Source organism: Rutidosis leptorrhynchoides, chromosome 3 (genome assembly GCF_046630445.1).
Source record: "Rutidosis leptorrhynchoides isolate AG116_Rl617_1_P2 chromosome 3, CSIRO_AGI_Rlap_v1, whole genome shotgun sequence".
NCBI lineage: Eukaryota > Viridiplantae > Streptophyta > Magnoliopsida > Asterales > Asteraceae > Rutidosis > Rutidosis leptorrhynchoides.
Genome location: NC_092335.1, coordinates 46102896 through 46174984, shown reverse-complemented (window position 1 = coordinate 46174984; position 72089 = coordinate 46102896). Strand labels below are relative to the sequence as shown.

The following is a 72089-nucleotide window of genomic DNA, read 5'->3' as shown; positions in this document are numbered from 1 at the left end:
TTAAGGAGATTATCCTTTCTAGGGATCTGATTCATTAGTCTTATCAAGCTAATTTTCACGGTGCCCTCCCCATTTTACGAGACAAACCCTCTCATGGTTAGGATAAGTCTGACCACTTGGCGACCCTGTTTGATGCTGAGGTCCGTGGATTTCCTGCTGATTTTAGTGATGACTTTTCTAGATTTTTCGTCAACCTACAACTGGTCTGGACGACAACTTCTTGACCTAAATCAAGAAGCGCGTGTCTTTTTCGGAAGACTTTACTTCCTTTTAATGATAGAATTGATTCATCGTGTAGATCCATCTTTTCTTTTCTTTCATCGGGTAAAATAGTTAATTTAGTCCAAAACAAAAGCACCTGCAATAAACTTTACAGAAACATGTGATAGATAGTTTTTAATTGAATAACTTGGCACATTCTCTCCACACTTAGTTTCTTTCTTTGCCTTTTTATTCTCCTTTATTCCATTTTAAATGAATTCAATCGTTTTAGGGTGTTTCTCAATTTATGTCCTTTCCGAGGTAACGATAATTTCGGTATTAACACCTAGTTTTCACCGTTCATAAATATATATAAACATGATTTTAAATTCATTTAGTTTAAAATTTTTCAAATTTTCATAAAATTTAGAAAATAAGTCAAGTATAAACCCGAGAGAATTTATAACCCTTCCCCACACTTGAGATCATGCAATGCCCTCATTTGCATGAAATCAGACTCTAATTATAAATTTATGAGGGTGATTAGTGTAGAAAAGTGATTGAAAATACCCAGTTTGTAATTATAAAGCTCGTCGAATGATAGATGGCGCGGCTCATCGTTCATTCCTTCTTGTTTTATCACACATATTTTTCTTCAAAAACGGTTGCTTTTCTGAACTGTTTGCTAATCTTTAAAAATGCGTCTTTTACCCTAATTTATTATGCATGTTTATTAACGAGTTATGCACTAACCCGAACCCCTAATTTAACGTTAAGTGGGGTTAAACTTCCCCACACTTAGCTGACAACATGTGAAGTCGGTAGAATAAGTTCCACGAATTAAAATAGTGAGCCAGTTATTTACATCTCGGGTGGTATAAAATATATTAATGGGTTTAAAGTTTAGACCCACCCGATCGTCACTACTTAATTCTTTTTTAAGTGTAGCTTTTAGTAAATGGATATGTCTCTTTTCTGGTTCTTGGTCAAATGGATCGATATACACCGACATACATATTATAGGGTGGACAATTTCTAACGTTTCCTTCCTTTTATTCTCGACGTCAAAGTTTTCACCTCTATTACCCAATTGGGTGAAATTCGAGGTGTCATTATCTATTACAGCTCGTAGTTCATTTCCGGTGGATGACTCGTCTATTGAGAATATTGGGTTGGAAGGTTGTGGAATGGTGAAGTTCGGTTTGGCCTTGGGGGTAAAATTTTCAACGTTATCGTATTTCCAAGAGTACCAATTTGTTACCCTTACTTCTTCTTTATCCATTGATGGATCGATGATTTCATCGGTAGAGGCTAATGTGTCGATATGTTGTGAAATTGGTAAGACTGAATAAAAAGTATCATCGGGATAGTTGGTGATTTCGGAGCTCTCGAATTCATCAAAATTAGATGATATGAGATTTTCTTGCACACGACTCCTCAGATCAACAGGTGTGTAGTCTGATAGAGTTTCAGCTTGCCGGTTTACAAACTCTCTCATTTGTTCATTTTGAACATTGAGTTCTTCGAGTTTGATTTTCATATTGTCTAATAAATTTTCAGACACGTAATTTTCCTCGTCTACTGGTTGTTGAGTTTGGATATATTCTTGGGAATAATCCTAATTTGAATTGTATTCTTCATAATCATGCCATTCAGGTTCCGTGGGTGCGTAATTTTTCATAGGAACGTAATAATAACATTCCCATGTTGAGTGATAATCTCCACAGATTTCACAACCAGTTATTGTTTCGTCATTCGTGATCCAAGATTGACCGAACGAATTGTCATCAACATTCGTTTGAGAGTATTGATTTAATTGATTTTGAATATCAAAAAGAGTTTCCATAGCCTTGTTTTCAAAATTTTTCATTTTATTGCGATGGCCAAATTTTAGCTACAATGTGGTGCATTTACTAATTATCCTATTAGTTATAAAAATAGAAAAACTTATATAAGTTGTCCAATTAATAGACTTTTCTGCTTTTGCCCACGTTTCGAATAGCCAAAAGATGCAGCAGGGAGCCAGAACCCTTTAAATCGGAAGCTCACAACTCAGCCACTAACAAATCCAACTATTACTACGAAGCAGAAAATTGTCAACGTCCATTAATTTAACCACTTAAATAATTTTTCTTTCTGTTTGAGATATTAGATAAGAAATAGAGAAAATTTCTAAGTCCTAAAAACCAAAGCGTCGAGAAATAAGAAAGAAAAAGAATGCGCGTCGAAAAACGTCGAAAAATAAAAATAAGAAAATAGCGCGTCGTAACTTAAAAAGGAATTAAAAACTAAGAATTAAAAGTTGCGTCTAAAAATATTAAAGCTTAAAAGAAAAACTATATCCCAAATGGTAATAACTTAAAAAGGTACTAAAATATAAAAACGGCGTCGCAAAATTCTAAAGCACCTAAATCTTAGTCTAAAGAAAAAGCACTTAAGGGATTTTACGGCAAAGCCTAAAAATCTAGAAGTAAAAATAACTATGGCAAAAACTAAGTTTAAAACTAAATATGAGCTAAAAATACAAATATTACGCTAAAACGATTAAAAAGGGACAAAATATAAAAATATACAAAAAGTTGTAAAAAGTACAATTTTTATAAAAATATTATTTTTATATTATTTATTTATTAAAACTATTAATTTTACATATAATAAAACTAATTAAAATTTAAAATACAATTTAATTAAAAAAAACTTAAACAAATTATAATAATTAAACTAATTAGGGTTTATTAATAATAATAATAATAAAATCCGTAATTAATGTGAAATTAGGGTTCTGTCACGTGTGTTAGAGTGTCTCCGCGAGTCGCGGTATTTCAAGCAGCAAACCCCGCGAGTCGCGGGGTTCCAAAATTCAACTCTGGTACAGTTTTTAATTTGACGTGTTTTTTTTTTCTGTTTTATATTTTTCTGTTTTAAAATCTAAATATTTATATAATAAAAACTTATATTTAAAAATTAAAATTAAAATAGAACTACTTTATAATTTTATAAATAAAAATCGTAAAACTAGATTTATATATATATATATTTTATTTTTTATTTTTTTTCGGTTTTTTTTTTTTTAAAATTTGATATTTTTTTTCTAAAAATATATTTATACAAATATATATTACAAATATAGCGTTTCGCCAAGTCCCCGGCAGCGGCGCCAAAAACTTGATGTCGTGCGAGGTGTACGTGAAATACTATATATTTTTGATACGAAAAGTGATACAAACTACACAAGTTTTAATTATTTATTTAGAAAATGGATATACTTAAACCTTGCTACAACACTATAGGCAGTGTACCTAATCGTAGAGTAGTATAGTTTTTAGTAAGTCCGGTTCGTTCCACAGGGAGCGGGCTTATTGCACACTATATTTTTAAACAACTATATTTGTACAAAATATATAAATATATATATATAATAATATATAAAAGGGGGTTTACCGTTTAATGACCGGTTTGTCGATTTATATTTTAAGCGAAGCGTATAGTAAATGACGATATTTAACTAACAATATAAAATAAATAACAATAATTAAAATGACAATAAATAAAAGTACGAGGAAATATGAAATAAAATATATTATGCTTATTTAAACTTCCGTAACCATGATATTTGACGTTTTGATTTTAATTTATTGTCTTGGGTTAATTGTCGTTTGTCCTGGATGTATTTGAAACCTATATGGTTTTTGTCCATAATAGTTCATCGGTCATAATTATAAACTGCTCGGAAAATTTAACCTTATACCCGAAGTCAAATATTCCAACTAACTGGGGATTCGAACTGTAACAAGGTCTTAATACTTTGCTTAATGAATACACCAGGTTATCGACTGTGTGTAAACCAAGGTTTTAATACTTTGTTAACAATTACACCAATTACCCTTGAATGTAATCCACCCCTGTTTTAATGAGTCCATTGACTATTAATCCATCCCCGTGTCCGGTCAAATGAACAATAATTCATACTTATAAATTTCCTGCCCATCGTGTCCGATTAAGCGTATGTGGTTATATATAGATACGTCAAATCATAACCTTTATGTTAAATTAACGAGGTATCGTTAATTTAATATAAAGCCCATTAATAGCCCATGGTCTAATTTCCACAAGTGTCGTTCTTTTGTCCAAACCCCAATTATGGTACAAAACCCAATTACCCTGTCTTTAATATTTAGCTCAACATCATGATTACTTCGGCTCAAATAAGCATAATAATAACTTAAGTACGAGACATTAATTTAAAAAGGAGAACATAGCTTACATTGATTATTTATCGCGTAGTAGTACACGGACAGAATTTCGACTTCAAAAACCCGTAAAATAACCTTTACATAACCCGAACTAATCTAATATAAAACTACCCTATACTATATATATTATATATATATATTTATTTATTTATTTATTATAGAGTATTATTATTATTATTTTATTTTTACTCGCAGAATTCGTGACCTTTTATAGGAGTTTTGATTTCTGACAGCTCCGCGAGTCGTGGAGTTTTTAGCCTTCAAACTCCGCGAGTCGCGGAGTTTGAAAATCCAGCTCAGGATCATTTGTCTCATAGCTTGTCGACATAATTTTTAAATATATATAATATATAAATAATTTATATAATTATTTAAATATTATATTATATTCTTGTGCATAGTTGACTTGTAATTTTTGGTCCGTTGCGTCGGGCGTTGATAGTTGACTCATGTCCCGGTTCCGGATTTTCGAACGTCCTTGCGTACAATTTAATATCTTGTACTTTGCGTTTTGTAACTTGTACTCTTGTCATTTTTAGACGTTTTTCATCAATAAATTGAACCTTTTGAATTGTATCTTGAACATTTGAGCTTTTTGGACGTTTGTGTCTTCAAATCTTCGTTTTCGCCTTTTGTCTTTGCACTTATTTATTTAAACAATTACAATGAAAATATAATACAATTACATATGAAAACCTATTATTTAGGAGGGATATTGCTATAAAATATATGTTCCTTTTTAGCCTTATCACCACCCAAGTTGACCGGTGATTCACGAACGTTAAAACTTGTAAAAACTATACGATGACATATATATAGTTATATATATAGTTAAAATGATTTTATTATAAGTATGTATCTCATTAGGTATTTTAACAATGAGTTATATACATAAAAATGAGACTATTAATTTAAGAAACTCGAAAACGATATATATAACGATTATCGTTATAACAACGTCTTACTAGGTACATGTGAATCATATTAAGATATTGATACACTTGGTTAATTATGTTAAATGATAAGTAAATATATTATTAAGTGTATTAACAATGAAATACATATGTAAAAATAAGACTACTAACTTAATGATTTCGAAACGAGACATATATGTAACGATTATCGTTGTAACGACATTTAACTGTATATATATCATACTAAGATATATTATATATCATAATATCATGATAATATAACAATTTAACATCTCATTTGTTATAATAAACAATGGGTTAACAACATTCAACAAGATCGTTAACCTAAAGGTTTCAAAACAACATTTACATGTAACGACTAACGATGACTTAACGACTCAGTTAAAATGTATATACATGTAGTGTTTTAATATGTATTCATACAATTTTTAAAGACTTCAAGACACTTATCAAAATACTTCTACTTAACAAAAATGCTTACAATTACATCCTCGTTCAGTTTCATCAACAATTCTACTCGTATGCACCCGTATTCGTACTCGTACAATACACAGCTTTTAGATGTATGTACTATTAGTATATACACTCCAATGATCAGCTCTTAGCAGCCCATGTGAGTCATCTAACACATGTGGGAACCATCATTTGGCAACTAGCATGAAATATCTCATAAAATTACAAAAATATGAGTAATCATTCATGACTTATTTACATGAAAACAAAATTACATATCCTTTATATCTAATCCATACACCAACGACCAAAAACACCTACAAACACTTTCATTCTTCAATTTTCTTCATCTAATTGATCTCTCTCAATTTCTATCTTCAAGTTCTAAGTGTTCTTCATAAATTCAAAAAGTTCTAGTTTCATAAAATCAAGAATACTTCCAAGATTGCAAGTTTACTTCCAAGTTTTCTAAATCCATTCTAAGTAATCATCCAAGATCAAAAAACCTTTGTTACTTACAGTAGGTTATATTTCTAATACAAGGTAATAATCATATTCAAACTTTAATTCAATTTCTATAACTATAACAATCTTATTTCGAGTGGAAATCTTACTTGAAATTGTTTTCGTGTCATGATTCTGCTTCAAGAACTTTCAAGCCATCCAAGGATCCTTTGAAGCTAGATCTATTTTTCTCATTTCCAGTAGGTTTATCCAAGGAACTTGAGGTAGTAATGATGTTCATAACATCATTCGATTCATACATATAAAGCTATCTTATTCGAAGGTTTAAACTTGTAATCACTAGAACATAGTTTAGTTAATTCTAAACTTGTTCGCAAATAAAAGTTAATCCTTCTAAATTGACTTTTAAAATCAACTAAACACATGTTCTATATCTATATGATATGCTAACTTAATGATTTAAAACCTGAAAACACGAAAAACACCGTAAAACCGGATTTACGCCGTCGTAGTAACACCGCGGGCTATTTTGAGTTAGTTAATTAAAAACTATGATAAACTTTGATTTAAAAGTTATTATTCTGGGAAAATGATTTTTATTATGAACATGAAACTATATCCAAAAATTATGGTTAAACTCAAAGTGGAAGTATGTTTTCTAAAATGGTCATCTAGACGTCGTTCTTTCGACTGAAATGACTACCTTTACAAAAACAAATTGTAACTTATTTTTCCGACTATAAACCTATACTTTTTCTATTTAGATTCATAAAATAGATTTCAATATGAAACCATAGCAATTTGATTCACTCAAAACGGATTTAAAATGAAGAAGTTATGGGTAAAACAAGATTGGATAATTTTTCTCATTTTAGCTACGTGAAAATTGGTAACAAATCTATTCCAACCATAACTTAATCAACTTGTATTGTATATTATGTAATCTTGAGATACCATAGACACGTATACAATGTTTCGACCTATCATGTCGACACATCTATATATATTTCGGAACAACCATAGACACTCTATATGTGAATGTTGGAGTTAGCTATACAGGGTTGAGGTTGATTCCAAAATATATATAGTTTGAGTTGTGATCAATACTGAGATACGTATACACTGGGTCGTGGATTGATTCAAGATAATATTTATCGATTTATTTCTGTACATCTAACTGCGGACAACTAGTTGTACGTTACTAACGAGGACAGCTGACTTAATAAACTTAAAACATCAAAATATATTAAAAGTGTTGTAAATATATTTTGAACATACTTTGATATATATGTATATATTGTTATAGGTTCATGAATCAACCAGTGGCCAAGTCTTACTTCCCGATGAAGTAAAAATCTGTGAAAGTGAGTTATAGTCCCACTTTTAAAATCTAATATTTTTGGGATGAGAATACATGCAGGTTTTATAAATGATTTACAAAATATACACAAGTACGTGAAACTACATTCTATGGTTGAATTATCGAAATCGAATATGCCCCTTTTTATTAAAGTTTGGTAATCTAAGAATTAGGGAACAGACACCCTAATTGACGCGAATCCTAAAGATAGATCTATTGGGCCTAACAAACCCCATCCAAAGTACCGGATGCTTTAGTACTTCGAAATTTATATCATATCCGAAGGGTGTCCCGGAATGATGGGGATATTCTTATATATGCATCTTGTTAATGTCGGTTACCAGGTGTTCACCATATGAATGATTTTTATCTCTATGTATGGGATGTGTATTGAAATATGAAATCTTGTGGTCTATTGTTACGATTTGATATATATAGGTTAAACCTATAACTCACCAACATTTTTGTTGACGTTTAAAGCATGTTTATTCTCAGGTGAATACTAATAGCTTCCGCTGTTGCATACTAAAATAAGGACAAGATTTGGAGTCCATGTTTGTATGATATTGTGTAAAAACTGCATTCAAGAAACTGATTTCGATGTAACATATTTGTATTGTAAACCATTATGTAATGGTCGTGTGTAAACAGGATATTTTAGATTATCATTATTTGATAATCTACGTAAAGCTTTTTAAACCTTTATTTATGAAATAAAGGTTATGGTTTGTTTTAAAAATGAATGCAGTCTTTGAAAAACGTCTCATATAGAGGTCAAAACCTCGCAACGAAATCAGTTAATATGGAACGTTTTTAATCAATAAGAACGGGACATTTCAGTTGGTATCCGAGCGTTGGTCTTAGAGAACCAGAAATTTGCATTAGTGTGTCTTATCGAGTTTGTTAGGATGCATTAGTGAGTCTGGACTTCGACCGTGTTTTCTTTAAAAATGATTGCTTAACATTTTTTTTGGAAACTATATATTATTAACATGTATATATTATGTGATATATTAATCTCTTAACATGTTTGATATTGTGTGATAGATGTCTACCTCTAGCACAAATCCCATTGACTCACTTAATAATAACGAAGAGTCGAATATATATTGGACTGATTCACAAGTTCCCGAAGAAGAACCGGAAGAAGAATCAGAACCGGAAGAAGAATCAGAACCGGAAGAGGAGGAACCGGATGAGGAAATAGAACCGGTGGGGGAAATAGTAAAACGGTTAAGTAAAAGAAAATCCTCAACCAACCGACCAAGGTTAATTATGGTCAATGGTGTTTCCGCCAACGAAGCAAAATATTGGGAGGATTACCAATTCTCCGATGAATCGGATTCCGACGAGAATTCCGATGATGTTATAGAAATTACCTCAACTAAATTTAAAAACGCAAAAGAAAATAATAAGGGAAAGGGCATAAAAATAGAGAAATCTAATTCCAACCCCGATGAACTTTATATGTATCGTCAACCCCCGAAGCCCTTAAGTTGTAACAATGACCCGGGAACCTCTAAACCACCAGGTTTTTCTAAACCGTTGTGGAAAACGACAGCTCGTATTAGGGGAACATCATATATCCCTAGAAACTTGGCAAAACGAACCAAAACCGAAGAAGAAGAAACGAGCGAGCCGGAATAAGATAGTTGTATTCGTGTGGTGTAATATATGTAATATAGTGTGCTTATGCTTTATGATATATGTAAAAATTGCTTGTATTAATAAGTATTTTTTTTTATGAATCTAACTCTTGTCTATTTTACAGTATAAAAACACAAAATGGATAGACAACCCAATATTTTAAGAGACCTACATGATTGATGAAATCTTGTCTAGAGTCGGTCAGAATTCTTCGGCACAACTATTTACGGCAAAATCAGTTTGTAAGACATTCGAAGAACGTTTCAAGAATGTCTTGGTTTATAAGAGACTTTTGTTTGAAAGATGGGGGATATCACATTGGGAAACCCATAAGTTACGATGTGTTTACTTTGACGCATATATTGCGGGGAACCCAAATGCTATTTTACGCAACGGGTTAAGAAATTATTTTGACTCAATGTATCCGAATATAGGACTTCATGATTTAGAAAAAGCGGCTAACATGCAACATAAAGAAGCATGCTATGCTTACGGGTTAGTAATGTTCGCTTCTCACCAAAGTGAGAAAAAGAACATCGGGCTACAACTATTAAACAAAACATTCCCACAAGTGACGGAGTCGGTAATTGGGGTAAGAAATGAGGTTTTTAGGTTATTACGAGACTGTTGGTCATTACGTAACCCTCGTCCCTTTAACGACGTTACAACACGATGTCTTATCAACGGCCATAACGGTTATGTTCCACAAGACCAAGGATGGGAAGTAGTCCTAGTAAAACCAGAATGCATGACTTGTTTCTGGACGTATGAATTACGTGTCTTTATTGCCTTTGCTGAACGACTTGTGTACTAGCTAGAATTATCTTCACAACTATCTTGTATCAAAGTTATTGTGTGCTATATTTCATGCTTTATGTAAAATAAGCGGTATTGTAAGTTTGTAAAATATTGTATAAAAGTTTGAACGCGAAATATTATTATAATCAGTTTTTCATATAGAATTGTAGTAGTTGAATTGTATATTAGCTACTAAGTATGAACTTAATGGGTAGATACTACCCGAATTTAAACTTATAAAACGCTAATATGAAGAAAAAGCTTTTATAAAAGAGTTCATATTATGCTACGAAATACTATTAACTACTCTTAATATTCTGTATGATTAACTTGTTCCATTTGACTATTTTGAAGGAAATGGCACCGACTACTCGACACATCGTGAATATGAATGAAGAGGAATTCCGTACTTTTCTAGCTTCAAACATAGCCGCAGTACAGGATGCGCTACATACCAACAATAACCTTGGATCTAGCAGTACAGGAAATCGTGTAGGATGCACCTACAAAGAATTCACTGCCTGCAAACCTTTAGAATTTGATGGAACCGAAGGACCGATCGGATTGAAACGGTGGACCGAGAAGTTCGAATCGGTGTTTGCCATAAGTAAGTGTACTGAAGAGGACAAAGTGAAGTACGCTACGCATACCTTCACAGGTTCTGCGTTAACATGGTGGAATACCTATCTAGAGCAAGTGGGACAAGATGATGCTTACGCACTACCGTGGTCAGCATTCAAGCACTTGATGAACGAGAAGTACCGTCCCAGAACCGAGGTCAATAAGATCAGGACAGAACTTAGAGGGTTACGAACCCAAGGATTTGATATTACCACGTACGAAAGACGATTCACAGAATTGTGCCTATTGTGTCTGGGAGCGTTCGAAGATGAGGAAGAGAAGATCGACGCGTTTGTGAAAGGATTACCGGAGAGAATCCAAGAAGATATAAGTTCACACGAGCCCGCCTCCATACAACAGGCATGTAGAATGGCTCACAAACTAGTGAACCAGATTGAGGAAAGAATTAAAGAACAGACGGCTGAAGAGGCCAATGTGAAGCAAGTCAAAAGAAAGTGGGAGGAAAACAATGATAAGAATCACCAATACAACAACAACATTAATTACAATAATAATCGCAACAATTATCCCAACAATCGCAACATCAATCGCAACTACAACAAACGGCCCAACAACAACAACAACAACAATAACAACAACAATAACAACAACAACAACAACAACAACAACAACAACAACAACAACAACAACAACAACAACAACAACAACAACAACAACAACAACAACAACAACAACAACAACAACAACAACAACAGCAACAGCAACTACAACAATCATCCCAACAACAATAACAATCGCAACAACAACAACAACAATCAGAAGCAGCTATGCCAAAGGTGTGAAAAGTATCACTCGGGGTTCTGCACCAAATTTTGCAACAAGTGTAAAAGAAATGGTCATAGCGCGGCGAAGTGTGAGGTCTACAGACCAGGGGTTAACAGAACGAAAGGAACAAATGGTGTCAGAACGAGTAATGGCGGAGCAAGTAGTGTCGAAGCAAGTTATGCCAATGTAGTTTGTTATAAATGTGGAAAACCGGGCCACATTATTAGAAATTTCCCGAACCAAGAGAACACGAATGGACAAGGCCGCGGAAGAGTTTTCAATATTAATGCGGCAGAGGCACAGGAAGACCCGGAGCTTATTACGGGTACGTTTCTTATTGACAATAAATCTGCTTTTATTTGATTCGGGTGCGGATAGAAGCTATATGAGTAGAGATTTTTGTGCTAAATTAAGTTGTCCATTGACGCCGTTGGATAGTAAATTTTTACTCGAATTAGCAAACGGTAAATTAATTTCAGCAGATAATATATGCCGGAATCGAGAAATTAAACTGGGTAGCGAAATATTTAAGATTGATTTGATACCAGTAGAGTTAGGGAGTTTTGATGTAATAGTTGGCATGGACTGGCTGAAGAAGGTGAAAGCAGAGATCGTATGTTATAAAAATGCAATTCGTATTGTACGAGAAGAAGGAGAACCCTTAATGGTTTACGGAGAAAAGGGCAACATGAAGCTACATCTTATTAGTAATTTGAAAGCACAAAAACTAATAAGAAAAGGTTGCTATGCTGTTCTAGCACACGTCGAGAAAGTACAAACTGAAGAAAAGAGCATCAATGATGTTCCCGTCGCAAAAGAATTTCCCGATGTATTTCCGAAAGAATTACCGGGACTACCTCCACATCGATCTGTTGAATTTCAAATAGATCTTGTACCAGGAGCTGCACCAATAGCTCGTGCTCCTTATAGACTCGCACCCAGCGAGATGAAAGAACTGCAAAGCCAACTGCAAGAACTAATAGAATGTGGTTTCATTCGACCAAGCACATCACCATGGGGAGCTCCTGTTTTGTTTGTCAAGAAGAAGGATGGTACATTTAGGTTGTGTATTGACTACAGAGAGTTAAACAAACTTACCATCAAAAACCGTTATCCACTGCCGAGAATTGACGACTTATTTGATCAACTACAAGGCTCGTCGGTTTATTCAAAGATCGATTTACGTTCTGGATATCACCAAATGCGAGTAAAGGAGGATGATATTCCAAAAACTGATTTTAGGACGCGTTATGGTCATTACGAGTTTATAGTTATGCCGTTTGGATTGACTAACGCACCAGCTGTGTTCATGGACCTTATGAACCGAGTGTGTGGGCCATATCTTGACAAGTTTGTCATTGTTTTCATCGATGACATACTTATTTACTCAAAGAATGATCAAGAGCACGAAGAACATTTGAAAAAAGTGCTAGAAGTATTGAGGAAAGAAAAACTGTACGCTAAGTTTTCAAAGTGTGCATTTTGGTTGGAAGAAGTTCAATTCCTCGGTCACATAGTGAACAAGGAAGGTATCCAGGTGGACCCGGCAAAGATCGAAACCGTTGAAAAGTGGGAAACTCCAAAAACTCCGAAGCATATACGTCAATTTTTAGGATTGGCTGGTTACTACAGAAGATTCATCCAAGATTTCTCCAAAATAGCAAAACCCTTGACTGCATTAACGCATAAAGGGAAGAAATTTGAATGGAAGGATGAATAAGAGAAGGCGTTTCAATTATTGAAGAAAAAGCTAACTACGGCACCTATATTGTCATTGCCTGAAGGGAATGATGATTTTGTGATTTATTGTGATGCATCAAAGCAAGGTCTCGGTTGTGTATTAATGCAACGGACGAAGGTGATTGCTTATGCGTCTAGACAATTGAAGATTCACGAGCAAAATTATACGACGCATGATTTGGAATTAGGCGCGGTTGTTTTTGCATTAAAGACTTGGAGGCACTACTTATATGGGGTCAAAAGTATTATATATACCGACCACAAAAGTCTTCAACACATATTTAATCAGAAACAACTGAATATGAGGCAGCGTAGGTGGATTGAATTGTTGAATGATTACGACTTTGAGATTCGTTACCACCCGGGGAAGGCAAATGTGGTAGCTGACGCCTTGAGCAGAAAGGACAGAGAACCCATTCGAGTAAAATCTATGAATATAATGATTCACACTAACCTTACTACTCAAATAAAGGAGGCGCAACAAGGAGTTTTAAAAGAGGGAAATTTAAAGGATGAAATACTCAAAGGATCGGAGAAGCATCTTAATATTCGGAAAGACAGAACCCGGTATAGGGCTGAAAGAATTTGGGAACCAAAATTTGGAGATATGAGAGAAATGGTACTTAGAGAAGCTCATAAAACCAGATACTCAATACATCCTGGAACGGGGAAGATGTACAAGGATCTTAAGAAACATTTTTGGTGGCCAGGTATGAAAGCCGATATTGCTAAATATGTAGGAGAATGTTTGACGTGTTCTAAGGTCAAAGCTGAACATCAGAAACCATCAGGTCTACTACAACAACCTGAAATCCCGGAATGGAAATGGGAAAACATTACCATGGATTTCATTACTAAATTGCCAAGGACTGCAAGTGGTTATGATACTATTTGGGTAATAGTTGATCGTCTCACCAAGTCAGCACACTTCCTGCCAATAAGAGAAGATGACAAGATGGAGAAGTTAGCACGACTGTATTTGAAGGAAGTCGTCTCCAGACATGGAATACCAATCTCTATTATCTCTGATAGGGATGGCAGATTTATTTCAAGATTCTGGCAGACATTACAGCAAGCACTGGGAACTTGTCTAGACATGAGTACTGCCTATCATTCACAAACTAATGGGCAGAGCGAAAGGACAATACAAACGCTTGAAGACATGCTACGAGCTTGTGTTATTGATTTCGGAAATAGTTGGGATCGACATCTACCGTTAGCAGAATTTTTCTACAACAACAGCTACCATTCAAGCATTGAGATGGCGCCGTTTGAAGCACTTTATGGTAGAAAGTGCAGGTCTCCGATTTGTTGGAGTGAAGTGGGGGATAGACAGATTACGGGTCCGGAGATAATACAAGAAACTACCGAGAAAATCATCCAAATTCAACAAAGATTGAAAACCGCCCAGAGTCGACAAAAGAGCTAAGCGGACAGTAAAAGAAAAGATATAGAGTTTAAAATTGGAGAAATGGTCATGCTTAAGGTTTCACCTTGGAAAGGCGTTGTTCGATTTGGTAAACGGGGGAAACTAAATCCAAGGTACATTGGACAATTCAAGATTATAGATCGTGTCGGACCAGTAGCTTACCAACTGGAGCTACCTCAACAACTCGCGGCTGTACATAACACTTTCCACGTCTCAAATTTGAAGAAATGTTTTGCTAAAGAAAATCTCACTATTCCGTTGGACGAAATTCAAATCAATGAAAAACTTCAATTCATTGAAGAACCAGTCGAAATAATGGATCGTGAGGTTAAGAGACTTAAACAAAACAAGATACCGATTGTTAAGGTTCGATGGAATGCTCGTAGAGGACCCGAGTTCACCTGGGAGCGTGAAGATCAGATGAAGAAGAAATACCCGTATTTATTTCCAGAAGATACGTCAACACCACCAACTGCTTAAAATTTCGGGACGAAATTTATTTAACGGGTAGGTACTGTAGTGACCCGAACTTTTCCATGTTTATATATATATTAAATGAAATTGTTATTTACATGATTAAGTGTTTCCAAAATGTTAAGCAATCAAACTTGTTAAAACTTGATTAATTGAAATAGGTTTCATATAGACAATTGACCACCCAAGTTGACCGGTGATTCACGAACGTTAAAACTTGTAAAAACTATACGATGACATATATATGGTTATATATATAGTTGACATGATTTTATTATAAGTATGTATCTTATTAGGTATTTTAACAATGAGTTATATACATAAAAATGAGACTATTAATTTAAGAAACTCGGAAACGATATATATAACGATTATCGTTATAACAACGTCTTACTAGGTACATATGAATCATATTAAGATATTGATACACTTGGTTAATTATGTTAAATGATAAGTAAATATATTATTAAGTGTATTAACAATGAAATACATATGTAAAAATAAGACTACTAACTTAATGATTTCGAAACGAGACATGTATGTAACGATTATCGTTGTAACGACATTTAACTGTATATATATCATACTAAGATATATTATATATCATAATATCATGATAATATAACAATTTAACATCTCATTTGTTATAATAAAAAATGGGTTAACAACATTCAACAAGATCGTTAACCTAAAGGTTTCAAAACAACATTTACATGTAACGACTAACGATGACTTAACGACTCAGTTAAAATGTATATACATGTAGTGTTTTAATATGTATTCATACACTTTTGAAAGAATTCAAGACACTTATCAAAATACTTCTACTTAACAAAAATGCTTACAATTACATCCTCGTTCAGTTTCATCAACAATTCTACTCGTATGCACCCGTATTCGTACTCGTACAATACACAGCTTTTAGATGTATGTACTATTGGTATATACACTCCAATGATCAGCTCTTAGCAGCCCATGTGATTCACCTAACACATGTGGGAACCATCATTTTGCAACTAGCATGAAATATCTCATAAAATTACAAAAATATGAGTAATCATTCCTGACTTATTTACATGAAAACAAAATTACATATCCATTATATCTAATCCATACACCAACGACCAAAAACACCTACAAATACTTTCATTCTTCAATTTTCTTCATCTAATTGATCTCTCTCAAGTTCTATCTTCAAGTTCTAAGTGTTCTTCATAAATTCCAAAAGTTCTAGTTTCATAAAATCAAGAATACTTCCAAGATTGCAAGTTTACTTCCAAGTTTTCTAAATCCATTCTAAGTAATCATACAAGATCAAGAAACCTTTGTTACTTATAGTAGGTTATCTTTCTAATACAAGTTAATAATCATATTTAAACTTTAATTCAATTTCTATAACTATAACAATCTTATTTCGAGTGGAAATCTTACTTGAAATTGTTTTCGTGTCATGATTCTGCTTCAAGAACTTTCAAGCCATCCAAGGATCCTTTGAAGCTAGAACTATTTTTCTCATTTCCAGTAGTTTTATCCAAGGAACTTTAGGTAGTAATGATGTTCATAACATCATTCGATTCATACATATAAAGCTATCTTATTCGAAGGTTTAAACTTGTAATCACTAGAACATAGTTTAGTTAATTCTAAACTTGTTCGCAAATAAAAGTTAATCCTTCTAACTTGACTTTTAAAATCAACTAAACACATGTTCTATATCTATATGATATGCTAACTTAATGATTTAAAACCAGGAAACACGAAAAACACCGTAAAACCGGATTTACGCCGTCGTAGTAACACCGCGGGCTGTTTTGGGTTAGTTAATTAAAAACTATGATAAACTTTGATTTAAAAATTGTTATTCTGGGAAAATAATTTTTATTATGAACATGAAACTATATCCAAAAATTATGGTTAAACTCAAAGTGGAAGTATGTTTTCTAAAATGGTCATCTAGACGTCGTTCTTTCGACTGAAATGACTACCTTTACAAAAATGACTTGTAACTTATTTTTTCGACTATAAACTTATACTTTTTATGTTTAGATTCATAAAATAGAGTTCAATATGAAACCATAGCAATTTGATTCACTCAAAACGGATTTAAAATGAAGAAGTTATGGGTAAAACAAGATTGGATAATTTTTCTCATTTTAGCTACGTGAAAATTGGTAACAAATCTATTCCAACCATAACTTAATCAACTTGTATTGTATATTATGTAATCTTGAGATACCATAGACACGTATACAATGTTTTGACCTATCATGTCGACACATCTATATATATTTCGGAACAACCATAGACACTCTATATGTGAATGTTGGAGTTAGCTATATAGGGTTGAGGTTGATTCCAAAATATATATAGTTTGAGTTGTGATCAATACTGAGATACGTATACACTGGGTCGTGGATTGATTTAGGATAATATTTATCGATTTATTTCTGTACATCTAACTGTGGACAACTAGTTGTACGTTACTAACGAGGACAGCTGACTTAATAAACTTAAAACATCAAAATATACTAAAAGTGTTGTAAATATATTTTGAACATACTTTGATATATATGTATATATTGTTATAGGTTCGTGAATCAACCAGTGGCCAAGTCTTACTTCCCGACGAAGTAAAAATCTGTGAAAGTGAGTTATAGTCCCACTTTTAAAATCTAATATTTTTGAGATGAGAATACATGCAGGTTTTATAAATGATTTACAAAATAGACACAAGTACGTGAAACTACATTCTATGGTTGAATTATCGAAATCGAATATGCCCCTTTTTATTAAAGTCTGGTAATCTAAGAATTAGGGAACAGACACCCTAATTGACGCGAATCCTAAAGATAGATCTATTGGGCCTAACAAACCTCATCCAAAGTACCGAATGCTTCAGTACTTCGAAATTTATATCATATCCGAAGGGTGTCCCGAAATGATGGGGATATTCTTATATATGCATCTTGTTAATGTCGGTTACCAGGTGTTCACCATATGAATGATTTTTATCTCTATGTATGGGATGTGTATTGAAATATGAAATCTTGTGGTCTATTGTTACGATTTGATATATATAGGTTAAACCTATAACTCACCAACATTTTTGTTGACGTTTAAAGCATGTTTATTCTCAGGTGAATACTAAGAGCTTCCGCTGTTGCATACTAAAATAAGAACAAGATTTGGAGTCCATGTTTGTATGATATTGTGTAAAAACTGCATTCAAGAAACTGATTTCGATGTAACATATTTGTATTGTAAACCATTATGTAATGGTCGTGTGTAAACAGGATATTTTAGATTATCATTATTTGATAATCTACGTAAAGCTTTTTAAACCTTTATTTATGAAATAAAGGTTATGGTTTGTTTTAAAAATGAATGCAGTCTTTGAAAAACGTCTCATATAGAGGTCAAAACCTCGCAACGAAATCAATTAATATGGAACGTTTTTAATCAATAAGAACGGGACATTTCATCCTTGCTATTCCTATTTCTACAGTTGCTTCCGAATCTGCTTTTAGCATCGGGGGACGTGTACTTAATTCATACCGAACTTCCTTAACTCCTCGAATGGTTGAAGCTCTAGTTTGTACACAAGATTGGATTCGGTCTTCCCATTCTCCTATTTTCCTTGATGACACTTTTCTTGAGATTGAGAGAATGGAAAATGAATGTTAGTACTAATATATATCTAATTTATATTATATTTAACTTGTTAAACTTACTGTTTTTGCATAATTATTTTTCGTGTGCTTGATTCTTAATAGTTAAGGAGCTAACCTTGGGGCAGCCTACCATCATCATTGACGAAATTGTGGATAGCGAGGATAATGTGGTGAATGTTAATGACTAACCAGGTAATTATAACTTACTGTTGTGACTGATGTTGTTGCTACATTACAACTTATTGTGTTTTAAATATGAGTATTATGCAATTATCTTACTGCTGTGACTGTTTTAATGATAAAGTACTGACTGTTTTAAATATAAGTTTTATTGTGGACTGTTTTAGATATAGTGACTGTTTAGGTAATTATAACTTACTGTTGTGACTGTTTTAATTTGTGCTATCTTACTGCTGATATGTTAATGATAAAGTGCTAACTGTTTAAATATGAGTTTTATTGTGGACTGTTTTAGATATGAGTATAAATATATAAAAGAAATAAAGTTGAAATTTTAACCAACTCAACTCTTATGCAATTATCTACTGACCAATTAGCTGGTCATAGCCAAAGCTCAACCTTTTGAGTAGTATATTAATATGTAGTGTGAATGGAAAAACTATTAAACTAATATGTAAAGTCAATATTATTCAAACTTTTATGCAATTACCTACTGACTAATTGAGTCACTTTTATTTCTATGTACAGGTAGTCGATTTGTTCGTTTGATGATTGGAAATTCAAAGAATTGAAGATCTATATTACCACTTTGTATTTTGTAAATTAGATGTTGAACTTTAGTAGTAGTAATTTGGATAATCTCTTTGTTATGTTTATGTAATGGGACTTATGTATTATGTAATGGCACTTATGTATTTTGTAATCCAGTTATGGGACTTATGTATTAGCCATTAGGTATGGGACTTTTGTATTATGTAATCCAGCCATCCATGTGTTGTGTTTGTGTTGGGATAAATCATGTAATTTGTATTTTATCCAACTTTCAAACTTAATTTCGGATATTCGGATAATCCGATATCCGAATCCGAATTTTCGGTTTCCGAAAATCGGATATCCGAAATTTTGGATTCGGATATCGGATGACCAAATCCACTATCCGAAATTTCGAATATCCGGTTTTGAACAGCCCTACTTGTATCGATTACGTTTAAAATAAAGTGCATGTATTCTCAGCCCAAAAATATATATTGCAAAGCAATTAAAAAGGGAGCAAATTAAACTCACCTTAGCAGCACATAAGGTCATTCACTGAAATATGACCGAAACTCGGAATGCAAAATTAATCGTAGATCTCAACCTAGAGAACATATGTTGGTCAATACATGTCTAATAAGCTAGGTTGGGTCATAGTGTATCACAATCCTAATGCTCGAAAACGTTAACAAAAGTCATATCAAAAGTCAACCTGACCCAGTATGATCTTTAAATCTATACATGTTTATTAACATAATATAAGTCTTGATAATTGAACTAATTTATAGTTTATTAAGCTTAAAGTATTATTTATTTCAGGAGCTATATTATATTTGAATTATCATGGCAATCGAACATATTTTATTATTTCACATAGTTTTTCAATACTTGTAAAACCAGATTATAGTGTTTATAAAGCTTTAAAACATGATAAGACAGTCAACTTTGACAATTGTTCAACAAGACGAGACGTGCCTTATATAGAAATTCATTTACTCGATTAGTAATATTTAAAAATCCAATTTATCAATCTCATAAGCAAGTTGTTTAAATATCAATTGCAGATTCAAAAGCAATTCCGATTAATGTTAATCATAATTCAGTTGACCATAACTTTTAATCCGTTCCTCGAAAACACACGATTTCTAAATGAAAAGTTATTAATTTTTCGACAGCTTTCCAACAACATGCATATCATATACTTTTTATCAATAACATATGTATCAAATTCGTGATTCATCATAAACTATCTAAAGACAAAATTAAAGCATACAAGCATGCATAAACATATATACTCGAGCACTAGTCATGGATACACTATTAATTTATAAAAGATAAAATATAAATGCTTACCTATCAATATTGCGATTCAATATTGTAGGAAAGTACGTGGACACAACAGAGATGATAAACACTAGGTTTGACTTGCGAATAATACTCATGAACATTACCCATAACCTCCATAGCTATAAGCCATAGTTTACTTAGCTCTATCCCGCTCGAAAACCCATTTCGAAAGTGACCCGTTCATGACCTCGTCGTAGTATTTTATGTAATAATACTAATACTACTAATAATAATAAGATTAATAATAATATTAATCTTAATAATAATAATAATAATATATTTATATTTATACGGAGGAAATAATACAGAAGAAGAAGGTGTGCACACTGAATGAATTTGATCGTGTTTTATAGATGTGGCCAGCCCAGAGGTGCCATGCGATCGCATGGCTTTCCTAGCCATATCCCATGCGATCGCATGAGATGGTTTGACAGCACACATTCGTTTAACTTATTCTCGTCGACATGTTATTATATTTATATATAATATATATAAATTTATTATATATTATATTATATTCTCGTGCGTAGTGGACTTGTAACTTTTGCTCCGATAAGTCGTACATCGTCACTTGACTTATGTCCCGGTTCCGGTTTTTCGAACGTTACTTCGTACGCTTAGAAAACTAGCACGTTACGTTATGCGACGTGTACCTTTATTAATAATTCGACCCAATCATCGATAGACTATATTACTTAAAGTGTAATTTTTAAATTTGAGTGTTGTGGTCATTTGCTTCTATAAATCAACGTCTCGTTATTTATTAATATATATTTAATAATATTATTTTAAATCAAATCGTTTTAAGATTAAGTTAATATTTTATTTTATCACCTTGTAAAATATATATATATACATTTTCATTTTGAAATAGTATTTTACTGTAGTAAAGTTTTTTTTACTGTAGCAAATAGTGTTTTTCGAAAACACTGTAGCTTTTCGGGTACTGTAGCAATTCAAAAATACTGTAGCAAATTAGTGTTTTACTTGTTCATCTTAAACGTTTTAGTTAACTTATCTAAATATCAATCGAATCAATAATCGAATGTTACTATCGTTTACTAAATAACTTGAAATCATATATATATATATATATATATATATATATATATATATATATATATATATATATATATATATATATATATACATATATATATATATATATATATGCACATCAAGTTATATATATATTGTTCGTGAATCGTCGAGAACAGTCAAAGAATAATTGATTACATGAATATAGTTCCAAAACTTTCGTGACTCAACATTACAGACTTTGCTTATCGTGTCGAAAACATTAAATCATTTAAAGATAAAGTTTAAATTTGGTCAAAAATTTCCGGGATGTCACAGTACCTACCCGTTTAAGAAATTTCGTCCCAAAATTTGGCTGGGATGGTCATGGATGACAATAAGTATGTTTTCATGACTCATACGAGTTGAAAATTAGAGTTTTATCATCATTAAGTAATATGGATAAAACAATTGGTTTATGTGAAGTGTACGAGTGAAGTTATCACAAAAGAGTGAAATGAGAAAAAGTAAGTTTCGTCATATCTTTTGACGTAGATGGGTTGATTTCCGGAGTTCAAGAGATTTGGAGAAAATCTTCGTAATAAGATTTGATTCTTCGGTAATTAAGGAAATTATGATCCTCTTCGATTTAATGCGATGATCTGTCTCGATTTTCCTGTCTGATATTATACTATAAATCTACCCCCTTCGTTTCCTTATTTTTCCACAGCTTATACCTTTTATTCTTTCTCCCTCAATTCTTATTTTAAAGCATTCATCAATATGCTCCATCCAGTTCTGATTCTTGATATACTTCTAACCTTCATATCCGTCATTCTTTTTTTCCATCTGCCGCCAGAAGAATCTATTCACTTCTACTATACTCTTAGTTTTATAGTGTTTTTAGTCCTCCCTTGTCTTTATATTGCTATATTCATCGATATATAAGGTTTATAATTTCTGGGTGGTCGTTGGGTTTTATATCTTCCCTTATATTTCGATGTCTCTGCTTCTGTCTTTCCATAATTATTGACATCCACAGTTAATACTCTCTCTAATTTACTGTGATTTATACTCCCATTGATATTTTGAAGCTTCATGCTTTTGTTTTATCTTCCCGACTTTAAATCAAGCGAATAATGGTCCAGAATTCGTAGGTATGAATTTCGGAATGAACATAATTAATTTTTTAAGAAAGAAACGGTAATAGCACAATCTGACTTGTCAAATTACCAGAGTTTAAGGGAAAAGATAGCACTATCAAGAAATTATGTTCTTGATATGTTTATATATTAGACAGAATGTAAGAGTCGTGTAACATGGCACATGATGACGTTATGATCTGTGAATCATCACGTTCCATTAGAAACTCAGCATGACTTACTGTAATATAATCACGTTGATCAAGTGTCATTATATTATACTAATTCATGCTTCAGTTCCCAACACTGCTTCAAAAATATTCATAATTTAAACTCGAAGGTTTACAGAATATAGAAACTAAACAGTTTCCTTTATGATGTAATACAGATAACGCGAGGAGATAAATGATTTCAGATAAGAATAGTTATGAAAATATCTTCAAAAATATCGAGGATATTTATAATGAAAGATATGATGATATCTTAGAATTTCTAATATCAAAAGATGGTGAAGAAGATTTTGTCCGTAAAAGTTTAGAGTTTGGAGCAAGGTATTTGTTAATGACTTCAGCAGACACTGAATCATTTGGATTCTTTGAAGGCAGGTTTAGTCTTTGTGATTTGTCCATAGCCTCCTTCATGGTTTGCTCAATCCGTTTTCCAGTTCCAACTTTTCTAAGCTTTGCCAACACACTATTCTTTATCATCAAACTTTTGACTGTTAAAGTCGTTTACAGTTTTTGCTGCTTCATCAGCTTTTTCAACATTCAGAGTATTGATTCGTAGACTGGTTGTTTTTCAGAATGAAAGCTCATAATTCTAAGAGATGAATGTTATATGTATACATATGATGTTCTAGTACAGTTTTGAATTCAAAGTATGGCATTTGAATTATGTAAGAATCTAATAGTGATATCTTCTGTTAAATCTTAACTTGGATTCTGATTTGTCAAAATCCGAATATGTAATCAAATTTGGATGTGAATGGTTGTGTTGATTTCTAGGAAAGAATGTATATCGTTGTGAAAGTAGTGAGTATAGTTGATGATTTGCTGAATCAGAATCGAAGAATGTAACATATTAATTGTAAATTTATATATCTTTCGGGTATTACCTACCCGTTAAAAGTTTCACAGGTAATATTTTGTGCCAGAGAATTTTATTACAGTCTTTATGAAAATATATGTATGTATATTTTCTTCAGATGTAATACAGATTTAATGAGTTAATATCATATTAAGCTTATTTGATTTTTGACCGGAATTAGAAATGAATAATCTCTAAACCATCAGAGATTACATAATTTTCGCGGAGTATTTCACTAATATAATCAATACTTCGTTATTCAGTTTTATTGATATTTTCTCAGTGAATCATGTTGGTGCTTATGGAACTCTTGCTAACTTCGCAAGGTACGAATGATGTTTTCTGGAAAGTTTCAAGTACATCGAAAATAAAAGTGTAAAATCAAACATGTATTTGAAAAATACACTTGATTTGGAATCTATTAAGTCGAAGCAGAGATTATAGTTAATGATTGTTAAGTCATTAACGAAGGATGCACATCATAGCATATTAATAACATGAACTAACCGAGTAGTTAAGATTCACACGTAATAGCTTAGTACGAAAAGATTTATTTTGATCTCAAAATTCATATATATATATAAAATATACATATAATTTCTTCAGAGGGAATGAGTTAATACTTCATAACTTGTTGATACGATATACGCGTTGTTGATTAGTGATGATGTTTGCGGTGATTATGGATCTGGCGCAGCTTGTGATGTTGTAGATGCTGCTGATGCTGATGATGCTGACGGTGCTGATGGTGCTGGTGATGTTGACAGTACTGTTGATGCTGCTGGTAAAACAGATCTAGCTTGTAAATCGTGCACCATTCCGATCAGAGTTTTATTTCATCATTTCTATTCGCTCATTCATCTGGTTTAGAACTAGAATAAGTAATCTCTAAAACTTTTAGAAACTACATATTCTTTGCAGAATATTTCTTCGATGAAGTTATGAATCAATACTTCATCGTTTGTTGTTGTTGGTATTCCTTGGTATCTATGGTGTGTATGACGTTGATGTTCGAGGTACAGATTGCGATGTTGAGGTGTGGGATGCGGATGTTGTTGTTGGTGGTGGTAATGATACTGTTGGTGTTGATGATGGTGGTACTGTTGATGCCGGTGATGCTGTTGGTGCTTGTAATCTTTGCACCATATTCTCCAAAGTCACTACCCGAGCGCGAAGCTCGTTGACTCCTTCTATTACACCGGGGTGATTGTCGGTTCAGACGAGCGGATGAATAAGATCTAGAATTTGAGATAGTATATAATCGTAACGAGATACCCTGAAATTGAGAGAGAAAATGGTATTACGAACAGGTTCGCCGGTAAGTGCTTCAGGTTCTTCGCCAAGAGGGGAATGTGGTGGATGGAAGGGATCACCTTCTTCTTGTCTCCAATGACTAAGTAGGCTACGAACCCATCCCCAATTCATCCAGAATAGGTTATGGCTAATTGTTTGATCCATTTCGGTTACGCTGCTTTCGGAGCTCAGGTCGAATTCCATATCAGAATACCTGTCGGAATCTGAGGAATTCGAACTAGATGCGGGATCCATCTTGTATAATCAGGGTATTGATTTTTGATATGAAATATATTATAGGACTTAGATTGGTATTCTTCAACACATAATTTACATATGTATATATAATACTAAAATCCCATAAATTACGGAAAATTTTCGGAAGATGTCAGGAAAAGTTTATAGTAATAGATATGCTAAGATATGAATTTTGTCGATACACTATCTTTGTAGTAAATGCAGTAAGACGTGTCTAGACTTAAGAATGATAAGTAAATAATTTCTGACAAGAAATGATAAGAAAAACTCGGTAAAAACACATACGGTCATAGTTCAGACTCACTAATGCATCCTAACAATTACCAGTTAAATACACTAATGCAAATTCTGGTTCCCTATGACCTCAAGCTCTGATACCAACTGTGATGACTCGTCCAAATTCATCTGGACGAATACATCATTCATTGATTTCATAGTGAAGTTTTGACCTCTATATGATACGTTTTGTAAACATTGCATTCTTTTGAAAAGGTACACCATAAATGAATATATAAATCCAATGTTTTCGACGTCTGATGATTTCTACGTATAGACAATCATCGTATATAATAGTTTCTAATAATACATCCGTTGACAATACAGTCGAATAAGATACATGGTGATGATTTTGTGAATGCAAAGTTTTCTCGAATAAAGCATGTATGACTCCATGCACATAGCTTGTATAACGTATAAGCAAACAGCGGAAGACTTCTAGGAACCTGAGAATAAACATGCTTAAAAGTGTCAACACAAAGGTTGGTGAGTTCATAGTTTTAATGTTGCGCATAATCTGTATATAAAGGTGGATCACAAGATTTTAATTGTTTCATCCGAAACGTTTATCAAAAGATTCTACGTAACAGAGCACCCTGGTAACTAAACTTGAACGTTATAATAAGTACCCCTGTTTTAACATACATGCAACCAACATGTACAATACACGCAATCCAACGTGTACTAACCTCAAATAGCATACGTCTGTTTTATAGTTCAGGCTAGGGTTTCTATACCTGGAACAGACGGGGATGTCAAGCCCTATGGATCCATATATAACTACTCGCGCCCACCAGTTCTTATAACCGACAGTTACTAGTTACCAAAGCTAAGGGATTTTCGGTTCAAACTCGGTGTAGAATTTAGTATGTACTTGTATCCATTGTGATTAAAATAAAGTACATGTATTCTCAGCTCAAAAATATATATTGCAAAGCAATTAAAAAGGGAGAAAATGAAACTCACCTTAGCAGCACATAAGGTCATTCACTGAAATGTGACCGAAACTCGGAATGCAAAATTAATCGTAGATCTCAACCTAGAGAACATATGTTGGTCAATACATGTCTAATAAGCTAGGTTGGGTCATAGTGTATCACAATCCTAATGCTCCAAAACGTTAACAAAAGTCATATCAAAAGTCAACCTGACCCAATATGATCTTTAAATCTATACATATTTATTAACATAATATAAGTCTTGATAATTGAACGAATTTATAGTTTATTAAGCTTAAAGTATTATTTATTTCATGAGCTATATTATATTTGAATTATCATGGCAATCGAACATATTTTATTATTTCACATAGTTTTTCAATACTTGTAAAACCAGATTACAGTGTTTATAAAGCTTTAAAACATGATAAGACAGTCAACTTTGACAATTGTTCAACAAGACGAGACGTGCCTTATATAGAAATTCATTTACTCGATTAGTAATATTTAAAAATTCAATTTATCAATCTCATAAACAAATTGTTTAAATATCAATTGCAGATTCAAAAGCAATTTCGATTAATGTTAATCATAATTCAGTTGACCATAACTTTTAATCTGTTCCTCGAAAACACACGATTTCTAAATGAAAAGTTATTAATTTTTCGACAACTTTCCAACAACATGCATATCATATACCTTTTATCAATAACATATGTATCAAATTCGTGATTCATCATAAACTATCTAACGACAAAATTAAAGCATACAAGCATGCATAAACATATATACTCGAGCACTAGTCATGGATGCACTATTAATTTATAAAAGATACAATATAAATGCTTACGTATCAATATTGTGATTCAATATTGTAGGAAAGTACGTGGACGCAACAGAGATGATAAACACTAGGTTTGACTTGCGAATAATACTCATGAACATTACCCATAACCTCCATAGCTATAACCCATAGTTTACTTAGCTCTATCCCGCTCGAAAACCAATTTCGAAAGTGATCCGCTCATGACCTCGTCGTAGTATTTTATGTAATAATACTAATACTACTAATAATAATAAGATTAATAATAATATTAATCTTAATAATAATAATAATAATAATAATATATATTTATATTTATATTTATACGGAGGAAATAATACAGAAGAAGAAGGTGTGCACACTGAATGAATTCGATCGCGTTTTATAGATGTGGCCAGCCCAGAGGTGCCATGTGATCGCATGGCTTTCCTAGCCATATCCCATGCGATCGCATGAGATGGTTTGACAGCACACATTCGTTTAACTTATTCTCGTCGACATGTTATTATATTTATATATAATATATATAATTTATATAAATTAATTATATATTATATTATATTCTCGTGCGTAGTGGACTTGTAACTTTTGCTCCGATAAGTCGTACGTCGTCACTTGACTTATGTCCCGGTTCCAGTTTTTCGAACGTTACTTCGTACGCTTAGAAAACTAGCACGTTACGTTATGCGACGTGTACCTTTATTAATAATTCGACCCAATCATCGATAGACTATATTACTTAAAGTGTAATTTTTACATTTGAGTGTTGTGGTCATTTGCTTCTATAAATCAACGTCTCGTTATTTATTAATAAATATTTAATAATATTATTTTAAATCAAATCGTTTTAAGATTAAGTTAATATTTGATTTTATCACCTTGTAAAATATATATATACATTTTCATTTTGAAATAGTATTTTGCTGTAGCAAAGTTTTTTTACTGTAGCAAATAGTGTTTTTCAAAAACACTGTAGCTTTTCGGGTACTGTAGCAATTCAAAAATACTGTAGCAAATTAGTGTTTTACTTGTTCATCTTAAACGTTTTAGTTAACTTATCTAAATATCAGTCGAATCAATTATCGAATGTTACTATCGTTTACTAAATAACTTGAAATCATATATATATATATATATATATACATATATATATATATATATGCACATTAAGTTATATATATTGTTCGTGAATCGTCGAGAACAGTCAAAGAATAATTGATTACATGAATATAGTTCCAAAACTTTCGTGACTCAACATTACAGACTTTGCTTATCGTGTCGCAAACATTAAATCATTTAAAGATAAAGTTTAAATTTGGTCAAAAATTTCCGGGTTGTCACAATATATATATATATCTATATAAATCCGCACACACTCTCATTTATACATACCAAAACACAATACTTTCTATCAATTTTACATTTTCAATCCTACTATTTTTATAATTAAATGACATCGTATTTACTTCATTATGAATCCGATTCGGAAGAGGAGCGTATTATTGCACTAATTCAAGAATTAGAAGATGAAGGTTCCGAAGTCGAATCCGAGCGTGTTTCAAGATCCCGAATTTATATTCCAAGAGATCGTAGCAAGCTTCACAAAACTTATGGAATGATTATTTTAGTGAGACGCCCGTGTTTCCGTTACATAAATTTAAAAGACGTTTTCGTATGCGGATTCAATTATTTCTCCGGATATCGCTATTTCTAATTTCGATAGTCATAATATTCCCGAGCATTTTATATATTTTACTGAACGAACTGTTGTGTCATATTATATAATATGATTTTAAAAGATAACGAATTTGCTTTAAGTGATTGAGAGGAAGCATTCATTACTGAAGACATGGAGAATCGTTCAGAACGTATAAGGAATATAGGACGGGATCAAGACATTGTCATCAGAGAGATAAGCGATAGGGCGGTGCACGACCAACTAACCGACGATCTACTCGAGCATATTCGGAACCTTCTATCCACATTCCACATTCCGCACTATGCATTAGTTTATTTTATAATTAAAACCGTATTCATTAAATTTTATGCAATGGTTAACTTTTATGCATTGTTGAATTATATTATGAAATATTGATTTATGACTTTTTATATTTTATATGTATTTTATTTTATGTAATATATTTTGTATTCATATTTAATCAAAAAGAAAATATAAAACTGGTAAGACATACAGAAATTTAACACTCAAATCTGACACAAGAGTTATCTAGAGTCAAATTCTGACACTATCATGTTACGAACATATTTCACTTTTTGGTCAAAAAGTGTAACATCTGCCTATGACATTACAGGCAGGGTTAAAAATAATTCAAGAAAAAAGTGAAGAATTTAAATAAAAAAAATAGGGGGTGAAGGTAGGTCAAAATGAACATTAATTATTGAGGTGAGAGGTGAGAAAAAAAGAGCGAAAATTAATGGTAAGAAAAAAGTGAAGAATTGACTAAAAAATAGGAAGTCGAGGTGGATGTCGCGGGCCTTCTTCTAACGGTACATAAACACTAACCATTGGAGATTTGGAGCTAGCAAATTATGTAGTGACATTCATAGCAAAGCATTTAAATTCAGTGACGGATTTAGAAAAAATTTTTACAGGGGCAATTTTTTTTTTAATGTAAAGATTTTTTTTAGCAAAATATGTAGGTTTTTGAATAAAACATAGAGTTTTTTGAGTAAAATTTAGAGTTTTTTTTGTGCAAAATACAAAGGTTCTGGGCATGAAGGTTTTGGTTTGAGGCAAAAAAAATTTCACCGGAAACAAAATCGAAAAAATAAACAAATTTACACTAAAAATTACAAATTCATTGGGGCGGGTGCCCACACTGCCCCTTCTTTGATCAGCCCCTGAGAAATTTTGTACACATACTACGATCAAATAAAAGTAAATTTGTGTTTTTTAGCTATATATGCCGATCATCAATCAATTACGGAGTATTAATTTATATGAATATGAATATTACTTCAAAATTGTGTAGTTTTTATTTGTTATACTTAAATCGTGCTTCTGGTGTACCTAGTGATTTTATGTTTAGAGTTAAAGTTAATTTTAGTCAAATTAAAATAAACTCATTAAATCGTTTAAAAAACAAGATTATAAAGAGAGTGGAGTTGCAAACATAATACGATTAATTCAGTAACAAACAAGAAATATATTTGCATTTTATCTTTCCTCCACGGAACATTACAAAGCATCACGTTTTCAAAATGTTTCGTTTGACTTCAATAAGTTCAACACGTTTGTGTGAACACAGTATGCACCTACTACATATTATAATATAGGGAGTAACAATTTATATATGAAAAATTATAATATAGGGAGTAACAATTTATATATGAAAAAAATTCGACTGCGCGTTGCTGCGGTTATATTCGACACACGGTCGAATTTAGATATACGTTGTTTGGTACTTAATATATCTAATAAGTTGGGTTGTTTGTTGGACGTGTATGTATATGCATGTAATATATCCCGAAATATTTAGTGTTTTTCTAACGATGTCCGTTTCGTGTATAGTTAGTCGCGTTATGTTCGTAAAATTATTTCGAGTTAAACGGTAGTATCGGAAAAATTTAACTCGCACCGAACGAGAATATAGGGCCCGTTATCTAGTGTTTTTTAACGATGCCCGTTTCGCGCGTAGTTAGTCCCGTTGTGTTCATTAGATTTTTTCGAGTGGAACGGTGTTCTCGGAAAAATTTAACTCGCACCGAGCGAGAAGATAGGGCCCGTTAAAAATTCGGGTGGAATTAGTTTCTTTTATTTTAATGAAATTGTATATTTACGTTTTTTACCCCTGAAAAAGTGTAAAGTTGAGGGGACGTTGTGTAAATTGAGCCGAAGTTGAGGGACCGTTTGTAGTGTGAACGCAAAATCAAAACGACAATCCGATAGAACTAAATCGACGAAATCTGGTGCGTGTTTTAGTTTATAGGTATAATATAATTTCGAGTTAAAATGTGGTATCAGAAAAATTTAACTCGCACCGAGCGAGAATATAGGGCCCGTTATCTACTGTTTTTTTAACGATGTCCGTTTCGCGCGTAGTTAGTCCCGTTGTGTTCATTAGATTTTTTTCGAGTTGAACGGTGGTCTCGGAAAAGTTTAACTCGCACAGAGCGAGAAGATATGGCCCGTTAAAAATTCGGGTGGAATTAGTTTATTTTATTTTAATAAAATTGTATATTTGCGTTTTTACCCCTGAAAAAGTGTAAAGTTGAGGGGCCGTTGTGTAAATTGAGCCGAAGTTGAGGGACCATTTGTAGTTTGAACGCAAACTCAAAACGACAATCCGGTAGAACTGAAACGACGAAATCTGGCGCGTGTTTTAGTTTATAGGTTTAGTATAATATAATATAATATAATTACATCATAATATCATACTCCGTAATAAATAATACTAATAATAATATTCTATATGGCATATCATGGGAGGCCCTGCGGGAGAGCAAAGTGATCGACTGTTCATGGCCCATGATTTTCAGGGGCCCAATTTTTCTACATATGCAGACATAATCATATATTTGAGAAGCAGTGAACTAGAAAAAACACAACTGAAGCATCAAAAACAAAGTACAATAGGCTCACAAACAATAATCAAAGACCCCAGAAAAATAGAACTCAAAGTCAACTAACATTCTAGCAATGCCGAAAGGGTCTTTTATAGTTTATATTATTCTTTAGAGCCAAAGGGCCTTTCAATATGTTATACGTTGTCTCGATAATTTCTATTGATCTGTATTCATAGGGGCCTTTTTTTACCTCCTCGCTCGAGGCACTGGAAAACTCAGGACCGGCCCTGTGGCATATATCAATATTAATAATAAATATATCTATGATAGTAAGTGGTATAGGTCGACTAGTGTTGAAGGTTTTGATCCTAAGAATAAAAAGAGAAGAATTAAAGAGGTTTTAAAATCAATGGCTTGTAATAGTTCGACTAGTGTACTTCTTGATAATTTGGCTTACACGGCTGCCGGTAATAGTGCGGGTCGAAGGTTTTTTTATTTGTCGAATACAAATTGTAAAGGTTTTTAAGGGGTTAGAATGTTCCTTCTAGTAAATTTCATAGGGACAGGACGAAGAAGATTGTTCCTAAAGTTGGGGTCAAAACATGATGTAAGGTAAAGAAAAAGATCGAGAAGGATAGCTTCTTTGGATTACAGGATTGTAATGATGATGATGAGGTGGGGGAAGCGATTCAAAAGTCCTTCAAAGACTCTCAAATTGATGTTGTTAAGTGGCCTTATGTGGGTTCGGGATTGAGACGTGTCATAGGTGAAGGTGGCTTTTTCGACGAATATAGGAAACATGGTTTGAAGTCTCATTTGGCGGGAAGTAATACTGGTGACGGGATTGGAATCGAGTTGATCTTTTCGTTCAAGGCTAATATGGATGGTGGTGTCGACAACAACAACATCGGAGATTGATTGGGTTTGTTTTTTGTTGTGTGTTTAAAGTGGTTAGATTTTTCTATGATTCGATTCTTGCTTATGTTTGTTAAGTGTTTGTTAGGTTCATGGCGATGCTGAGTTCTAGTTAGCGTTAGTTAGCTTTCTTCTAGGGGTCTTCTTTACTGTTTTCGAGCTCATTCGTGGCGTTTTTTGTATTCTTGTTTTCTTTATCTCTTTCTGAGATTTAGATTGGTTATAAAGTTTTAGTTTTTTTTGGCGAAAAAAAAAAAGGAAAAAAATAGTAAGTGGTGTAGATCAACAAATCCACGCCGTCCAAGCAGCTAAACAGTCGGTTTAATATCAAAATCGACGGCTCATGTCAATAGTCACCAACTCTCACTTGGTCTAAGCCACCACCACACCTCACTAAACCAGTCCCCCTTTCGCTACCACCTTCTTTCAGATCGATTATTACTTAACACAAACCAAATAAATCCTACCTAACTATACACCATGCTCTAAAACTTGTACGTATCTCTACTAATAATGAATTCCCTGTTTTTACGAGATTGTTATGAAACATGCAAATGTGTTACCTATAAAAAATATATACACAAAAAATAAATTTATTTACAGAAAAGGAAAATTAATCAAAATTTGACCAACCAAATTTTATTCTATTTAAGCCTCACTTGACACAACACAAACCTCAACAAACATCACTTCGATTCTTAATTTTCTCTCAAAAACTAAACTTCGTTTGCGAGTTATTATTATCAAATAATATTAATAAAATTAATATTATCTCTTTTTTCGGTTTCTGTTTCTAACATATATACAATTAAATTATTATTACAATGGGGAGTTTGACAGTTGAAAATGTGCAACAAAATGGTGTGGGATCGGGGTTATGTGTGAAGGGTGATCCGTTAAACTGGGGAGTGGCAGCTGAGGAGTTAACCGGAAGTCATCTTGATGAGGTGAAAAGAATGGTGGCGGAGTTTAGGAATCCGGTGGTCAGAATTGGCGGGGAGACGTTAACGGTGTCACAAGTTGCCGGAATTGCGGCGAGTGATAACGCGGCGGTGAAAGTGGAGCTATCCGAGTCAGCAAGAGCTGGAGTGAAGGCGAGTAGTGATTGGGTGATGGAGAGTATGAATAAAGGGACGGATAGTTATGGTGTTACCACCGGATTTGGTGCCACATCTCACCGGAGAACTAAGAACGGTGGTGCTCTTCAAAAGGAACTCATTAGGTATAGTAATTATAATCTTTAACTATCTAGTTTTTATTTTTCTAATCATAATAGTATATAGTAGTAATAGTAATAGTAATAGTAATGAATATTTACGGCGTACTACTAGTATTTTTAAAATTAAAATGGATATTCATTAGCTTCACCAATAAAGTAAACGAGTATTTAAAAATCTCTATTCACAGAAGAAGCATGTCGATTACTCCGTGTTAAATTGACATATGGTTGCATTAACTTGTTATAGTAGATGGTTTGGTACAAAATGTAATTCTTAGTTTTAAGTTGTGTAAGGAATACAAACATTGACTTGAAATATGATCAGTTTAAAGAGTAATTATTTATCTCATATATTAATTAATATTAATTCACATGTTTAGTTGATGAAATATACGTGCTAGAAAAGAAAGAATGCCATTTGTTTATAGGAAGAAAGTTAAATTTATAAAAAGGGGACCTTTTGTTCTTTTATACTCATCCATTAAAAAAAAAAAAATCTTTAAAAAAATCATTGAAATTATGATCGTTTCACAAAATGTTAATGTATTCTCTGAATTCAAAGGATGTTAGGTAGCAAGTTTTAAAGATAAATTATTATTATGGATGAATAAATAGGAAGTTTCATAATTTTTATGATATATTTTTTTTTTTTTTTTCTGCATAAGTAAGTTTTCAGGAAAAATAGTAGAATCGACATTTAAATTTATAAGCTATTTTCTAATTTTTCTAAATATATATAAATAATTATATTATAATATTATTTATACCTTATATTATTATAATTATAGTTATAATTATAATTATAATTATAATTATAATATAATTTATGATTTATATGTATATTATAATATAATTTTTCTAATGAAAATGAATAATAAAAGAGGAAATATAATTTTGTTGGTATGCCATTTCTGGGAGGGGGTTAGAGTTTTGCCACCTACCACCATGAAGGATGACTAGATCTGATAAGTGGCGAACGCAAGTCACATGATCTCATTCATGACACTCGGTCCCATTTAAATCAGATCTGGTCAACAATTATTTTAATTATGAGCATCAATTATTAGATAAAATACGTAAATAACAGCTAATCAGCCACAGTTAACAATGGAGTACTACCAAAAATAGTATCTGCTATTGCGGCTATTTAACTCATCTCTGCAATGCCCATTCAACTTCTAGTTCGTTAACATCTATCCATAGAGGCGTCTACAGGGGCGAACTTATGAAGGGGCGGGCCCGTCCCAGTGGACGCCGCGTCTATAGTTAGTAATAAAAGTACGAAGTATATAAATTAGTAAAACGTTTATATTTATCTTTATAAACCTGTTAAAACATGTTGTACGGTACATCTTTCAATAAAGTGGACGTAATAAAAACGATGTTTAATATATCAATGCCCTATTTATAATGACAAAATCTAATACATCAACCTACATTTTAATTTGACAGATTTTTGAACGCCGGTATCTTCGGAAATGGTACGGAATCAAGCCACACACTACCACATTCAGCAACAAGAGCTGCTATGCTAGTTAGAATCAACACGCTCCTTCAGGGTTACTCTGGCATACGATTTGAGATCTTGGAAGCCATAACTAAGTTCCTGAACACAAACGTAACTCCTTGCTTGCCTCTTCGCGGGACCATAACCGCGTCAGGTGATCTTGTCCCGTTGTCCTACATTGCGGGAATTCTCACCGGTCGCCCCAACTCAAAAGCCGTGGGTCCCAACGGAGAAATCCTCACCGCCGAAAAGGCGTTCAATCTAGCCGGTGTTGATGGTGGATTCTTTGAGTTACAACCAAAAGAAGGTCTAGCACTTGTTAATGGTACTGCCGTAGGGTCCGGAATGGCTTCCATGGTCTTATTTGATGCCAACGTGCTTGCATTGCTATCAGAAGTCTTGTCCGCTATTTTCGCTGAGGTCATGCAAGGAAAGCCCGAGTTTACGGACCACTTGACACACAAATTGAAGCATCACCCGGGCCAGATTGAGGCCGCAGCGATAATGGAATACATTTTAGATGGTAGTGATTTTGTTAAGGCTAATGCAAAGGTTCACGAGATGGACCCTTTACAAAAACCAAAACAAGATCGTTACGCTTTAAGAACATCTCCTCAATGGCTCGGTCCACAAATTGAGGTCATTCGTTCGTCTACTAAAATGATCGAACGAGAAATCAACTCGGTGAACGATAACCCTTTGATCGATGTCTCACGGAACAAGGCTTTACACGGTGGCAACTTTCAAGGGACCCCAATTGGTGTATCCATGGATAACACACGTTTGGCGATTGCTGCAATCGGGAAGCTTATGTTTGCCCAATTTTCGGAGCTTGTAAACGACTTTTACAACAACGGGTTACCGTCAAATCTATCGGGTGGAAGGAACCCTAGTTTGGATTACGGGTTTAAAGGTGGAGAAATTGCAATGGCTTCTTACTGTTCGGAACTTCAATTTCTAGCGAACCCGGTGACCAACCATGTCCAAAGTGCTGAACAGCACAACCAAGACGTGAACTCTCTCGGTTTGATTTCAGCACGTAAAACGGCTGAAGCGGTCGACATCTTAAAGCTAATGTCGTCTACGTACTTGGTAGCTCTATGCCAAGCAATCGATTTACGACACCTCGAGGAGAACTTGAAAGCTACCGTGAAGAACACCGTGAGCCATATAGCCAAAAAGGTCCTAACCACAGGCGTCAACGGTGAACTCCACCCATCGAGATTTTGCGAAAAGGACTTACTTCGAGTAGTTGACAGAGAGTATGTATTTGCATACATCGACGACCCTTGCCTAGCCACCTACCCATTAATGCAAAAGCTTCGACAAGTGCTCGTAGACCATGCATTAGTAAACGGAGAGAAAGAGACGGATGCAGCCACTTCAATATTCCAAAAGATAGCGGTTTTTGAAGAGGAATTAAAAGACCTATTACCAAAAGAAGTTGAAAGTGTAAGAATTGATTTCGATAATGGGAGCCTTGCAATACCGAACCGGATCGAAGCGTGTAGGTCTTACCCGTTGTACAGGTTTGTGAGAAAAGAACTCGGGACAGGGTATTTGACAGGGGAGAATGTTACGTCACCGGGAGAGGAGTTCGATAAGGTGTTTACAGCCATATGTAATGGTCTAGTGATTGATCCATTGTTGGAGTGTGTTGCAGGATGGAATGGTTCACCTCTTCCAATTTGTTAGTTTTGTTATGTAATTTATTGTTGTTACAAGTTCTTTGTCTAATCTATATCTATATCTATATCAGTATAAAATTGTAACACTGTTGTTTCATATATTGAACATACTTTTTACCAATACTGAAAGTTGAACGTCTGATAAGAAGACAAAGATGCATACGGAGTACAATTTTGATGGGTTACCTCTTCCAATTTGTTAGTTTTGTCATGTTAATTTATTATTTTTACAAATTCTTTTGTCTAATTTTAACCAATATAAAATTGTATCATTGTTGTTTCATATATTGAAAATACTCTCTTTACTAAAAGTTTAATATCTGATGAGAAGACAGTTACATACATTTTGACTTAGAAAACAGAAGTCAAAAAGGTCGTTCGTGTTCTGTTATCCCTAACATGATTAATTTATCATATACTCGTACTAATATTGCCTTTCTTTCCATATAAAAATTCAAATTCAATTCAATTAAGCATCAACCATCGAGTGAGTCCTTTTAATCAACCCTAACAACCATTAAACCAAACGCTAAACAGACAACATTAAAAACCATTGAATAGTCAAACACCCGCGACATCACACATCTTGAACCCAGAGCTTCACCAGAAAATTAAATGTTGAATATCCGATGATGGTGTGAACTTGTAACCATCCGATGAAACTGGATCACCCTTCACAAACAATTGACAATGGCACAAAAGACAATCAAACGCTCATCTATGAACTCCACGAATCTAGATCTTCATCAGAAAGTAAATCGCCTAAAATGATAGTCCAAATGCGACCGACGAAGCAAACCAATAGAATCGTCAAAACCACCTCACTCTGTCAAACCACCGACCAAACACAACTGAATATCCTAAACCAAATTAGCAAGACCGTAGACTACCTGCAAACCACAAACTAAATCTAAACTAGGAAGTCACCCAAAACTACAACCAAATCCTCAGTCCCAAAACCACAACAGTAACAACAAATCAATTCAAGCAGAAAACAAATAACTCATGGTACAAAAGATGTGATTCGTAACTACAAAACTATAAAGTAAAATAAAACTTCCCTGAAGATCTTTATTTACACCTTTAAAACCAGTATATTAAAAGTCGAAGTACACCATGAAAGCCACTGCCCCACAAACATAAAAGAAGCAAAGTACAAAAGTACAAAACATATTGCATGCACATGTAATTAAGGTTTATATTTATTTTAGAAATTCAAGGTTTATATGCATATATCCAACACAAATATCCAACTTTGACCAACACAAAAACAAACATCAACTCCAAAACAAACAGCATGTCAGCAACTTAACTCTTGTTATTGTGTATATTCTCATTTTCTAAGTTTCAAGTACCACACTTTCCTTGGCATTTTTGTCACCAACTAAACAGAATCCAAACAGAATGTATAATCAACAGTTAAACTTCCCTCTCAATTTAAGTGTGGGAAATGATAAAGTAGAAGTAACAAATATATTCAAAGAAATTGTGATTTTAGACACTTCATATATTCAAATTTTGACACAACATAGAAAAACACTAAATCCTTACTAAACATACAAATGATAGCAGTCAAAATTAACATCAAGATACAATGATCAAGATTAAATAACGGTAAACAAGGATGTAGATGTATGAGAACTTACAAAATCATAATAAGAATAATACTTTGAATGTGCATACAAAATACAACCACAAAGAGATATCAAAGAGTACAGCACATATAAGAACATACATGTTCATATAACTTTACCAAAAATACACAGATCATACAAGAGAGCATTTGCAGTATATCACAAACCAAAGACAAGAGATAATTTTTTTATGGACATTGAATCCACTATCAAAAGAATAAGACAAGATGTTAGATAACAGATACTAATCAACATCAATGAAGACATGTTATTAAATAATAGACTAGAAATCTAGATCCAAAACGAATAAGACATGTTATTAAATGACATATAAGTCACCAATAACAATAAGAAGAAGGATAGAACACACTAGGAATATATATATTAATAACTTTTTATAAGCACTTTCATAATATACAAGAAAGCATAGACAAGAATCAAAAGGTTCCAAACAAAATAGAACAAATACGTCACAAAAAACACACTTTAACACTCAAAGACATGACCTGGTTAAGAACTCAGATCCCACGATCCAATAAAACATCTAAACAATAACATATTCTAATTAAGAAAGCATGTAAAAAAATATGACAACTCGGCCAAAACATATATTCTATATTCACAATCCCTTTAAACCATCAAATTCGAAAACCTTAATTAATATTGAAATAATAAAAGGTTTCTAATCATTATCCACACATAAGTTTCCTTTAATAATAGTATTAAAGGAGCAAGTCACCTTAATCAAAAACGAAAAAAAAGAAGGGGGAGAAATAAAACTTTATTTCCATTCAATATCTTATAATGAATAAAAGTACACTCCGGTATTAAATTGTAAATTACACAATCTTATCTTGATGGTGTAGGATTTTGACTTGTTATCTTACGCTTTCAGTTTGTCTTCAAGGTCTCTAACTTGTTTTCGATAGTTAGAAGTTTATGCATTGACACTTTGTAAAAGTATATGTAAGTACTAGGTTGGAAGATGAATTATCCAAAGATCTCTTGTTGGGATTGTTCTCGTTCTATGAACTTTTTTTATATCATATTAACAAGTTGTCATTTACAGAACATATTTGGAACAATTCACCTTCCACTCAAGTGCTTGCATATAATTTTACAAGGTTCCACTGCATTAACTAACTTGAAACTATCGGAAACAGGTTTGTGACCTTGAATACAAATAGAAAGCGCAAGACAACGAGTCAAAATCGACCCTTCAAGACAAGCTTGTGTAATTTACAATTTAATAGCACAGTGTACTTTTATTCATATTAAGATTTAAGATTGAGAATGGAAATAAAGATTTATCTTTCCCCCCCTTTTTTCGTTTTTAGATTAAGAAACTTGAAATGAAACTTGTTGACATAAGTCTGGGATTATGATTATAATCCTTGTATCATGTCAATATTACTTGAAGTTTTCGAATTTGATGATTTAAAAGGATTTTGAATATAGAATATATATTTTGGCTAAGTTGTCATCTCATATGTTTGACATGTTTGATCCGTGGAGATAGAACACAACCTAAATTGTGGGGTCTTTGTCGTTTCCTAATACAACCCTTTCCTATTTATATGAGTTTTGATTGCTACAGTTACTACTCACATGGGTCGATTTTTTATTCATGACAAATCAGGTTGGTCATTGTTCTCTAATACAAAATTTCAACTTGATGCATATTCACCATGATTCAGCTGATAAGGATAATGATAGTTATGTTGATCTTTTCAGTGAAGAGACCGAAGAGGAAAAGAAGGTTGTTTGGGATCGGCTGCGTTAAAGGCAACTTAAAAGAAGAAAGAATGTGAGGTTACCATCACTTCGTTATTCAATCAAGTTTTTAGAAAAATAGCAGCCTCTTAAATAATGCGAGTAACTAGATTTCTCGTTTATGCTATAGTCATGAAATTTTCTTCTAGTTCTTTGTTGACATTCGAATTTGTTTGTAATTATGCTTGTAATTATACATTATCAGCTGACAAGTCTTCCGCTTTGATAGATGTGAAGCCATGGGATGATAAGACAGATATGAAAAAGCTTGAGGAGGTTGTTAGAAGCGTTCACCTTGATGGTTTGTTGTGGGATGCATGTATGTGTTCTCTTAATCGATTGTATTTTATAAGTTATGTGCTATTTGTAAGAACATGTGAATGTGTGACTATTTAACACTTACATTTATTTAGCAATATTATATATTATTTTCATGATTGCAGCAAAAGTGGTACAAGTTAGGTATGGAATCAAGAAGCTCCAGATCACGAAGACCATCGTCAATGACTTAGTATCTGTTGACACACTCATTGAAGAGCGACTTTGTGTGGAACTAATTAACGAGTATGTTCAAAGCTGCGACATTGTTGCCTTCAACAAGATATGTAAGTTCATTCTAGATATTGGTTTAAATGATTTTTTTTTTCCTCCATTTCTTTTTAACTCCACACCATTGACACAATGCATTCTTTTTCATTTATTGATCATTGTTTTTTGTGTTGTTTATTGTGTTTTGTGATCTTGCAGTTTTATCAACTTCGACTGGCTTGATGCTATGGTGCACAACGGTGGTTGTGATTATGTTTTGTTATCGTTTATCTATGCCCCAATGCAAAGATATCTTTCGAATTTACAGTTCCAGTTTTGATTATGCATTCTTAATGTATATATTAGGTGACTTTGAATTTTTGTTCAGTTGCATTTTTTCATTTGAGCAGACTTAAATTGGAAAATTCTTTATTTTAATATTGCTCTACATTTTAGAATGTTATTATTAAGAAACTTAGAAAACTGATGGTAGCAAACTTTGGATGAAAACTAAAGGTAGCAAATTCAATTTGTTTGAATTGTTACATGCAAGTTGCACTAAAAACCTTCAGATATTCAACAAAACACAATCTATATGCCACCATGTAGTATAGAATATTTTGAAGTAACATATTTTGGAGTTGTTAGAGAAAGATAAAATATACATAACTAAAAATTTGAAGCACAATTGGATTACCAAAAAATTACCGGAGATTTATCAGCGAAAGACGTATTTCAGAGAAAACATGAACGAGAACACCAATGTTAGCATGGTAACGCCTATTTCTTCAACCTGGGATTTCAAAATAAAACCAATTTATAGTTTTATACCATATCTTTCCTGCTCTGGAATGTTCTTCTTTCAAAAAACAACATCAACAACAACAAAACTCAATTCAAAAAGTGAGATATGAGGAGGTAACATGTAGACAATCCATCCAGAGTGAAACAATATGGATAGAGACATTACTTCCGAACAGACCTCTGGCCAACAAGTACGTTAAAAATCAAAAAATAATAATAATAATAATAATAATAATAATAATAAATAAAATAAAAAAAAGTGTTAGACGCCTAGAATCAAATTTACATGAGTATTAAACCTGCCTGAAGTCAAGTCGCGTTTTCTGTTGAGTCAATTAATAGAGCCAATTCTTTCAAAAAACACAATATCCCAAAAATCCAGGTGGAAACCCTAACCATAATTTTCAAAATTAGGGCTTTTCTGAATTGATCGGTTGTTGGAATTGTGAGGACTCTAAATTATCAAGAACCCTCAACCGATCGAGAGCCTAACGCTCTGTAAAGAAGAATGATGATAACACCCAAATAAAGAAGGATCTATCGTAAACAGATACGATCAAATGAAAATTATGTTCAGGAACTCAAACTCAATAATCTGGAAGAATACACACAAAATAAAGCTCTACAACACTCTTATCACTCTACAGATATATAGTTAAATGTTCAACAAAACAAGGAACAATCTCACAAGCTCCCATATGGCTGGCACTCATGAGAGAGAGATGAACTGCAGAATATATATGATCCTGTAATATGTTATGCTCAAATATCACACGATATACTTGTGTACAAGGCTGCAAAATTCGCTATTCGGGAATTAATCGGTCGGAACTTTGAAAGGATTAATCGGTATATACTGTGTATATTTAAATATTAAATTTTAAAAATTATATGTGTAACTATAGAAAAAAACCATAAATATAAAGATAATTTTGAACATAATTGTCTAAAATTGTTCATTTTGCTTCAAAACTATACAATTCTAGTTTAAATTCATGTTAAAATGTTAACCATTTTTTACTTTGATTGACTTTGATTACCAAATGCGATATTGAGCCATCAATTAATGTTGACCGTTTAATTAAACGGATTTTTAGAAAACGAAACGGATTGCTCCTAAAAATGATTAATCGGGGATTAATAATCGGGTTTTTTACAACACTGCTTGTGTATATTATATTTACAAAATGGACTTTCAGCTTCACCAATATACAAAAAAGGCCCTTACAAGCTTTCTGACTTTACTCTAATGTCCCTGAATTTGTCTAAGGATTTTTCTAATTTTTTTTATGTGTTACAACTTACAATAGGGAGGTAATACTCACACACTAAAAATTGATTCATACACATAAACTTAATATAATACCCTTAATTTATAATTATAGAGGTTCAACTCTCTAAATAAACTTAGGGATATAACTGTAAATTTTGTGATAAAAAGTGTGTATGAATCAAAAATGGGTGTGTGAGTATTACCTCCCGTTACAATAAGACTGCGATTTCAAAGTCGAATTGTGCACTTTTTGATGAAAAAGTAGATTTTTGACTGTGACTGTATTTGACCTTAGTTAACCTAAAAGGTCAAATTTTTGCGTCAGATAATTGATAAAAGGTGATGTGGTAAAATATGATTGAAAATTAAAAATTATGTGGGAAAAAAATAAATTAAGTACAATATAAATTGTGAACACATGTGGTTCGCTAGATCTACAATCACGCTCATTCAACAATCCGTCAATTAATCAACTGACGCCATCATCCTTCAACTTTTGACGTGGGTTAATGGCGTCAACTTCCGTCAAAAAGTGACATCATTTAATGCTGGATTAGAACCAGTCTAAGAATATATTGTATATTTGTCATTTAGTAGTAATAGTAAAGTAGTTGTTTCCTTTGGTTGGTGCAACTAACCTACGATTTGGATACAAGACATGTTTGCCTAACTTGTTTTATGGTTGAACTTTTGCCTAATTGTACACTTTGGTAATAAGCACCATTACTAGATGTAGAAATGGATTTAATAGAGCAAAATAAGGTTTCATATCTCTTGCATTAACGTTAATGGTTACTCGATAATAATAAGCTAATAGCATCTCTTTACACCAAGTTACATAATCTTGCAAAAACAACCAACTCAACAAGACTCAAAAACACAACACAGATCGTCGATTCCTTGGCGTCATAGCACACCGAACAACTGCAAGAAACGTGTCCTCATTGCATGGTATATAGAATCTAGAATCATTGGTAAATCCATATTCATCTCGAGCTTCATCCAACAATGCGCTGAATAAAGGGTGTTTTAGTAATTTCACCTTGATCACAAACCTCCTCTGGTTTTCACCAACATACACCACCAAATGACCCTTTGGGACATCATTCGGAATGAAACTTTCCTTCCTTTTTTCATGCATGAAAGATGACGCCCATCTGAATGCCCATTGCCAGCACTTATCGCAATCGGCAGATGAAAGTAAGACTCTATTATTCATCTTTTTACACTTCTTTAACCATGCTTTTAATATATTTCCTCTCATCATCATTACATATATGTATATCAGTATATGTATATGTATATGTATATTAATCGATGCTCAATTGTGTGTTGATGGTGACAAATGAAGCTATAGATTTATATTTATATGTGTAGAAAAATATAGGTTGAAGTTAGTATGCTACTTGTTCACTGGTTTTCTATAGAACTGTGAAGTTAGATTTTGGTGTGATGGGCTTAGTTTAGTATTTATATATAATATAATATAATATACATACATGAATTCGAAACTGTACGAACAAGTATATTTCAAATCATTAAAAGGATCTTTATCAACATGCATATTTTACAATATCTTCAAACCGAATACGTGTCCCTATCACACTTTAACCCATGCCCCTTAATATCATCTGTATCATCTTGACCCGTTACAAGTCCAGTACTTTGACACGTAATTAACAAAAAGATTCAATGATTTTGGGAGTCATTTAGCTATTCCAAACATAATTAGGATACTGATTTTGAGTTGCCACCTACATAAATCATTTTATAAATCACTCTAAACAACCATATATCTATGCCATTATCTGGTTTAATTGGATTAATGTTCCTGTAAGACCAATATTTAGGCTGTAAAGTGAACCAGCCAGGGTATGGGGGTTGTTAAATGATGTGAGCCCAGGACAGTGTGGGTTACAGAATTTTTGAAAATGATTGAGCATATTGGGTGGGCGATTCCGACCCGTTAAGGATTACAATACATAGATACAAGTTATATGATACAATACAATTTGTTTTGATAAATTACAATCAGTAATAGTGAGGAGTTGGTAATGGGTCATTGACTAACATACCATAATCTATGTAACAGACTGGAACCCGGGCTAGTTGTAAGTTGCCTATTTTGCCCTTAGGGTTTGTGCTTAGTCTTAAGTGCTTTTATTTTATTATTTTATTAGTGTTTTATTATATTTGTATTGTGACAAGGGTCCTAGAACTTGTTTATTTTATTTGGACCTCGTTTGGGTTAACTAATCTTGTGCAAAAGATATCAGATAACTGGTAAATACCCGTGTGTGATGGGGTATTGTGTTTTAACACAAATATAAGCTGGTGACCACGTCCTTTCTTGAAGTTTCTTTAATTTCCTTTTTCTCTCTCACTATACCTAACTTCACCATCTTCATCTCAAACCCTAATCACTCAATCTCGATTTGGTTCTTGAATTGAGTCAAGAAACTGATTCCTTGTGTTGTTGTGAGTCTATCAAGGTAAGATTTGTCAAATTTCATGTCCAAATCAGTGTGTAAATTGAGTTTGAAGGTAAGTTTTGTTAAAAGTGATTTTTGGGTCAAAAGTGCTTAAATTGATGTTGTTTGAGCGTAAATTTTGTGGGTTTATGTCTCAAAACGTTTTGTTATAAAAGATGTGTTCGGTTTTGGGGTCTTATACGAGTCCTAGGTCGAGATTTGGTGGTTTGAGCTTAAAACCCGTCATTTTACTGCTGCTGCAGCTGATGAACTACCCTCGGCCGATGGTCTTGGACCATCGCCCGATTGTGGGTGTCGAATGGCCGATGGACTGGACCATCGCCCGATGGTGTATGACCTTAGACCAGCGGATGTAATTTTGTCGATCGCCCGATAGGGGGAGAACATCGCCCAATGGTGTGTTGACGATCGGCCGATGGAAGAGACCATAGGGCGATGGTCTTTTGCAGTAAATATTTTACTAAGTGTTGAATTATAGCTGTTATGCTGTCTGCGTATTTTATGATTTTCAGAATGTAAATTTTAAAAATGCATAAGTGTTAAGCCTGAATTTTTAGCCAACACTTTTTTACAGATTTGCTGTAATGTGCTGTCAGTGTGTCTAATTTTGATTGGAACACTATTCTAACTTGGTTTTTGTTGTTCTCATGAGATAAGAACAAGGAAGAAGCTCAAAATTAATAACTGAGCAGTTGCTGGTAATTGATGAGTGGGTCTATCTCCGGATAGAGTTTTAGTAGCATAACTTGCTACTGTGGTTGACTCTTTTAACATGCATAGTGTAGGGATGTCGTGTTAGAATAATATAGAATGCCTGATGTTGTGTGTAAATTATGTGTACACTGTATGAATGACACCAGTCGGGCCTAGAGAGACTTAGAACTCGAGACCGTGCCTAGGAGAGGTTAGAGTCCGTATGAGGTCAACCGTGCCTAGGGTAGGTTGGGTCCATAGGCTACTGATTGTGGAGTATAGTGTGAACGATGCATCCCCTGCATCTGGATAACTATACTGTGAATTGAGTAGCAGGGACTATCGGTAGACTCAAGCCCGATCAGCTGAGAGTCGTGCGCTCGTACACGCCGCCGATCCTCGTATTATCTTATTGAATGCTAGTTGGTAGTTAGTATGTGTTGTTGTTAGTATATAGCTTGTGTGTGGCTTAAGCTATATCTGTTAGATAGATTCCATTCACTTAGCGGTGCGCTAATCCCCCACATTTTTCCTTGCAGGTTTGAAAGGACCCGTTCATATACATTATAAACGATTCACAATAGTTGATTTCATTGCGAGGTACTTGACCTATATATGATACATTTTACAAACATTGCATTCGTTTTTAAAAGACAAACTTTTATTTACATCGAAAGTTGACGGCATGCATACCCTTTCATAATATATCCATCTATAATTGACTTAATAATAATAATCTTGATGAACTCGACGACTCGAATGCAACATCTTTTGAAATATGTCATGAATGACTCCAAGAAATGTCTCTAATATGAGCTAATGCACAGCGGAAGATTTCTTTCATACCTGAGAATAAACATGCTTTCAAGTGTCAACCAAAAGGTTGGTGAGTTCATAGGTTTATCATAAAACAATAAAATTCACCATTTTGATAGACCACAAGATTTAAATGCTGCATGGTACAAATGGACCCGAATCCTATACACACCTGTAATGTACATGCGATATCTTTTAAATACATTACACCTTTCTCGTGTACGAAATCATCTTTCATAAATCTTAGTAACCGTACACATATCTCGTGCACAAAAATAACATACACATAACCTGTGTATAAAATTATTCTCTCGATACAGAACATTCACTTTTCATTTCTTTCATAGCTTGGCTTGGTAACCGACCTTAACATATAATGCGCATAATAATATCCCCAAAACAGAACATCTCGTCTGTATAATAATCCTATAAACTTCGAAGTGCTAAACACCACGCCTACTAGCCCTTCCGTCTAGTGAACATTCTGGGTGGGGGTGTTAAACCCGGTAGCTACCTTTAGGATTCGCGTCAATTAGGCGTGCACTAATTCTCAAAATTAGTGATGTTCCCTAATTCTTAGGTTACCAAGCAATAATAATCAGGGGAAAAATATTCATATCAATTGTGGCAATTATCACGTCCACATAATTCAATGGTGGCAATTATCACGTCCACATAATTCATTTGAGGAATGTTTTGCTTGTGTCTATCTCGTCAAATATTTATAAAAGTATTTCATGTATTCGCAGTTCAAAATGTATTTCAAAAGCATTTAATAAAGCAGTTGTAAAAGTAGCGCATGTATTCTCAGTCCCAAAAATGTAAAGAGTAAAAGGGAATCAAATGAACTCACAATACGATATTTTGTAGTAAAAATATGCATATGACGGAACTGAACAAATGTAGGGTTGGCCTCGGATTTACGAATCTATATCATTTGTATATATATATTAACATTTATACTTGTAATCGAACAACTAAATTTACATATAATTAGTGATATAATTGTTGTTTTAGTAAGTTATATATTTTTATCAATAAGTAATTTAATTATTTCTATTTTGTGTACTTTAACTAAATAATTAGTATTTATTTTTAAACGTCAATATAGATATGTTATATGTACTAACTATAGTGTTATATAACTAAAAATCATTTGATAACATAATATAAATGATAATAAATAAAAAGTTATATTATTTTATAATAATAATATTAGTAAATATACTTAATAATGATAATAATAATAATAAGTATGCTAATAATACTTTTAATGATAATAATTTTAGTAGAAATATTGTTAGTACTAATAATAATAGTTTTAATGATAATAATACTTATAATAGTAATGAAAACGATAATTTTAAGTAAAATACCTTTGTTAAAATATATAATTTAAAAATGATATTACTAGTACTAATGTTAATAATAATAATAACAATGATATTAATATTTATATAATAATAGTAACATATTAATAATACTTTGTATTATGATAGTAAAACTAATGAAATTCTTAACAATAATAATACTAACTAATAACAACAACAACAACAACAACAATAATAATAATAATAATAATAATAATAATAATAATAATAATAATAATAATAATAATAATAATAATAATAATAATAATAATAATAATAATAATAATAATAATAATAATAATAATAATAATAATAATAATAATAATAATAATTTTTAATATGAAAACTACCTCAAAAGAAGCCTTAAAAAGAAAACTGTCGTGAACGGGACTCGAACCTGAGACCCCTCGTTCCTACAACCAACACCCAACCATTCATCTGTTATAATTTTTCTGAGTTTAATTCATTTTAAATGCTTATAACCCGCCATCTGTTCTTCATCTTCTTTCGGCCCAAAATTCACAAAATGGAATACAGCCCACCAAAGAATGTGAGTTGGATCTCGGCCCAACTGCGACCTGATCCATCAACCTTCAATTGGCCCAACATGTATTTTCCATCCCACTAAACAAAATAGCCCACTAGAGAGAAAATACCCAGCCCGTTTAACAGTTTTTAAGAAAAAGGGGTGTCGGTATTTTAGTCTCGATATAGATACAGTAACAATCAAATTGCAGCAAACAAACCCGACAGAATTATTGTTTATTGTTCCAGCTCACCATATTAATAATGATCGAAAATTGTAAGTGGGATAGAAAAAGTCTTTATCAATACTTTATCATCATTCAAATTCTCGCTATCATGTAATCATCTTTATCCTTCTTCGTGTTTAAACTTCCAATAGAAACAGTGATAGCAGCAATTATTGGTTCACGTATTGAACTATTACAGCAGTAATAGCAGCTACAGATCGCTAGTCGACTTGTTTGGACAGACAGGAAAAATAGACGGCAGCAACACAGTGGTTTCGATGGAGAGGGTGACGGTGAAGGATGGGAGTGGTGGTGATTACAGGCTGTACAGCAGTAGCAACAGAAGTGGGTTGCAGGTTTGGTTCGTAACAGTGACCAACAACAAAACAATTTCGATTCATCTTCATCGTTTCCTCATCATCTTCTATTATTTCCTATTCATTATCATTCTCAATAATAACATCATATCATCGTGTTTGAATCGATCAGAAATAAAAGAGATAGGAATTGAAAAGTATTCGTAGGGTTTATATTAGTTTTATTGGGTGGGTTTACTTGGTTTGATATTCGACAAAAACAGATGCATTCGATGCAGTTACAGCAGCCTGTTGTAGTAACAAAAGTGATCGAGTAATAGGTAGCTTTTTCGGTTTAAAACATGATTACAAACATAGCAGTTCATATGGTTTTGTGGTGGTTGTCGATTGTTATAAAAACAGAAAGTAATTGAGTAAGTGGTGTTGTATGGTGGTTGTATGGATAGTGTTTCATGGTGATGAGGTTAAATGGTGGTTTGATCATGGTGTAGTTGTGGTGGTGGCGATGGTAATCGTCTAGGAAAAAGCTAAGGTAATGTTCTTGGTTGATGTTGAGTAGGATTGAGACTAGGATATGGGTTAGTGATGAACCAATTAATGTATGTATATGTATATTCATGGTGAGGGATGATGGTATTTTAAATGGCATTGTGGTGGTTGAGTTATGTACAATAATAATCGAATCATTAGATGCAGTAAATCCTTTTGTTTGTATTCTGAGTTGATTCGGACGTTTAACAAATTGGAGACAGGATCAATTCAATCAAAGACTAAATAACCAAAAATTTAAGCTGTAAAGGTGATTAGATTTGTATAGTTGAAAATGATACGTAACAGATTGGGGATAGAAACAAAGCATGATACAGTTTGATGATTATCTTGAACTGATTTGGATTCAAGCATAAGACTTTATACCATTTTTATTAACATTTACTAATTATAATTATATTTACAATAATTTAAATACAAATAATAATAATATCAATAATAATTAATAATAATAATAGTAATACTAATAATAAGTTATAATAATAATAATAATTTTGGTGATGTTATGATATATGAAGTAAAAGTCAAATATGGATGATAATTCTGTTTACATACGCATGCAGAGGAATAGTTATTTGCATAGTAAAATTATGAATTATTGATTACTATTTCACCTACTCTATAATTGAAGATGAAAATGAGTAATGTACAGTTAAGTTTTAGTATTATAAATACTCACTCAATTGTAAGGATATGTACACCATTCTTCAATAAGAATTTACTCTCTTCTTTCTTCTTTCACATAAATTGAAAATAGGCCACAAAATGTAGTTATATACTACTAAATTACAACACGTTATCAGCACGAAGAGCTCCCGTCGGCCACCATCCTCCACCGTTGGAAGATCTTGAAACCTCATATGTGTCTTTTAATCAAGAATTTATTAGCTTGGGTTCTTCCACCACTGATTCATCAGGTACTCTATACATGATTTAAATGACTACTAAATGAACACATGATAAAAAGAAATAAATAAAAATAATAATAACGACTACAAATTGTAAGATGACTTTTTGATAATTAAAACACATTTGTGGTACTCGACACTCGATCAATTTACTTATATTAAGGATTACCTTTGTAGTTAGCTACTACTTGATTAGGGGTGGTTTGTAGTGATTGAACGGTGTTTGTGATTGGGACGGTATAGTGGTGATGATTGGTGATTGAAGGTGGTTGATTGGATTCTTCAAGATAGAAAAATGAAACACAGTATTATAATACGTAGTAGATGGTGATTGCTTGTGATTCAAAAACTAGTAACATATAAATAGAAAATGGTAACACTGATTATTTGTGTGATGTATGATTCACAAGAAGAAAGTAAATGTATTAAATATATAGAGTTTAGCTCACACACGTTATATATATTAAATAATTATGAATCAATTATCAGGATTGAAAAGGCAACAGTAATCTGTAACAAACTTTCCAATTAAACACAGTGTTTGTCTATGTAGGATAGTGATGGTGGGTTCAATATCCATCTAATATTCATGTTAATGGTTGTCACAGAATAACACATATATTAAAACCGTATTAGTTGTCAAACCCGTTTAATTTTTGTTGAACACTAATTAAAAATATGTAAACCATTAAAACCATTATTTACAGAATGATAAACCTATCATGTTGGACGCCATAAACCATCATATATATTCGAGTTATATGTCTATCTTTAAACATAACGAATTTGTGTTCATATTAATATATATTTTATGAAAACAGAACATACATCCATTTTTGTTGTTGTGGTTCACGTATAATTTCTTTTAATTTATTGAATTTTTGTTTATGTACTCTTAAGAAAAATTTCCGATAGATAATACAAACAACTTACAAATATATGCATATTCAATATTTTCAAATTGTAATAAAAATGATAGAAATAATAAAACTTACACTAATTGGTCTACTTATCAGAAAAGTACCAGGCCCATCGTATATCAGAAATCAAGTCATACACTCGTTCATTTTCTTTTTCCAATCCTCTATGACTGATTTTTTCTCTTTTTAAAAAAAATCTATACATATACAAACATGTACATTGTGCTAAAGGTATTGTACCTTTTCATAAATAATACTGAGTATACAAAAGAAGAGACCAAACCAACGTTTCTAAATGAGGCCAACTTAGGAAAAGAAAACAACTTACCACTCTCTTGAAGTTTTATTCGATCACCACCTTAATCACTAGCACCATCACACAACATGCTGTGTGGCACGAATGAGAAATAGACAACTTATAATAAATTGAGTATGGACATTTATGCGTATATCAACGTTTGAGAGATAAAGTTTACACTTTTTAATTAGCTTTACAGCTTGCAAAACCTCTCATTCGAAATATCATTCACAAAGCTTAGACCCACACTTTGTGATAGTGGAATTCATTAGATACATCTAATTATTAATTTCTTTATTTTAAACGAAAAGCAAAAGCCACGATTTTTGTTTCCTGTGAGGCAACAACCGAATATTTTTTTTCAAAACACTTTCGAGTCATACAGCTGCTATGCTGTCCTATTACTATTTCTGTGATCCGTTTTATTCTGTTCTTATTTCAGTCATGTTCGTAAATTTCGTACCACACACTTTAGTATATTTTTTTTAGCAACAATCACCAAACCTAAAATACCCCACTTATCAATTTTTTTTTCACTAGTGGGTTATAAAAGTAGGAATATTGTAATGAAAATTGGGCCTCTGTTTTCATAGTTTAACATTTTAAAATTCATCAACTTGGAGTTAAAAACTCACAGTTGGTCACTTTATGAAGGTAGAACAAAAACGATGGCCGACAATGGGATTAATAAAATAACGAATAACTATTTTTTTAGTTTGATTATTTTAAAAACTTGTCTTTTAAAAGTTGCAGTCAAATGATAAGACCTCACTAACCAAATCCCCAACTAATGATAATATCATTAATTTAAAATGACAAAACGAAATATTTAAATACAACTTTCGGTTGATGATCGTGATTCGAGATAATGGCGATTGATATAAAAATAAAAGCTAAATCAAAACAAACACTAATTTTTTATTTTTTTTTGGTATTGTGACGAGTACAAATCAACTAAAAGTCTAAAAGATAAATGCTCTTATAGGAACCAGATATTCACAATAATTGCCTAAGCTAGATATGAAACAAATAGTTCATCAAGAAAAAAAATATGCATCTAAAGCTTCTACTGAAAATTAATGTGCAAGGTACAACATATAACTATATGGTCAAATTCATTTGAGCATTCGGGGTCACACACATATACACCGAGACGTCAAATAATATATATATATATATATATATATATATATATATATATATATATATATGATGTATATATATTAGTCAAGTAACAAAATAGTAAATCGAAATTAATTCATATGAATAGTAAATGAAACGAAATTAATTAATTTACTATACACATAAAAAGCGCATATGATGAAAAACACAACGCATATGATTAAAACTGCATATGATGAAAAGCGCAGCGCATATGATGAAAAGCGCATATGATAAAAAAACGCATATGATGAAAAGCGCAGCGCATATGATATAAAGCGCATATGATGAAAAGCGCAGCGCATATGATGAAAAGCGCATATGATAAAAAGCGCATATGATGAAAAACACAGCGCATATGATTAAAAGCGCATATGGTGAAAAGGATATATGATGAAAAAGCACATATGGTGATTAATGAAAAAGCACATATGGTGATTAATGGAAAGCACATATGGTGATTAATGAAAAGTATATTGTGAAAAGGAATCACAAATGTTTCTTGAAAGAATTCAAGGTAAGATATGTGAATAAATTCATCAATCATGTGGACCATTTAGACATTTCATGTTCTTATAGATGCATTTAGTAGATAGTCTCATGTTTGTCTATTATCAAGCCGTAAAATGGCATTTGCATAGTTTATTGCACAAATTATTAAATTAAGAGCACATTTTTCTGATTACACCATTAAAAGAGTGCAAATTGATAATGCTGATGAGTTAACATATCAAGCATTTAATGATTATTATGTTTCTATAGGGATTGTTGTTGAACATCCTATTACTCATGTACATACAAAATTAGTTTAGCTGAATCAATAATTTAATGCTTGCAGCTAATAACTAGACTATTGAAAATGAGTACAAAACTCTCAAAATTTATATGGGGGCATGCAAATTTACATGCTGTGATATTATTTCACATTAGACAAAGTGCAACTCATAAATATTCTTCCCTACAACTTGATTTTGGCCGAGAGCCAAATATTTCTCATTTGATTGTGCAGTGTATGCTCTAGTTTCACAACCTAAAATGGTTCCTCAAAGGAGGATGACGATATATATATTGAATAAAAAACATCTTCAATTATAAGATATATTGAACTCATGACGGGTGATGTTTTTACAGCACGTTTTGCTGATTGTCACTTTAATGAAACATTGTTCCCTAAATTAGGGGGAGAAATGAAAAATAAAGAAAAAGATGCTTCATGATGTGAACATCAATTAAGGTATATAGAACTCGCATAAAAGAATGCGAAACAAAAGTTCAAAAATGTTGCATATGCAAGAACTTGCAAATTAATTACGTAATGCATTTAAAGATACAAAAAGAGTGACTAAATCATATATAATAACAGTAAAAGCTCCAGCTCGAATTGAAATTCTAAAAGCTGGCAATAATGTCACTCTTGAGTCTTTGCCACACATGAAATGTAGAAGATCAATTGGTTCCGAAGATAAAAAACCTCGAAAAGAAAATTAGCTGATAATGAGGTAAAATAAAGTGTTTAAGAAGAACCAAATATCAATACTCCTTCTGCAGAGGATATTGATAATAAATACAGAAATTGCAATAAATTATGCAATATAATGGAACCGAAACGGAATGACAAATATTTATGAGAATTTTTCATATAATGACATCATGAATAAAGATGATGATCTAGAACCAAAATTTGTCATTGATTGTCAAAATAGACATGACTGAGCTTAATTGAAAGGAGCAATACGAGCTGAATTAGAATCGCTCAATAAAAGAAAGGTTTTCGGATCAATCGTGATCACTTTTAAAGATGTGAGATGTATGGGATACAAATGAATTTTTATCCGAAAAAAGTGCAAATGAAGTTACAAGGCAAAACTAGAATTGTAACTCAAGATTTTCCACAAAGACCAGAAATAAAATACGAGGAAGACTTATCATCCTGTAATGGATACAGTTACTTATTAGATACTTAATCAACCTGGTAGTTACTTAAATGCATCTCATGGATGTTGTTACTACTTATTTGTATGGATCACTTGATAGTGATATACATGAATATACCTGAAGGGTTTAAGGTATCATAAGCATCTAATACAAAAATCTAAAGGAATGTATTTCATTAAATCACAAAGATTTTTATATGGATTTATACAAGTACTTGATAAGAAAAGGGTATACATATAAACTTATTTGCATGTGTGTTTTATAAAAATAATGTTCGGATATGTGATCTTAGTTGTTTATATTAATTATCTTAAATAAAGAAATCTATGAAGCCATTCAACTTCTAAAGAAATATTTTGAAATGGAAAAATCTAGTATTACGTTGAGCATATGACTAATGACTTACTTATACATCAAACAATTTATACAGAAAAGATTTTAAAATATATTAATATGGACAAGACAAAAACTATTAAGTACTCCTATGGTTGTCAGATCTCAATCAATATTGATACTGATCCATCCTCTAGAAGATCATGAAGATTTTCTTGGTTCATAAGTTCCATATTTTAGTGCAATTGGGGCTCTTATGTATCTTACAAGTTATACAAGACCTGACATTTCTTTTGCAGCTAATTTGTTGACAAAGTTCAACTCAGCCCCTACCAAAATACATTGGAATGGGATCAAACATATATTTTGATACCTTCGGGGAACTACTGATTTATAATTATTTTATTCTAACAACTCGAAACAAGATTTGTTTGGTTATATAGATGCAGATTATTTATCTGATCCACATAAAGCTAAATCTCAAACTGGATATGAATTCCTAAATGGAGACACTCAATACCATGACGTTCTCAAAAACAAATACTTGTTGCAACATCATCAAATGATGCCGAAGTGATTGCATTACATGAAGCCACTCCGGAATGTTTTTGGTTGAGATAAATGACACAACTCATTACTGATTCTTGTGGACTAGAACGTGATAAAAGTCCAACAAATATCTATGAAGATAATACAGCTTGCATAGCACAGATGAAATAAGTGTATATCAAAAGTGACCGAACAAAACACATACCTCCTAGATTCTTCTCATACACTCAAGATCTCATCAAGGACAACCAGATTGAAATGAGATATATTCAATCCAGCAAAACTCTGCCGATCTTTTAACCAAAGCACTTCCAACTGCTATTTTCAGAACACACGTTCACAATATTGGCATGTGACAAGTTCAAAAGATGTGACGACTCAACGATGTCTACTTGAGGGGGAGTCAACTCTATGCTGCACTCTTTTTCCCTTGGCTAAAGTTTTTATCCCACTGGGTTTTTCTTTAGCAAGGTTTTTAACGAGGCAGTACTAGTTGATCTGTAACGAAATAAAATTATCATCCAAGGGAGAGTGTTATGATATATGGAGTAAAAAAAATATGGATGATAATTCTGTTTACATACGCATGCAGAGGAATAGTTATTTGCATAGTAAAATTATGAATTATTGATTACTATTTCACCTACTCTATAATTGAAGATGAAAATGAGTAATGTACAGTTAAGTTTTAGTATTATAAATACTCACTCAATTGTAAGGATATGTACACCATTCTTCAATAAGAATTTACTCTCTTCTTTCTTCTTTCACATAAATTGAAAATAGGCCACAAAATGTGGTTATATACTACTAAATTACAACAGGTGAATTTTATAATAATAATATTATTAATGATAAAAATGATAAAATATATTATTTTCTAATGATAAAAAAAATATGATAAGTCTTACTAATGGTGGATAATTTATTTTAAATGTAAATTATAGTTTTAATTATTCTCCTAATAATATTTATATCTATCATTATTATTTTTATTATCATAACCTTTATTAGAATTTTTAATATCTATATTTATAATAATTATATCAATAATACTATTATTGATAATAATATACATATGATGATATTAGTGTTAATAAGACAACTATATTTGAAATTCATACTTAAATTTAATGTATTAACATTATATATTGCTACTTATCCATCACATAATAAGATATCTTATATTTTAATATTTATACATTTTAGTTTAATATAAAATAGTCAGTAATCATTTTCAGAAATCAGGTATATATATATATATATATATATATATATATATAAAATTAAACTAATATAGATTTATAATTATGTTTTAAATATCGAGTAGTTAAATATATTAATCATGTGTTGATACAATTATCTTATAGTATATCAATTAATACTTTGTAAATGTTTTGCAAAATGTCATATGTATATATATGCTTATCTAATCGTAAACTAATGTTCGTGAATCGTCGGGATTAGTCAAAGGTCAAATGTATGCATGAACACAGCTCAAAGTTTTTGAGATTCAGTTTAACAGACTTTGCTTATCGTGTCGAAACCATGTTAAGATCAAGTTTAAATTTGGTCGAAAATTTCCGGGTCATCACAAGGTTTAGGTACTGCTAGTCGGGATGGGTACTGATGCAGAAGACATGTTTGACAACCCTACTCTGATGTGGACTTTTGTTTAAATAATGTTTTGTAATAACATAACACCGTTGTGTAAAATTAAACTTAATTACACGAATTAATGTAATGACGTGACTTATATTGTGTTTATTAGTAAAGTCTTCCGCTGTGTTATATAAAAAAAAAAATGGCCGGTGTTACAATCTGTCGCTCTATAATTTAGATCTCTCTTGGTGCTCCCTTTCTTTTTATGATAACCGACCCGTCCAACTCGCTCAACCCTAATTGCATCAATAATTTGAAATGTAACAGAACTCGATTACTCGAACAACTATAAGTAAATTTCTTTGACATTGTTATGTTAGTTTTTAGTTGGATAATGGTTTGGTTATATTAGTTACTGGATAAGATCTCATACAAGTACACACACATAAAGATAAATAAATAATTGAAATACAGCAAATGATTCATCCCCTCAAACCCAATTCACAGATCATATCTCTTTTGTTGATTTTCAATATCTCTTTGGTAGGATATTCGATAGACATGTATATGACCATGCATCATCATTCAATTCAATTCAATTCATTTATAAATTGACAGAATGTTCTATTATCACATAATATATACTTGATATGATTAAAAACTTAACAGTTCATAATCCCCTTCAAGGAAAGGATAAATAGAAGTGAAAAAGAACACGGAGTAGTAACCTAAGCTCCAATATATTTTGGACATGATTAGTTATGTTTTTGTTAATGTGCATTTTGTTAGGTGTATCTGTATATTCTTATCAAAATAAAACAATCATAATTGATCCCAAATGAATGTTTTTATTTTGGATTAGCGAGGAAACCCCTATGAACGAGCACATTGGGTCTCGGGTAAACCTCGGGTAATCAAGGTGCGAGACCTGGTATCGGATGAATTGCGCATTATGTGCACCCTCTGGTCACACTCCGTTTCTGAACGATTTGGCATAGCCAAGAATCGAACCCGGGATGTGTGCTTCATTGAGCAACTCGGTGACCACTCAACCAAGCGTGCATGGTTGAAATGAATGTTTTATGGGTCATAAGAAGATAAATTAACGCAGCCCATGATATCATGAAGCAACTTAAACAGGAAAACCATAATGGTAGATTGATTTTGTGAGTCCTAATCCCACTTAATTACAAAGTGGATTTTCCCTATTTGTAATAGTGACAAAGAATGATTGACCTTTGATAATACTGGAGAATATTTTACTCTTCATTATATTTCTAATTATTTTAGTTAATAGTTTTGAGAAAAAGAAGAATATGTTTAACTCTTGCTGATTATTACATTGTGAAACATAATGTTTTTGAAAATGTAGTCTATAATTGCAACTCATGTATTAAGGTTATTGTTGACAATGATACTATCTTTTTTTTTTTTTTTTTTTTTTTGCGAAAAAACGAGAACTTTATAAAAACAGAAAATGTTTTAAAAAAAAAAACGTTTTCGAAAAGAAAACGAATTCAACAGGAAGTACAATAGAGGACCTTGGCGAGGCTCATACCTAGATAGTGACTATCAACCACCTATCTATATCGACCCTCGCCTAACCTAAACCGGAACTAAACTAAAAAAAAGCAAGCGAAAAAGACGCGACATAAACTATATTCAAACTATTACAACATGAAGTGAATCAAGAAAGCGATAAAGGAACCAAACAAATAGAACATGATACTATCGGTTTCTCTGTAACTTGTATACCATTATAATACCAAACTGACTGAGCTAATTCGCAGCGAACTGTTGGGCTTAACAGATGTCAACAAATAAATATTCACATGACTGTAACACCTATTTATTTTTACTGTCTCTATAATTACTTTGCATTTTCATCTTATCATTATTAAGATCCAACAGAGAAATGGTTACTATTAGTGATAATGCTAAAAACGAACATATATTTCATAGCATTATTCCTCAAGAAAGACAAGCTTTTAGTTGCAATTGTTCTATTTACAAGTGATATTCGTTTAAATAATAAAAGGTGAAGACAAAAAACAGATTCGACGAATTGAAGACGCAAACGACCAAAAAGCTCAAAAGTACAAAAGACAATCAAAGAGGTTCCAATTATTGATAAGAAACGTCTCGAAATTACAAGAGTACAAGATTCAAAACGCAAAAATACAAAATATAAAATTGTACGCAAGGACGTTCGAAAATCCGGAACCGGGACCAGAGTCAACTCTTAACGCTCGACGCAACGGACTAAAAATTACAAGTTAACTATGTATATAAATATAATATAATATATAATTAATTATATTAATTATATATATATTATATATATATATTAAAAACCGTCGGCAGAGAAAACTCCAAGGACTGAGCTGTAAAATTAACCTCCGCGACTCGCGGAGTTTGAAGAGGCTTTTGCCGCGAGTCACGGAGCCCCAAAAATCAACTCTGGCTATAAAGCCAACCGAATTCTGATCAAAATCATCATCTTTTTTTCTCCTCATTCATACGATATATATATATATATATAATTTATATTTTAATTTTAATTTTAATTATAATTCTAATAATAAGGGTATGTTAGCGAATGTTGTAAGGGTGTAAGTCGAAATTCTGTCCGTGTAACGCTACGCTATTTTTAATCATTGTAAGTTATGTTCAACCTTTTTACATTAATGTCTCGTAGCTAAGTTATTATTATGCTTATTTAAAACGAAGTAATCATGATGTTGGGCTAATTACTAAAATTGGGTAATTGGACTTTGTACCATAATTGGGGTTTGGACAAAAGAACGACACTTGTGGAAATTAGACTATGGGCTATTAATGGGCTTTATATTTGTTTAACTAAATGAAAGTTTGTTAATGTTAATATAAAGATTTACAATTGGGCGTCCCTATAAATTACCATATACACTCGATCGGACACGATGGGCGGGGTATTTATATGTACGAATAATCGTTCATTTAACCGGACACGGGAATGGATTAATAGCCACTAGAATAATTAAAACAGGGGTGAAATTACATTCAAGGGTAATTGGTGTAATTGTTAACAAAGTAGTAAAACCTTGGTTTACACGCAGTCGATAACCTGGTGTATTCATTAAACAAAGTATTAAAACCTTGTTACAATTCGAATCCCCAATTAGTTGAAATATTTAACTTCGGGTATAATAATAATTTGATGAGGACACTCGCACTTTATATTTATGACTGATGGACTGTTATGGACAAAAACCAGACGGACATATTAAATAATCCAGGACAAAGGACAATTAACCCATGGGCATAAAACTAAAATCAACACGTCAAACATCATGATTACGGAAGTTTAAATAAGCATAATTCTTTTATTTCATATTTAATTTCCTTTATTTTATATTTAATTGCACTTCTAATTATCGCACTTTTATTTATTTTATTTTATCGCACTTTTAATTATCGTACTTTTTAATTATCGCAAGTTTATTTTATCGCACTTTTATTATTCGCAATTTCATTATCGTTATTTACTTTACGCTTTAATTTAAGTCTTGTATTTATTTTATATTTTACATTAGGTTTTAACTGCGACTAAAGTTTTAAAATCGACAAACCGGTCATTAAACGGTAAAAACCCCCCTTTATAATAATAATATTACTTATATATATGTTTGTATTTTTATAAAAGTAAACTAATATAGCGTTGAGCTTTGTTTAAAGATTTCCCTGTGGAACGAACCGGACTTACTAAAAACTACACTACTGTACGATTAGGTACACTGCCTATAAGTGTTGTAGCAAGGTTTAAGTATATCCATTCTATAAATAAATAAATATCTTGTGTAAAATTGTATCGTATTTAATAGTTTTTCCTAGTAAAATATAAGCTATTTTATATACACCTCGTACGACATCAAGTATTTTTGGCGCCGCTGCCGGGGACTCTCTTAAAATGCCGGAAGCGCAACGCTAATATAAAAAAAAAAGATTTTAGCTTACTTTTATTAAAATTCGTTTTTGTAAAAATACGTTTTAAAAATTCGAAAATATAAAAAGAAAAAAACAAAAATATATGTATTTTTAAGATTTTGTTAAATATTTAAGTTTTATAAGTTTCTTTATCTTTATTTTAGTTTATAATAATATAAATTTTATTAAACATCTTTTATTTATATAAAAAAACAGAAAACAGAAAATAAAAAAAAAAATAGAAAAACGCGTAAAAAATTCTAAGCTGTCAACTGAATTTCTGAACCCCGCGAGTCGCGGGGTTTGAAGCCTTGAATACCGCAAGTCGCGGAGCCTTTCTGACACGCGCACAGAAGCCCTAATTCTGCATTAATTACGGGTTTTAATTAATTATTATTATTATTTAAACCTAATTATTATTATTATTAGTTTTATTTTTACTTTTACTTTTTATTTATATATTTTAGTTAAATTAGTTTTATTAAATTGTAAAATTAGTAGCTTTATTAAAAATATAAAAATAATATTTTTATAAAAATTGTACTTTTTACAACTTTTTGTATATTTTTATATTTTGTACCTTTTTAATCGTTGTAGCGTAATATTTGTATTTTTTAGCTCATATTTAATTTTAAACTTAGTTTTTGCTATAGTTATTTTTACTCCTAGATTTTTAGGCTTTGCCGTAGAATTCCTTAAGTGCTTTTTCTTTAGACTAAGATTTAGGTGCTTTAGAATTTTGCGACGCCTTTTTAAGTTTTAGTTTCTTTTTAAGTTATTTCCATTTGGGATTTAGTTTTTCCTGTAAGCTTTAATATTTTTAGACCTTTTACTATGTACCAATTATCATTCCAATAAGTAATTTCAATTTGCGATTATAATTTTAAGTTAGTTGTAGTAATAAGGTTAGGTTAGTCAAGTATTTTTAAGTTTTTATAAGTTTCTTTTATTTTTCCGTCACCTTTTATTTTTCAACCATTTTTTTTCTTTTTCGACCTTTTGCGACGAACTCTTTTTCTCTCTTATTTCTCGCCATTCTAGTTTTAGGACTTAAAATATTTTCTACTTCTTATCTAAATTTTTTAAAATTACGAAAATTTATTTTAAGTGGTTAAATTAATAGACATCAAAATTTTCTGGTTCGTAGTAATAGTTGGATTTGTACGTGGACCGGGTTATTGGAGCCAAACAGTCCTCAATTATATTGAGACCAAACGAATCCTGCCCCTCTGCTGCATCTTTTGGCTATTCGAAACGTGGGCAAAATCAGAAAAGTCTATTAATTGGATAACTTATTATAATTTTTCTTTCCTTTTAAAAACTAATAGGATATTCAGTGAATGCACCGAGCAAGACGTTCATCACCTTTTGTACGTTCACCACCTGTAACTAGATCAAGACATTTAGCAAATATAACCGCCGTTGATTTTTCTTTAGAATCGTCATCTAGTCAATCAAGTACTTCAGTTCAAATTTCCGATAATCCATTTTTTAAACCCGACCTCACAATTGAGAATCCGGAGAATATTCAGGAACGGTTCGTAGATCCTGAACCACTAAACTTTCCTCCGGAACCACCAATCATTCAAACAGAGATTGTTGAGGAACGAACCATTAAATCAGAATCATCTAGTGATACCGATTCAACAAATTCAATTATGGAGAATCTGGAACCTTTAAGTATGGAAGACCGAATGAGAGCTAAACGCACTGGCCAAGGTCACGCAATTACTCATCCAGACATTAATGCGCCAGATTATGAAATCAAAGGACAAATTCTACACATGGTGACTAATCAATGCCAATTTAGTGGTGCGCCGAAGGAAGATCCAAATGAACATCTACGTACCTTTAATAGGATCTGCACACTATTTAAAATACGAGAAGTGGAGGATGAACAGATATATCTCATGTTATTTCCCTGGACTTTAAAGGGAGAAGCCAAAGATTGGTTGGAATCGTTACCTGAAAGGGCGATCGATACATGGGATGTTTTAATTGACAAATTTCTTAAACAATTCTTTCCTGCATCTAAAGCCGTAAGACTTCAAGCAGAAATTGTTACGTTCACACAGAAACCAAATGAAACTCTATATGAGGCGTGGACAAGATATGGAAAGTTATTAAGAGGATGTCCGCAACATGGTTTAGACACCTGTCAAATAGTACAAATATTCTACCGAGGATGCGACATCACTACAAGAAAAGATATAGATATAGCAGCTGGTGGTTCTATTATGAAGAAAACCGAAACTGATGCTTACAAAATTATTGATAATACTGCTTCCCACTCACATGAGTGGCACCAAGAAAAAGATATCATTAGATCATCTAAAGCAGCTAGAGCCGATTCTAGCCATGACTTAGATTCCATTTCCGCAAAGATAGATGCTGTGGAGAGACGAATGGAAAAGATGACTAAGGATATTCACTCAATACGAATTAGTTGTGAGCAGTGTGGAGGACCACATTTGACAAAAGATTGTCTCAGTATTGAATTAACAATGGAACAAAGAGAGAATATTTCATACATAAACCAAAGGCCTGGAAATAATTATCAGAATAATTATCAACCGCCAAGACCGATTTACAATCAAAACCAGAATTATAACCGAAATATTCCATACAACAACCAACAAGGTCCTAGCAATCAACAAGTATCCAATAATACTTACAATCAGCAAAGACCTAATTTTCAAAACAAACCACCACAACAAACCGATGATAAAAAACCAAATTTAGAAGATATGATGACGAAGCTAGTTGAAACTCAAACGCAGTTTTTCACATCTCAGAAACAAACCAATGAACAAAATGCTCAAGCATTTAGAAATCAACAAGCTTCTATTCAAAATCTGGAACAAGAAGTAAGTAACCTAGCAAGGTTAATAGGTGAAAGAAAACCGAGAAGTCTACCTAGTGATACAAACGCTAACCCCCGGAATGAAACAGCTAAAGCCATTACCACAAGAAGTGGTACAACACTTAAACCACCTGAAATACCTGTAACTTCTGATGAAACTATTCCTACTCCACAAGAACCACAACCTGACCAAGATAAGGAAAAAGAACTGGTAGTTGAAAAGGTTAATGAAGATAACACAGTTAAGGATAAACCTTATGTTAAACCATACCAACCACCACTTCCTTACCCGAGTAAAATGAAGAAAGAAAAACTTGAAGCCGAGCAATCCAAATTCTTGGATATGTTTAAACAGATAAATGTAAATCTTCCTTTCATTGATGTGATTTCAGGAATGCCAAGATATGCTAAATTCTTGAAAGATCTAATCTCAAATAGAAAGAAAATGGAAGAACTCTCGGCTGTTACTATGAATGCTAATTGTTCAGCAGTGCTGTTGAATAAGATACCAGAAAAATTATCTGATCCAGGAAGTTTCACAATTCCATGTTTTCTGGGTAGTCTTAGTTCAATAGAAGCATTGGCAGACTTAGGTGCTAGTATAAATCTAATGCCGTATTCATTATACGCTAAACTAGACCTTGGAGAATTAAAACCAACCAGAATAAGCATACAACTAGCCGATAGATCAATAAAATATCCTAGAGGGATAATGGAGAACATGCTAGTTAAAGTTGGTACTTTAGTATTTCCAGTAGATTTTGTTGTTTTGGACATGGAAGAAGATTCTCAAGTTCCTCTCATATTAGGAAGACCATTCTTAAACACGGCTAAAGCAATGATAGACGTGTTCAGTAAGAAACTGACCCTAAGTATAGAGGATGAGAGTGTTACTTTTTCAGTTGATAGAGCAATGCAACAGCCACAATCTGCAGATGATACATGTTATTATATTCAAACTATAGATGCACATGCAGAATTATTAGAAGAATTTCCAGAATTACAAGGAACAGGAGAATGTTCTTTAGGAGAAGGTAATGAACCAATTGATGAAGCTGAAATGTTAGCTACACTTATAGCTAATGGATATGAACCAACAACAGAAGAAATTCAAATGCTAAAAGAAGAAGACAGATATCGATATAAATCATCGATAGAAGAACCTCCGAAATTAGAGTTAAAACCACTTCCAAACCATTTGGAATACGCTTATTTACATGGTGAATCTGAATTACCTGTAATAATATCGTCTTCTCTTACTGAAAATGAGAAATCACAACTCATTTCTGTGTTGAAAGCTCATAAACCAGCCATTGCATGGAAGATTCATGATATTAAAGGAATAAGTCCTTCGTATTGCACACATAAAATCCTTATGGAAGAAGGTCATAAAACGTATGTGCAACGCCAACGAAGACTAAATCCTAATATGCAAGATGTAGTTAAGAAAGAGATTATTAAACTGCTAGATGCAGGTTTGATATATCCAATTTCTGATAGTCCATGGGTAAGCCCAGTTCAATGCGTGCCTAAGAAGGGTGGCATGACTGTCATTACAAATGAGAAAAATGAGCTTATTCCTACTAGGACTGTAACAGGATGGCGTGTATGTATTGATTATAGAAAATTAAATGACGCCACCAGAAAAGATCACTTTCCCTTACCTTTCATAGATCAAATGTTGGAAAGATTAGCCGGAAATAGTTACTATTGTTTTCTAGATGGATTTTCCGGATATTTTCAAATTCCAATAGCACCCGAAGATCAAGAGAAAACCACATTCACGTGCCCTTATGGTACTTTTGCTTACAAACGCATGCCATTTGGACTTTGCAACGCCCCTGCAACCTTTCAAAGGTGTATGATGGCGATTTTTCACGACATGATAGAAGAATGCATGGAAGTATTCATGGATGACTTTTCAGTCTTCGGTGATACATTTAAATCATGTCTAGTTAATCTGGAACGAATGCTAATTAGATGCGAAAAATCAAATCTAGTACTTAATTGGGAGAAATGCCATTTCATGGTTAAAGAAGGCATCGTTCTTGGACATAAAATTTCAAAAGAAGGAATTGAAGTGGATAGAGCTAAAGTAGATGTAATTGCTAAACTTCCACATCCCACCAATGTTAGAGGAGTTAGGAGTTTTCTAGGGCATGCCGGTTTTTACCGACGTTTCATAAAAGATTTTTCTAAAATTGCCACTCCTATGAATAAACTCCTAGAAAAGGATGCGCCATTCATCTTTTCAGATGAATGTATCAAATCTTTTAATATTCTTAAAGAAAAACTCACTAATGCACCGATCATGATAACACCAAATTGGAATCTACGATTTGAACTAATGTGCGATGCAAGTGATTTTGCAATGGGAGCCGTTTTAGGACAAAGGATTGAAAAACGATTTCAACCTATATATTATGCTAGTAAGACATTACAAGGAGCACAAACGAACTATACAACTACTGAAAAAGAACTCCTTGCTATTGTCTTTGCTTTTGACAAATTTCGATCATATCTCGTTCTAGCAAAAACGGTGGTCTATACCGACCATTCTGCTCTTAGATACCTATTTTCAAAACAAGATGCTAAACCAAGATTAATCCGTTGGATCTTACTCTTACAAGAGTTTGATATTGAAATCCGAGATAAAAGAGGAGCAGAAAATCTCGCCGCTGATCATCTTTCTCGTCTTGAAAATCCCGAATTAGAAGTTCTAAATGAATCGGCCATACAAGACAACTTTTCTGATGAATATCTATTGAAGATAGATTATAAAGAAATCCCATGGTTTGCAGACTATGCAAACTACTTAGTTTGTGGATTCCTTGAAAAAGGATTATCGTACCAAAGACGAAAGAAATTCTTCAGTGATATAAAACACTATTTCTGGGAAGATCCACATTTGTTTAAAAGTTGTCCCGATGGAATAATACGCCGATGTGTATTTGGAGATGAAGCTAGTAAAATTTTAAACTATTGTCACACAGGACCAACAGGAGGGCATTATGGGCCTCAACTAACAGCAAGAAAAGTTTATGAAGCTGGATTCTATTGGCCTACAATTTACAAAGACGCACACTTTCTTTGCAAATCCTGTGATGCTTGTCAAAGGGCCGGAAAAATAAGTCAACGTGATGAAATGCCACAAAATGTCATCCAAGTATGTGAAGTATTTGACATTTGGGGTATTGACTTTATGGGTCCATTTCCAAAATCTCATAATAATCTATATATACTCGTAGCCATTGATTATGTATCTAAATGGGCGGAAGCACAAGCTCTCCCAACTAACGATGCACGAGTTGTAGTCAACTTTTTAAAACGTCTTTTTGCAAGGTTTGGAACACCGAAAGCTTTAATAAGTGATCGGGGTACTCATTTCTGTAATAATCAACTTGAGAAAGTTCTTAAAAGATATGGAGTAACTCATAAAATCTCCACCGCATATCATCCACAAACAAGTGGACAAGTTGAAAATACCAACCGAGCTTTAAAACGTATTCTAGAGAAAACCGTAGGATCAAATCCGAAGGAATGGTCCATTAAATTGGAGGAAGCACTCTGGGCTTTTAGAACAGCCTACAAAACTCCAATTGGAACCACACCTTTTAGACTTGTTTATGGAAAAGCATGTCATCTTCCAGTAGAAATTGAACACAAAGCATTTTGGGCTTTGAAGACATGTAATCTTGATTTACATGAAGCCGGACGTCTACGATTAAGTCAACTAAACGAATTAGAAGAATTAAGACATGAAGCATACGATAATTCGTTAATCTATAAAGAAAGAACGAAGAAATGGCATGATAAAAGAATCAGAAGTTCAAAAGAATTTAAAGAAGGAGACAGAGTTCTTCTTTTCAATTCACGATTCAAGCTATTTCCTGGAAAATTGAAATCAAGATGGTCTGGACCATTCATAGTCAAAAGAGTTTTCCCATACGGAACGATAGAATTAATAAATTCAAATGGGATAGAATTTAAAGTTAATGGTCACAAAGTTAAACATTACATACATGGTCCGATGGAAGTCGACAACGAAGTTAATCACAATTTCGACACCACAGCTAACTAAGTGTGGGGAGAATCAAGTCTTTAAAGGATAATATGTATTTCTGTTAGAGTTAGATTGTCTGTTTTCGTGTAGTTCTCGAAAATGGAACACGTATGGTCTTTCCCTAGCAGACCCTAAAGAACTAGTCTTCTCCCCCCATTCTGAATTTTTATTTTTTTTAGGTTTTTACAAAATGAAGACTGCCTGTGAACTAAACCATGGTCTAATGCTACACGCTTTGATCACTAAAAGAAATAATGACATACTACCGAGCGAATTAGTATCAGTAATCAGAGAAAGAATGGACGGAGTTAGAAAAGAATCTAGATGCGAAGATAATAAGTTACAATTTGGTAAAGGAAAATCAAAATCCGCAGCAAAAAGAAGAGCACGACACCTAGAAAGATGTCACAAATGCGGAAAATGGTCACATGGAGGTAAATGTTCAAATAATCAAACCTATTCAAATACCGAATTTGTTACTTTATGCAGAGACGGACCGTTCATATGTTTAGAAGAAAAGACACTGAATGCTCGAGGTTACGCCTATGTAGCCATGAAAAACCAATTAAACCGACTATCTTATGAATGGAATAGATCATATAACTAAGAAATCTATTTCACAGGTATGTCTGTACAGTTTTTATTTTTATTTTTTAACCTTTTGATAATAAACGCTAATTTGTTCGCTAAAAAGTATTAAATTGGTATTGAATAAAATTAGGTTTGGCGACCGAAATTATTGATATCATTCAAAAATTTATTACATCACTGCGAAATTTAACGTTTATTCTTAAGGTATAAATATCTTTAATCAATCAACCCAAAATATTTCAAAAATTCGTCATGAGTTAAATTAGGTCTTGGAACCGAAATTACTTTACCGAAAAGAGGGGCGCATATTTTTGATAATATTTGATTGATTAAAGTGGGATAAAAAGACAAAAAGATTTTTAATTTTATTTTTACCATGTTTTTAATCTTAATATTTAAATCTTAAATTAATATTGTAAACATTGTAAAAACAATATATTTAAAATTGTAAATATTTGAAAAATTAATATAAGTTTGGTATGAATTTATAATATGAATTTTTAAATTAAGTTTGGTGTGAATTTTTAATTTTTAAAATATGAAATTTTAATTTTATGCATTTCAAATTTTAAGTTTGGTGTGAATTTTTAATTTTTAATTTTTAATTTTGAATTTTATATTTAAGTTGTGTGAATTTAAAAACAAAAATTTACTTTATCTCATTAAGTTAAGAATATGATTTTTAAAATTCGTCGTAAGTTGAAGACTAGGTCTTTGAACCGAAATTGCTTTACCCGAGGGAGGGACGAGAACTTTTATTATCATTATTTTTAATCTTATTGATTTAAAGTATGCCAAAAACATTAAAAAAAAAACCCAAAAATCTTAGCTTTTAAAACAATCGCTACAAAAAGACAAATTTTAAAATTTTGTCGAAGGACGGACTAGGACATCGATCCGAAACGACCTCGTCCTAAATAACAAGGGAAACAAAATTTTAAAATTAAGTACTTAATTGTTTCAAAAGTTAATGAAAAAAAAAAAAAAAAAAAAAACTCCGCGACTCGCGGAGTTTGAAGTGAAAAACCTCCGCGACTCGCGGAGGGACCGAAAATCAGAAAAAAAATATAAAGAACTGCACGATCAGTTCACTCCCCCAAACACAAAACAGAAAAATACAGCTCGAAAACAACTGCGAAAAACCCGAAAAACACCCCCAAAAATCCCAATTTTTAACCGTTAATCACCAAATCTTTTGCTAAAATCATGTTGAGAAGGATGCTATCTAAGAATTACTCAAGAAAAACGGTAAATTTCTACACCTAAACACCATTTAATTCAAAATTTGGTGTTCTTGAGCTATTTTTTCCCCAATTTGATTTTGATGCTTTTTAGTGTAATTAAGCTTAAATTGTTTATGTATTATGCTTGTATAACCTAGATTGATGCTGTTTAACATGATTAGAAGCCTTAAACTTCAAATTTTGAATAATCTAGGGTTTGTGTTCTTGAGCAAATTTGGGGCTTTTTGATATAAACAGGTTATGGCCGATTTTTGTCATGAATTGTTGCTAAATTAAGTAGTGTAACATGTTTAGGTAGTTAAATGATCCAAACTTTGAGCCTAAACATGATTTTGAGAATTAAAGTGGACTTTTTCAAGTCCAAAATTCATGAACTTGATTTTTGAAAGATAATGCCATTTGAGACTTGTTTGATTGCTAGTAATGATTATTTTGACATGTTATTTGAGTTGAATGCTTATGAACTTGGCGAACATTTTCATATATGCTTATTTGAAAAAGTGTAGATTTGATAAAAATGTGAAAATGAGCTTAAGTTTGATATAAATTGATAATGTCATTGTAATTATTTTGATTGATGATTTTGCTGACACTAATGCATATTTGGATGCACAAAATTTGTGTTTAATGTGTTTTGCAGAATGAAAGGGGTGAATCTTCATCCCAAGCCCGCAATGCTCCTGCTGAGAATTTGGAACAACAGGAGGTGGATAACTACTACAAGCAGGATGTACCTCATCCAGTCATGACCTTTTCGGATATGCACTTGGAAGAATTGCACCCGAACCTGAGATTTGACAGACTTTGGATAGATTATCCAAAATATCAACGGGGTTTGCATACTCTTCACTCTAAGGTTGTTGAGGTACCGAGGGTCATAGAATGGGGACCCTTAGAAGCTGTAGAATTGGCCGGGCCAATTAGGGAATTACTTGTACAGAGGTATGGTAATTCTTCTTTTAATGACTGGATATGTTTATTCACCATATGCAGACCTGTATATAAAGTATGGTGTGAAGAGTTGTTATGTAGTATAGAGTTGAATGATCGGGTAGCTAGTTTAACCGATCGT

General features: G+C 32.5%; 2 protein-coding genes and 1 long non-coding RNA gene across 3 annotated transcripts; 1 reads left to right on the top strand and 2 right to left on the bottom strand.

Annotated features, from left to right (window-relative positions):
* The first annotated feature begins 33869 nt into the window (after positions 1–33869).
* Positions 33870–37831, top strand: LOC139896056 (phenylalanine ammonia-lyase-like). Its single transcript, XM_071878633.1, has 2 exons — positions 33870–34391; positions 35841–37831. Exons 1-2 carry the CDS (start codon positions 33994–33996, stop codon positions 37588–37590), a joined length of 2148 nt encoding a protein of 715 aa, XP_071734734.1. The 5' UTR covers positions 33870–33993; the 3' UTR covers positions 37591–37831.
* Positions 37832–37962: 131 nt separating this feature from the next.
* Positions 37963–43040, bottom strand: LOC139896055 (uncharacterized). The gene is made up of 3 exons (XR_011776119.1): positions 42626–43040; positions 42227–42311; positions 37963–38473 (listed from the first exon to the last, which is right to left on the bottom strand). It is a non-coding gene; the product is annotated as an uncharacterized lncRNA (long non-coding RNA).
* Positions 43041–44466: 1426 nt separating this feature from the next.
* On the bottom strand, positions 44467–44814 carry LOC139899943 (auxin-induced protein 15A-like). Its single transcript, XM_071882767.1, has one exon. The coding sequence runs from the start codon at positions 44812–44814 to the stop codon at positions 44467–44469; it is 348 nt and encodes a 115-aa protein (XP_071738868.1).
* Between the last annotated feature and the right edge of the window lie 27275 nt (positions 44815–72089).

Excerpts from the sequence above, each read along its gene's own strand:
- LOC139896056 (XM_071878633.1), top strand. The coding sequence starts at position 33,994 with ATGGGGAGTTTGACAGTTGAAAATGTGCAACAAAATGGTGTGGGATCG. Across the intron at positions 34,392-35,840 it reads CTTCAAAAGGAACTCATTAG|ATTTTTGAACGCCGGTATCT; the intron begins GTATAGTAATTA and ends TTAATTTGACAG.
- LOC139899943 (XM_071882767.1), bottom strand. The coding sequence starts at position 44,814 with ATGAATAATAGAGTCTTACTTTCATCTGCCGATTGCGATAAGTGCTGG.